This window comes from Syngnathus typhle, unplaced genomic scaffold (genome assembly GCF_033458585.1).
Source record: "Syngnathus typhle isolate RoL2023-S1 ecotype Sweden unplaced genomic scaffold, RoL_Styp_1.0 HiC_scaffold_115, whole genome shotgun sequence".
Lineage (NCBI taxonomy): Eukaryota > Metazoa > Chordata > Actinopteri > Syngnathiformes > Syngnathidae > Syngnathus > Syngnathus typhle.
In genome coordinates this window covers 32,512-104,600 of record NW_026872021.1, presented here as the reverse complement: position 1 = coordinate 104,600, position 72,089 = coordinate 32,512, and the positions used below count along the sequence as shown (strand labels likewise).

At 33.7% G+C, this 72,089-nt stretch overlaps 3 protein-coding genes across 14 annotated transcripts; 1 reads left to right on the top strand and 2 right to left on the bottom strand.

Annotated features, from left to right (window-relative positions):
- Positions 1–41,379: 41,379 nt before the first annotated feature.
- On the bottom strand, positions 41,380–48,244 carry LOC133148560 (cGMP-dependent protein kinase 1-like). 11 transcript variants are annotated; one of them, XR_009712668.1, is made up of 22 exons: positions 47,992–48,229; positions 47,747–47,888; positions 47,438–47,504; positions 47,240–47,339; positions 47,061–47,174; positions 46,830–46,935; positions 46,699–46,762; positions 46,546–46,623; positions 46,303–46,397; positions 46,150–46,218; positions 45,846–45,920; positions 45,678–45,774; positions 45,470–45,609; positions 44,576–44,665; positions 44,304–44,445; positions 44,052–44,215; positions 43,844–43,966; positions 43,464–43,526; positions 43,326–43,392; positions 42,851–42,991; positions 42,208–42,385; positions 41,892–42,141 (listed from the first exon to the last, which is right to left on the bottom strand). XR_009712668.1 is itself a non-coding variant. In XM_061271594.1 (21 exons), the coding sequence occupies exons 1-20, from the start codon at positions 48,227–48,229 to the stop codon at positions 42,893–42,895; spliced, it is 2,133 nt and encodes a 710-aa protein (XP_061127578.1). In that variant the 3' UTR covers positions 41,380–41,957; positions 42,851–42,892. The 11 variants fall into 11 exon arrangements, 10 of the variants coding, with proteins under 10 accessions (XP_061127578.1, XP_061127581.1, XP_061127575.1 ...); XM_061271594.1 differs by lacking the exon at positions 42,208–42,385 and having other exon boundaries at positions 41,380–41,957; XM_061271597.1 differs by lacking the exon at positions 42,208–42,385 and having other exon boundaries at positions 41,380–41,957; positions 42,879–42,991.
- Positions 48,245–48,765: 521 nt separating this feature from the next.
- LOC133148561 (WD repeat domain phosphoinositide-interacting protein 4-like) lies at positions 48,766–52,079 on the bottom strand. 2 transcript variants are annotated; one of them, XM_061271602.1, is made up of 10 exons: positions 51,919–52,079; positions 51,749–51,853; positions 51,584–51,689; positions 51,407–51,501; positions 51,251–51,330; positions 50,966–51,174; positions 50,775–50,876; positions 50,550–50,695; positions 50,274–50,473; positions 48,766–48,881 (listed from the first exon to the last, which is right to left on the bottom strand). In XM_061271602.1, exons 1-9 carry the CDS (start codon positions 52,046–52,048, stop codon positions 50,364–50,366), a joined length of 1,083 nt encoding a protein of 360 aa, XP_061127586.1. In that variant the 5' UTR covers positions 52,049–52,079; the 3' UTR covers positions 48,766–48,881; positions 50,274–50,363. The 2 variants fall into 2 exon arrangements, with proteins under 2 accessions (XP_061127586.1, XP_061127585.1); XM_061271601.1 differs by having other exon boundaries at positions 48,767–48,884.
- LOC133148562 (EKC/KEOPS complex subunit LAGE3-like) lies at positions 49,180–50,194 on the top strand. The gene is made up of 3 exons (XM_061271603.1): positions 49,180–49,311; positions 49,498–49,626; positions 49,702–50,194. The coding sequence occupies exons 1-3, from the start codon at positions 49,268–49,270 to the stop codon at positions 49,904–49,906; spliced, it is 378 nt and encodes a 125-aa protein (XP_061127587.1). The 5' UTR covers positions 49,180–49,267; the 3' UTR covers positions 49,907–50,194.
- Positions 52,080–72,089: the final 20,010 nt, after the last annotated feature.

Sequence of the window (72,089 nt, the reverse complement as noted above, 5' to 3'; positions counted from 1 at the left end):
CCCTTAGGTTGATTTATAGACCTAACGTAGACGTTTAAAATAGGTTCATTTATAGATCTAGGTTGATTTATAGACCAGAAATAGACGTCTAAAATAGGTTGATTTTTAGATCTATAATAGGTTGATATATAGACCTAAAATAGACGCCTAAATTAGGTTGATTTATAGACCCTTAGGTTGATTTATAGACCTAAAGTAGACGTTTAAAATAGGTTTATTTATAGATCTAAAATAGGTTGATTTATAGACCAGAAATAGACGTCTAAAATAGGTTGATTTTTTAGATCTAAAATAGGTTGATATATAGACCTAAAATAGACGCCTAGATTAGGTTGATTTATCGACCCTTAGGTTGATTTATAGACCTAACGTAGACGTTTAAAATAGGTTTATTTATAGATCTAAAATAGGTTGATTTATAGACCTAAAATAAGTTGATTTATAGACCTAAAATAGTCAAAACTAAACTGTCGAGGTAGGGTCATTCAACAAAGTTTCCCAACCCTTATTAATTTGCAAAATCTTGATCTTGGCTCAATTTACTAGACGTTTAAAATAGGTTTATTTATAGATTTAAAATAGACCAGAAATAGACGTCTAAAATAGGTTGATTTTTAGATTTAAAATAGGTTGATATATAGACCTAAAATAGACACCTAAATTAGGTTGATTTATAGACCCTTAGGTTGATTTATAGACCTAAAGTAGACGTTTAAAATAGGTTTATTTATAGATCTAAAATAGGTTGATTTATAGACCAGAAATAGACGTCTAAAATAGGTTGATTTTTTTAGATCTAAAATAGGTAGATATATAGACCTAAAATAGACGCCTAGATTAGGTTGATTTATAGACCCTTAGGTTGATTTATAGACCTAACGTAGACGTTTAAAATAGGTTTATTTATAGATCTTAAATAGGTTGATTTATAGACCAGAAATAGACGTCTAAAATAGGTTGATTTTTAGATCTAAAATAGGTTGATATATAGACCTAAAATAGACGCCTAAATTAGGTTGATTTATAGACCCTTAGGTTGATTTATAGACCTAAAGTAGACGTTTAAAATGGGTTTATTTATAGATCTAAAATAGACCAGAAATAGACGTCTAAAATAGGTTGATTTTTAGATCTAAAATAGGTTGATATATAGACCTAAAATAGACACCTAAATTAGGTTGATGTATAGACTCTTAGGTTGATTTATAGACCTAAAGTAGACGTTTAAAATAGGTTTATTTATAGATCTAAAATAGGTTGATTTATAGACCAGAAATAGACGTCTAAAATAGGTTGATTTTTTAGATCTAAAATAGGTTGATATATAGACCTAAAATAGACGCCTAGATTAGGTTGATTTATTGACCCTTAGGTTGATTTATAGACCTAACGTAGACGTTTAAAATAGGTTTATTTATAGATCTAAAATAGACCAGAAATAGACGTCTAAAATAGGTTGATTTTCAGATCTAAAATAGGTTGATATATAGACCTAAAATAGACGCCTAAATTAGGTTGATTTATAGACCCTTAGGTTGATTTATAGACCTAAAGTAGACGTTTAAAATAGGTTTAATTATAGATCTCAAATAGACCAGAAATAGACGTCTAACACAGTAAGATGGCGGCGCGTGCACACGCAGCGGCCTCTCTCTGTCCCGAACGGTGTTTTGTTTTGTCGTTTAATGTGGTTTTGTCCGACACTTTTGTGTGTTCGTCTCGTCGCACCGGGTTGTGCTACAAGTACAGCGGGCTGGTTCAGCTCGACATCGGCGGAAGCGAGTTTTGTGGCGATCTGGACTTTGAAGCAGGGACATTAAAGGCGCTCGGTCTGCTCCGTCCTGAAGCGAGAGCGGGGGCGTCCGGGCCAGGCTGGCGGCCAACCCAGCTCGACCGGCCGTGCCTTCCTTTCTTCGGGCGAACGTTCGATCGCTGGACATCAACATGCCTGCTGAGATCTGTGAAACGGACAGTGCGTAACTGCTGTGCATCTGGAGCGGCTAGTGTGCTATCGGGAGGACCGGGCCATTGTACGAGGGGGAACATCGCGAGGAGGTGGAATGCGTGTCTACATCCGTGACGAATGGTGCCGGGACTCTGTGGTGGGATGCAAGCACTGCTCGCTTCTGGCGAAGTTTGTGATCTTCAGGCTTTTGGCGTCCTGAACTCTCTCCCCCGTTGTTTACTTGTATGTTACTCGTGTACTGTGTCTCGTCACCGTGGGATGGAGGAAACGTAATTTCGATTTCTTTGTGTGTCTTGGCATGAAGGAATTGACAATAAAGCTGACTCTCTCTAAAATAGGTTGATTTTTTGATTTAAAATAGGTTGATATATAGACCTAAAATAGACGATTTATAGACCAGAAATAGACGTCTAAAATAGGTTGATTTTTAGATCTAAAATAGGTTGATATATAGACCTAAAATAGACGCCTAAATTAGGTTGATTTATAGACCCTTAGGTTGATTTATAGACCTAAAGTAGACGTTTAAAATAGGTTTATTTTTAGATCTAAAATAGGTTGATATATAGACCTAAAATAGACGATTTATAGACCAGAAATAGACGTCTAAAATAGGTTGATTTTTAGATCTAAAATAGGTTGATATATAGACCTTAAATAGACGCCTAAATTAGGTTGATTTATAGACCCTTAGGTTGATTTATAGGCCTAAAGTAGACGTTTAAAATAGATCTAAAATAGGTTGATTTATAGACCAGAAATAGACGTCTAAAAAAGGTTGATTTTTAAACCAAAAATAGACGTCTAAAATAGGTTGATTTTTAAACCAAAAATAGACGTCTAAAATAGGTTAATTTTTAAACCAGAAATAGACGTCTAGAATAGATTGATTTTTAGATCTAAAATAGGTTGATATATAAACCTAAAATAGACACCTAAATTAGGTTGATTTATAGACCCTTAGGTTGATTTATAGACCTAAAGTAGACGTTCAAAATAGGTTTATTTATAGATCTAAAATAGGTTGATTTATAGACCAGAAATAGACGTCTAAAATAGGTTGATTTTTTAGATCTAAAATAGGTTGATATATAGACCTAAAATAGACGCCTAGATTAGGTTGATTTATAGACCCTTAGGTTGATTTATAGACCTAACGTAGACGTTTAAAATAGGTTCATTTATAGATCTAGGTTGATTTATAGACCAGAAATAGACGTCTAAAATAGGTTGATTTTTAGATCTATAATAGGTTGATATATAGACCTAAAATAGACGCCTAAATTAGGTTGATTTATAGACCCTTCGGTTGATTTATAGACCTAAAGTAGACGTTTAAAATAGGTTTATTTATAGATCTAAAATAGGTTGATTTATAGACCAGAAATAGACGTCTAAAATAGGTTGATTTTTTAGATCTAAAATAGGTTGATATATAGACCTAAAATAGACGCCTAGATTAGGTTGATTTATAGACCCTTAGGTTGATTTATAGACCTAACGTAGACGTTTAAAAAAGGTTTATTTATAGATCTAAAATAGGTTGATTTATAGACCAGAAATAGACGTCTAAAATAGGTTGATTTTTCGATCTAAAATAGGTTGATATATAGACTTAAAATAGACGCCTAAATTAGGTTGATTTATAGACCCTTAGGTTGATATATAGACCTAAAGTAGACGTTTAAAATAGGTTGATTTTTAGATCTAAAATAGGTTGATATATAGACCTAAAATAGACGCCTAAATTAGGTTGATTTATAGACCCTTAGGTTGATTTATAGACCTAAAGTAGACGTTTAAAATAGGTTTATTTATAGATCTAAAATAGGTTGATTTATAGACCTAAAATAAGTTGATTTATAGACCTAAAATAGTCAAAACTAAACTGTCGAGGTAGGGTCATTCAACAAAGTTTCCCAACCCTTATTAATTTGCAAAATCTTGATCTTGGCTCAATTTACTAGACGTTTAAAATAGGTTTATTTATAGATTTAAAGTAGACCAGAAATAGACGTCTAAAATAGGTTGATTTTTAGATTTAAAATAGGTTGATATATAGACCTAAAATAGACACCTAAATTAGGTTGATTTATAGACCCTTAGGTTGATTTATAGACCTAAAGTAGACGTTTAAAATAGGTTTAATTATAGATCTCAAATAGACCAGAAATAGACGTCTAAAATAGGTTGATTTTTTAGATCTAAAATAGGTTGATATCTAGACCTAAAATAGACGATTTATAGACCAGAAATAGACGTCTAAAATAGGTTGATTTTTAGATCTAAAATAGGTTGATATATAGACCTAAAATAGACGCCTAAATTAGGTTGATTTATAGACCCTTAGGTTGATTTATAGACCTAAAGTAGACGTTTAAAATAGATCTGAAATAGGTTGATTTATAGACCAGAAATAGACGTCTAAAATAGGTTGATTTTTAGATCTAAAATAGGTTGGTATATAGACCTAAAATAGACGCCTAAATTAGGTTGATTTATAGACCCTTAGGTTGATTTATAGACCTAAAGTAGACGTTTAAAATAGGTTTAATTATAGATCTCAAATAGACCAGAAATAGACGTCTAAAATAGGTTGATTTTTTGATTTAAAATAGGTTGATATATAGACCTAAAATAGACGATTTATAGACCAGAAATAGACGTCTAAAATAGGTTGATTTTTAGATCTAAAATAGGTTGATATATAGACCTAAAATAGACGCCTAAATTAGGTTGATTTATTGACCCTTAGGTTGATTTATAGACCTAAAGTAGACGTTTAAAATAGGTTTATTTTTAGATCTAAAATAGGTTGATATATAGACCTAAAATAGACGATTTATAGACCAGAAATAGACGTCTAAAATAGGTTGATTTTTAGATCTAAAATAGGTTGATATATAGACCTTAAATAGACGCCTAAATTAGGTTGATTTATAGACCCTTAGGTTGATTTATAGGCCTAAAGTAGACGTTTAAAATAGATCTAAAATAGGTTGATTTTTAAACCAAAAATAGACGTCTAAAATAGGTTGATTTTTAAACCAAAAATAGACGTCTAAAATAGGTTAATTTTTAAACCAGAAATAGACGTCTAGAATAGATTGATTTTTAGATCTAAAATAGGTTGATATATAGACCTAAAATAGACACCTAAATTAGGTTGATTTATAGACCCTTAGGTTGATTTATAGACCTAAAGTAGACGTTCAAAATAGGTTTATTTATAGATCTAAAATAGGTTGATTTATAGACCAGAAATAGACGTCTAAAATAGGTTGATTTTTTAGATCTAAAATAGGTTGATTTATAGACCCTTAGGTTGATTTATAGACCTAACGTAGACGTTTAAAATAGGTTCATTTATAGATCTAGGTTGATTTATAAACCAGAAATAGACGTCTAAAATAGGTTGATTTTTAGATCTATAATAGGTTGATATATAGACCTAAAATAGACGCCTAAATTAGGTTGATTTATAGACCCTTAGGTTGATTTATAGACCTAAAGTAGACGTTTAAAATAGGTTTATTTATAGATCTAAAATAGGTTGATTTATAGACCAGAAATAGACGTCTAAAATAGGTTGATTTTTTAGATCTAAAATAGGTTGATATATAGACCTAAAATAGACGCCTAGATTAGGTTGATTTATAGACCCTTAGGTTGATTTATAGACCTAACGTAGACGTTTAAAAAAGGTTTATTTATAGATCTAAAATAGGTTGATTTATAGACCAGAAATAGACGTCTCAAATAGGTTGATTTTTCGATCTAAAATAGGTTGATATATAGACTTAAAATAGACGCCTAAATTAGGTTGATTTATAGACCCTTAGGTTGATATATAGACCTAAAGTAGACGTTTAAAATAGGTTGATTTTTAGATCTAAAATAGGTTGATATATAGACCTAAAATAGACGCCTAAATTAGGTTGATTTATAGACCTTTAGGTTGATTTATAGACCTAAAGTAGACGTTTAAAATAGGTTTATTTATAGATCTAAAATAGGTTGATTTATAGACCTAAAATAAGTTGATTTATAGACCTAAAATAGTCAAAACTAAACTGTCGAGGTAGGGTCATTCAACAAAGTTTCCCAACCCTTATTAATTTGCAAAATCTTGATCTTGGCTCAATTTACTAGACGTTTAAAATAGGTTTATTTATAGATTTAAAATAGACCAGAAATAGACGTCTAAAATAGGTTGATTTTTAGATTTAAAATAGGTTGATATATAGACCTAAAATAGACACCTAAATTAGGTTGATTTATAGACCCTTAGGTTGATTTATAGACCTAAAGTAGACGTTTAAAATAGGTTTATTTATAGATCTAAAATAGGTTGATTTATAGACCAGAAATAGACGTCTAAAATAGGTTGATTTTTTTAGATCTAAAATAGGTAGATATATAGACCTAAAATAGACGCCTAGATTAGGTTGATTTATAGACCCTTAGGTTGATTTATAGACCTAACGTAGACGTTTAAAATAGGTTTATTTATAGATCTTAAATAGGTTGATTTATAGACCAGAAATAGACGTCTAAAATAGGTTGATTTTTAGATCTAAAATAGGTTGATATATAGACCTAAAATAGACGCCTAAATTAGGTTGATTTATAGACCCTTAGGTTGATTTATAGACCTAAAGTAGACGTTTAAAATAGGTTTATTTTTAGATCTAAAATAGACCAGAAATAGACGTCTAAAATAGGTTGATTTTTAGATCTAAAATAGGTTGATATATAGACCTAAAATAGACACCTAAATTAGGTTGATTTATAGACTCTTAGGTTGATTTATAGACCTAAAGTAGACGTTTAAAATAGGTTTATTTATAGATCTAAAATAGGTTGATTTATAGACCAGAAATAGACGTCTAAAATAGGTTGATTTTTTAGATCTAAAATAGGTTGATATATAGACCTAAAATAGACGCCTAGATTAGGTTGATTTATAGACCCTTAGGTTGATTTATAGACCTAACGTAGATGTTTAAAATAGGTTCATTTATAGATCTAAAATAGACCAGAAATAGACGTCTAAAATAGGTTGATTTTCAGATCTAAAATAGGTTGATATATAGACCTAAAATAGACGCCTAAATTAGGTTGATTTATAGACCCTTAGGTTGATTTATAGACCTAAAGTAGACGTTTAAAATAGATCTAAAATAGGTTGATTTATAGACCAGAAATAGACGTCCAAAATAGGTTGATTTTTAGATCTAAAATAGGGTGATATATGACCTAAAATAGACGCCTAAATTAGGTTGATTTATAGACCCTTAGGTTGATTTATAGACCTAAAGTAGACGTTTAAAATAGGTTTAATTATAGATCTCAAATAGACCAGAAATAGACGTCTAAAATAGGTTGATTTTTTAGATCTAAAATAGGTTGATATATAGACCTAAAATAGACGATTTATAGACCAGAAATAGACGTCTAAAATAGGTTGATTTTTAGATCTAAAATAGGTTGATATATAGACCTAAAATAGACGCCTAAATTAGGTTGATTTATAGACCCTTAGGTTGATTTATAGACCTAAAGTAGACGTTTAAAATAGATCTAAAATAGGTTGATTTATAGACCAGAAATAGACGTCCAAAATAGGTTGATTTTTAGATCTAAAATAGGTTGATATATAGACCTAAAATAGACGCCTAAATTAGGTTGATTTATAGACCCTTAGGTTGATTTATAGACCTCAAGTAGACGTTTAAAATAGGTTTAATTATAGATCTCAAATAGACCAGAAATAGACGTCTAAAATAGGTTGATTTTTTAGATCTAAAATAGGTTGATATATAGACCTAAAATAGACGATTTATAGACCAGAAATAGACGTCTAAAATAGGTTGATTTTTAGATCTAAAAAAGGGTGATATATAGACCTAAAATAGACGCCTAAATTAGGTTGATTTATAGACCCTTAGGTTGATTTATAGACCTAAAGTAGACGTTTAAAATAGGTTTATTTATAGATCTAAAATAGACCAGAAATAGACGTCTAAAATAGGTTGATTTTTAGATCTAAAATAGGTTGATATATAGACCTAAAATAGACGCCTAAATTAGGTTGATTTATAGACCCTTAGGTTGATTTATAGACCTACAGTAGACGTTTAAAATAGATCTAAAATAGGTTGATTTATAGACCAGAAATAGACGTCTAAAAAAGGTTGATTTTTAAACAAAAAATAGACGTCTAAAATAGGTTGATTTTTAAACCAAAAATAGACGTCTAAAATAGGTTGATTTTTAAACCGAAAATAGACGTCTAAAAAAGGTTGATTTTTAAACCAAAAATAGACGTCTAAAATAGGTTGATTTTTAGACCAAAAATAGACCTCTAAAAAAGGTTGATTTTTAAACCAAAAATAGACGTCTAAAATAGGTTAATTTTTAAACCAGAAATAGACGTCTAGAATAGATTGATTTGTAGATCTAAAATAGGTTGATATATAGACCTAAAATAGACACCTAAATTAGGTTGATTTATAGACCCTTAGGTTGACTTATAGATCTAAAGTAGACGTTCAAAATAGGTTTATTTATAGATCTAAAATAGGTTGATTTATAGACCAGAAATAGACGTTTAAATTAGGTTGATTTTTTAGATCTAAAATAAGTTGATATATAGACCTAAAATAGACGCCTAGATTAGGTTGATTTATAGACCTAACGTAGACGTTTAAAATAGGTTTATTTATAGATCTAAAATAGGTTGATTTATAGACCAGAAATAGACGTCTAAAAAAGGTTGATTTTTAAACCAAAAATAGACGTCTAAAATAGGTTGATTTTTAAACCAAAAATAGACGTCTAAAATAGATTAATTTTTAAACCAGAAATAGACGTCTAGAATAGATTGATTTTTAGATCTAAAATAGGTTGATATATAGACCTAAAATAGACACCTAAATTAGGTTGATTTATAGACCCTTAGGTTGATTTATAGACCTAAAGTAGACGTTCAAAATAGGTTTATTTATAGATCTAAAATAGGTTGATTTATAGACCAGAAATAGACGTCTAAAATAGGTTGATTTTTTAGATCTAAAATAGGTTGATATATAGACCTAAAATAGACGCCTAGATTAGGTTGATTTATAGACCCTTAGGTTGATTTATAGACCTAACGTAGACGTTTAAAATAGGTTCATTTATAGATCTAGGTTGATTTATAGACCAGAAATAGACGTCTAAAATAGGTTGATTTTTAGATCTATAATAGGTTGATATATAGACCTAAAATAGACGCCTAAATTAGGTTGATTTATAGACCCTTAGGTTGATTTATAGACCTAAAGTAGACGTTTAAAATAGGTTTAATTATAGATCTCAAATAGACCAGAAATAGACGTCTAAAATAGGTTGATTTTTAGATCTAAAATAGGTTGATGTATAGACCTAAAATAGACGATTTATAGACCAGAAATAGACGTCTAAAATAGGTTGATTTTTAGATCTAAAATAGGTTGATATATAGACCTAAAATAGACTCCTAAATTAGGTTGATTTATAGACCCTTAGGTTGATTTATAGACCTAAAGTAGACGTTTAAAATAAGTTTATTTTTAGATCTAAAATAGGTTGATACATAGACCTAAAATAGACGATTTATAGACCAGAAATAGACGTCTAAAATAGGTTGATTTTTAGATCTAAAATAGGTTGATATATAGACCTTAAATAGACGCCTAAATTAGGTTGATTTATAGACCCTTAGGTTGATTTATAGGCCTAAAGTAGACGTTTAAAATAGATCTAAAATAGGTTGATTTATAGACCAGAAATAGACGTCTAAAAAAGGTTGATTTTTAAACCAAAAATAGACGTCTAAAATAGGTTTATTTTTAAACCAAAAATAGACGTCTAAAATAGGTTAATTTTTAAACCAGAAATAGACGTCTAGAATAGATTGATTTTTAGATCTAAAATAGGTTGATATATAGACCTAAAATAGACACCTAAATTAGGTTGATTTATAGACCCTTAGGTTGATTTATAGACCTAAAGTAGACGTTCAAAATAGGTTTATTTATAGATCTAAAATAGGTTGATTTATAGACCAGAAATAGACGTCTAAAATAGGTTGATTTTTTAGATCTAAAATAGGTTGATTTATAGACCCTTAGGTTGATTTATAGACCTAACGTAGACGTTTAAAATAGGTTCATTTATAGATCTAGGTTGATTTATAGACCAGAAATAGACGTCTAAAATAGGTTGATTTTTAGATCTATAATAGGTTGATATATAGACCTAAAATAGACGCCTAAATTAGGTTGATTTATAGACCCTTAGGTTGATTTATAGACCTAAAGTAGACTTTTAAAATAGGTTTATTTATAGATCTAAAATAGGTTGATTTATAGACCAGAAATAGACGTCTCAAATAGGTTGATTTTTTAGATCTAAAATAGGTTGATATATAGACCTAAAATAGACGCCTAGATTAGGTTGATTTATAGACCCTTAGGTTGATTTATAGACCTAACGTAGACGTTTAAAAAAGGTTTATTTATAGATCTAAAATAGGTTGATTTATAGACCAGAAATAGACGTCTAAAATAGGTTGATTTTTCGATCTAAAATAGGTTGATATATACACTTAAAATAGACGCCTAAGTTAGGTTGATTTATAGACCCTTAGGTTGATATATAGACCTAAAGTAGACGTTTAAAATAGGTTGATTTTTAGATCTAAAATAGGTTGATATATAGACCTAAAATAGACGCCTAAATTAGGTTGATTTATAGACCCTTAGGTTGATTTATAGACCTAAAGTAGACGTTTAAAATAGGTTTATTTATAGATCTAAAATAGGTTGATTTATAGACCTAAAATAAGTTGATTTATAGACCTAAAATAGTCAAAACTAAACTGTCGAGGTAGGGTCATTCAACAAAGTTTCCCAACCCTTATTAATTTGCAAAATCTTGATCTTGGCTCAATTTACTAGACGTTTAAAATAGGTTTATTTATAGATTTAAAATAGACCAGAAATAGACGTCTAAAATAGGTTGATTTTTTTAGATCTAAAATAGGTAGATATATAGACCTAAAATAGACGCCTAGATTAGGTTGATTTATAGACCCTTAGGTTGATTTATAGACCTAACGTAGACGTTTAAAATAGGTTTATTTATAGATTTAAAATAGACCAGAAATAGACGTCTAAAATAGGTTGATTTTTAGATTTAAAATAGGTTGATATATAGACCTAAAATAGACACCTAAATTAGGTTGATTTATAGACCCTTAGGTTGATTTATAGACCTAAAGTAGACGTTTAAAATAGGTTTATTTATAGATCTAAAATAGGTTGATTTATAGACCAGAAATAGACGTCTAAAATAGGTTGATTTTTTTAGATCTAAAATAGGTAGATATATAGACCTAAAATAGACGCCTAGATTAGGTTGATTTATAGACCCTTAGGTTGATTTATAGACCTAACGTAGACGTTTAAAATAGGTTTATTTATAGATCTTAAATAGGTTGATTTATAGACCAGAAATAGACGTCTAAAATAGGTTGATTTTTAGATCTAAAATAGGTTGATATATAGACCTAAAATAGACGCCTAAATTAGGTTGATTTATAGACCCTTAGGTTGATTTATAGACCTAAAGTAGACGTTTAAAATAGGTTTATTTTTAGATCTAAAATAGGTTGATATATAGACCTAAATTAGACGATTTATAGACCAGAAATAGACGTCTAAAATAGGTTGATTTTTAGATCTAAAATAGGTTGATATATAGACCTTAAATAGACGCCTAAATTAGGTTGATTTATAGACCCTTAGGTTGATTTATAGGCCTAAAGTAGACGTTTAAAATAGATCTAAAATAGGTTGATTTATAGACCAGAAATAGACGTCTAAAAAAGGTTGATTTTTAAACCAAAAATAGACGTCTAAAATAGGTTGATTTTTAAACCAAAAATAGACGTCTAAAATAGGTTAATTTTTAAACCAGAAATAGACGTCTAGAATAGATTGATTTTTAGATCTAAAATAGGTTGATATATAGACCTAAAATAGACACCTAAATTAGGTTGATTTATAGACCCTTAGGTTGATTTATAGACCTAAAGTAGACGTTCAAAATAGGTTTATTTATAGATCTAAAATAGGTTGATTTATAGACCAGAAATAGACGTCTAAAATAGGTTGATTTTTTAGATCTAAAATAGGTTGATATATAGACCTAAAATAGACGCCTGGATTAGGTTGATTTATAGACCCTTAGGTTGATTTATAGACCTAACGTAGACGTTTAAAATAGGTTCATTTATAGATCTAGGTTGATTTATAGACCAGAAATAGACGTCTAAAATAGGTTGATTTTTAGATCTATAATAGGTTAATATATAGACCTAAAATAGACGCCTAAATTAGGTTGATTTATAGACCCTTAGGTTGATTTATAGACCTAAAGTAGACGTTTAAAATAGGTTTATTTATAGATCTAAAATAGGTTGATTTATAGACCAGAAATAGACGTCTCAAATAGGTTGATTTTTTAGATCTAAAATAGGTTGATATATAGACCTAAAATAGACGCCTAGATTAGGTTGATTTATAGACCCTTAGGTTGATTTATAGACCTAACGTAGACGTTTAAAAAAGGTTTATTTATAGATCTAAAATAGGTTGATTTATAGACCAGAAATAGACGTCTAAAATAGGTTGATTTTTCGATCTAAAATAGGTTGATATATACACTTAAAATAGACGCCTAAGTTAGGTTGATTTATAGACCCTTAGGTTGATATATAGACCTAAAGTAGACGTTTAAAATAGGTTGATTTTTAGATCTAAAATAGGTTGATATATAGACCTAAAATAGACGCCTAAATTAGGTTGATTTATAGACCCTTAGGTTGATTTATAGACCTAAAGTAGACGTTTAAAATAGGTTTATTTATAGATCTAAAATAGGTTGATTTATAGACCTAAAATAAGTTGATTTATAGACCTAAAATAGTCAAAACTAAACTGTCGAGGTAGGGTCATTCAACAAAGTTTCCCAACCCTTATTAATTTGCAAAATCTTGATCTTGGCTCAATTTACTAGACGTTTAAAATAGGTTTATTTATAGATTTAAAATAGACCAGAAATAGACGTCTAAAATAGGTTGATTTTTTTAGATCTAAAATAGGTAGATATATAGACCTAAAATAGACGCCTAGATTAGGTTGATTTATAGACCCTTAGGTTGATTTATAGACCTAACGTAGACGTTTAAAATAGGTTTATTTATAGATTTAAAATAGACCAGAAATAGACGTCTAAAATAGGTTGATTTTTAGATTTAAAATAGGTTGATATATAGACCTAAAATAGACACCTAAATTAGGTTGATTTATAGACCCTTAGGTTGATTTATAGACCTAAAGTAGACGTTTAAAATAGGTTTATTTATAGATCTAAAATAGGTTGATTTATAGACCAGAAATAGACGTCTAAAATAGGTTGATTTTTTTAGATCTAAAATAGGTAGATATATAGACCTAAAATAGACGCCTAGATTAGGTTGATTTATAGACCCTTAGGTTGATTTATAGACCTAACGTAGACGTTTAAAATAGGTTTATTTATAGATCTTAAATAGGTTGATTTATAGACCAGAAATAGACGTCTAAAATAGGTTGATTTTTAGATCTAAAATAGGTTGATATATAGACCTAAAATAGACGCCTAAATTAGGTTGATTTATAGACCCTTAGGTTGATTTATAGACCTAAAGTAGACGTTTAAAATAGGTTTATTTTTAGATCTAAAATAGGTTGATATATAGACCTAAATTAGACGATTTATAGACCAGAAATAGACGTCTAAAATAGGTTGATTTTTAGATCTAAAATAGGTTGATATATAGACCTTAAATAGACGCCTAAATTAGGTTGATTTATAGACCCTTAGGTTGATTTATAGGCCTAAAGTAGACGTTTAAAATAGATCTAAAATAGGTTGATTTATAGACCAGAAATAGACGTCTAAAAAAGGTTGATTTTTAAACCAAAAATAGACGTCTAAAATAGGTTGATTTTTAAACCAAAAATAGACGTCTAAAATAGGTTAATTTTTAAACCAGAAATAGACGTCTAGAATAGATTGATTTTTAGATCTAAAATAGGTTGATATATAGACCTAAAATAGACACCTAAATTAGGTTGATTTATAGACCCTTAGGTTGATTTATAGACCTAAAGTAGACGTTCAAAATAGGTTTATTTATAGATCTAAAATAGGTTGATTTATAGACCAGAAATAGACGTCTAAAATAGGTTGATTTTTTAGATCTAAAATAGGTTGATATATAGACCTAAAATAGACGCCTGGATTAGGTTGATTTATAGACCCTTAGGTATAATTTATAGACCTAACGTAGACGTTTAAAATAGGTTCATTTATAGATCTAGGTTGATTTATAGACCAGAAATAGACGTCTAAAATAGGTTGATTTTTAGATCTATAATAGGTTGATATATAGACCTAAAATAGACGCCTAAATTAGGCTGATTTATAGACCCTTAGGTTGATTTATAGACCTAAAGTAGACGTTTAAAATAGGTTTATTTATAGATCTAAAATAGGTTGATTTATAGACCAGAAATAGACGTCTAAAATAGGTTGATTTTTTAGATCTAAAATAGGTTGATATATAGACCTAAAATAGACGCCTAGATTAGGTTGATTTATAGACCCTTAGGTTGATTTATAGACCTAACGTAGACGTTTAAAAAAGGTTTATTTATAGATCTAAAATAGGTTGATTTATAGACCAGAAATAGACGTCTAAAATAGGTTGATTTTTCGATCTAAAATAGGTTGATATATAGACTTAAAATAGACGCCTAAATTAGGTTGATTTATAGACCCTTAGGTTGATATATAGACCTAAAGTAGACGTTTAAAATAGGTTGATTTTTAGATCTAAAATAGGTTGATATATAGACCTAAAATAGACGCCTAAATTAGGTTGATTTATAGACCCTTAGGTTGATTTATAGACCTAAAGTAGACGTTTAAAATAGGTTTATTTATAGATCTAAAATAGGTTGATTTATAGACCTAAAATAAGTTGATTTATAGACCTAAAATAGTCAAAACTAAACTGTCGAGGTAGGGTCATTCAACAAAGTTTCCCAACCCTTATTAATTTGCAAAATCTTGATCTTGGCTCAATTTACTAGACGTTTAAAATAGGTTTATTTATAGATTTAAAATAGACCAGAAATAGACGTCTAAAATAGGTTGATTTTTAGATTTCAAATAGGTTGATATATAGACCTAAAATAGACGCCTAGATTAGGTTGATTTATAGACCCTTAGGTTGATTTATAGACCTAACGTAGACGTTTAAAATAGGTTTATTTATAGATTTAAAATAGACCAGAAATAGACGTCTAAAATAGGTTGATTTTTAGATTTAAAATAGGTTGATATATAGACCTAAAATAGACACCTAAATTAGGTTGATTTATAGACCCTTAGGTTGATTTATAGACCTAAAGTAGACGTTTAAAATAGGTTTATTTATAGATCTAAAATAGGTTGATTTATAGACCAGAAATAGACGTCTAAAATAGGTTGATTTTTTTAGATCTAAAATAGGTAGATATATAGACCTAAAATAGACGCCTAGATTAGGTTGATTTATAGACCCTTAGGTTGATTTATAGACCTAACGTAGACGTTTAAAATAGGTTTATTTATAGATCTTAAATAGGTTGATTTATAGACCAGAAATAGACGTCTAAAATAGGTTGATTTTTAGATCTAAAATAGGTTGATATATAGACCTAAAATAGACGCCTAAATTAGGTTGATTTATAGACCCTTAGGTTGATTTATAGACCTAAAGTAGACGTTTAAAATAGGTTTATTTTTAGATCTAAAATAGGTTGATATATAGACCTAAATTAGACGATTTATAGACCAGAAATAGACGTCTAAAATAGGTTGATTTTTAGATCTAAAATAGGTTGATATATAGACCTTAAATAGACGCCTAAATTAGGTTGATTTATAGACCCTTAGGTTGATTTATAGGCCTAAAGTAGACGTTTAAAATAGATCTAAAATAGGTTGATTCATAGACCAGAAATAGACGTCTAAAAAAGGTTGATTTTTAAACCAAAAATAGACGTCTAAAATAGGTTGATTTTTAAACCAAAAATAGACGTCTAAAATAGGTTAATTTTTAAACCAGAAATAGACGTCTAGAATAGATTGATTTTTAGATCTAAAATAGGTTGATATATAGACCTAAAATAGACACCTAAATTAGGTTGATTTATAGACCCTTAGGTTGATTTATAGACCTAAAGTAGACGTTCAAAATAGGTTTATTTATAGATCTAAAATAGGTTGATTTATAGACCAGAAATAGACGTCTAAAATAGGTTGATTTTTTAGATCTAAAATAGGTTGATATATAGACCTAAAATAGACGCCTGGATTAGGTTGATTTATAGACCCTTAGGTATAATTTATAGACCTAACGTAGACGTTTAAAATAGGTTCATTTATAGATCTAGGTTGATTTATAGACCAGAAATAGACGTCTAAAATAGGTTGATTTTTAGATCTATAATAGGTTGATATATAGACCTAAAATAGACGCCTAAATTAGGTTGATTTATAGACCCTTAGGTTGATTTATAGACCTAAAGTAGACGTTTAAAATAGGTTTATTTATAGATCTAAAATAGGTTGATTTATAGACCAGAAATAGACGTCTAAAATAGGTTGATTTTTTAGATCTAAAATAGGTTGATATATAGACCTAAAATAGACGCCTAGATTAGGTTGATTTATAGACCCTTAGGTTGATTTATAGACCTAACGTAGACGTTTAAAAAAGGTTTATTTATAGATCTAAAATAGGTTGATTTATAGACCAGAAATAGACGTCTAAAATAGGTTGATTTTTAGATCTAAAATAGGTTGATGTATAGACCTAAAATAGACGATTTATAGACCAGAAATAGACGTCTAAAATAGGTTGATTTTTAGATCTAAAATAGGTTGATATATAGACCTAAAATAGACTCCTAAATTAGGTTGATTTATAGACCCTTAGGTTGATTTATAGACCTAAAGTAGACGTTTAAAATAAGTTTATTTTTAGATCTAAAATAGGTTGATACATAGACCTAAAATAGACGATTTATAGACCAGAAATAGACGTCTAAAATAGGTTGATTTTTAGATCTAAAATAGGTTGATATATAGACCTTAAATAGACGCCTAAATTAGGTTGATTTATAGACCCTTAGGTTGATTTATAGACCTAAAGTAGACGTTTAAAATAGGTTTATTTTTAGATCTAAAATAGGTTGATATATATACCTAAAATAGACGATTTATAGACCAGAAATAGACGTCTAAAATAGGTTGATTTTTAGATCTAAAATAGGTTGATATATAGACCTTAAATAGACGCCTAAATTAGGTTGATTTATAGACCCTTAGGTTGATTTATAGGCCTAAAGTAGACGTTTAAAATAGATCTAAAATAGGTTGATTTATAGACCAGAAATAGACGTCTAAAAAAGGTATATTTTTAAACCAAAAATAGACGTCTAAAATAGGTTGATTTTTAAACCAAAAATAGACGTCTAAAATAGGTTAATTTTTAAACCAGAAATAGACGTCTAGAATAGATTGATTTTTAGATCTAAAATAGGTTGATATATAGACCTAAAATAGACACCTAAATTAGGTTGATTTATAGACCCTTAGGTTGATTTATAGACCTAAAGTAGACGTTCAAAATAGGTTTATTTATAGATATAAAATAGGTTGATTTATAGACCAGAAATAGACGTCTAAAATAGGTTGATTTTTTAGATCTAAAATAGGTTGATATATAGACCTAAAATAGACGCCTAAATTAGGTTGATTTATAGACCCTTAGGTTGATTTATAGACCTAAAGTAGACGTTCAAAATAGGTTTATTTATAGATCTAAAATAGGTTGATTTTTAAACAAAAAATAGACGTCTAAAATAGGTTGATTTTTAAACCAAAAATAGACGTCTAAAATAGGTTGATTTTTAAACCGAAAATAGACGTCTAAAAAAGGTTGATTTTTAAACCAAAAATAGACGTCTAAAATAGGTTGATTTTTAGACCAAAAATAGACCTCTAAAAAAGGTTGATTTTTAAACCAAAAATAGACGTCTAAAATAGGTTAATTTTTAAACCAGAAATAGACGTCTAGAATAGATTGATTTGTAGATCTAAAATAGGTTGATATATAGACCTAAAATAGACACCTAAATTAGGTTGATTTATAGACCCTTAGGTTGACTTATAGATCTAAAGTAGACGTTCAAAATAGGTTTATTTATAGATCTAAAATAGGTTGATTTATAGACCAGAAATAGACGTCTAAATTAGGTTGATTTTTTAGATCTAAAATAAGTTGATATATAGACCTAAAATAGACGCCTAGATTAGGTTGATTTATAGACCTAACGTAGACGTTTAAAATAGGTTTATTTATAGATCTAAAATAGGTTGATTTATAGACCAGAAATAGACGTCTAAAAAAGGTTGATTTTTAAACCAAAAATAGACGTCTAAAATAGGTTGATTTTTAAACCAAAAATAGACGTCTAAAATAGATTAATTTTTAAACCAGAAATAGACGTCTAGAATAGATTGATTTTTAGATCTAAAATAGGTTGATATATAGACCTAAAATAGACACCTAAATTAGGTTGATTTATAGACCCTTAGGTTGATTTATAGACCTAAAGTAGACGTTCAAAATAGGTTTATTTATAGATCTAAAATAGGTTGATTTATAGACCAGAAATAGACGTCTAAAATAGGTTGATTTTTTAGATCTAAAATAGGTTGATATATAGACCTAAAATAGACGCCTAGATTAGGTTGATTTATAGACCCTTAGGTTGATTTATAGACCTAACGTAGACGTTTAAAATAGGTTCATTTATAGATCTAGGTTGATTTATAGACCAGAAATAGACGTCTAAAATAGGTTGATTTTTAGATCTATAATAGGTTGATATATAGACCTAAAATAGACGCCTAAATTAGGTTGATTTATAGACCCTTAGGTTGATTTATAGACCTAAAGTAGACGTTTAAAATAGGTTTAATTATAGATCTCAAATAGACCAGAAATAGACGTCTAAAATAGGTTGATTTTTAGATCTAAAATAGGTTGATGTATAGACCTAAAATAGACGATTTATAGACCAGAAATAGACGTCTAAAATAGGTTGATTTTTAGATCTAAAATAGGTTGATATATAGACCTAAAATAGACTCCTAAATTAGGTTGATTTATAGACCCTTAGGTTGATTTATAGACCTAAAGTAGACGTTTAAAATAAGTTTATTTTTAGATCTAAAATAGGTTGATACATAGACCTAAAATAGACGATTTATAGACCAGAAATAGACGTCTAAAATAGGTTGATTTTTAGATCTAAAATAGGTTGATATATAGACCTTAAATAGACGCCTAAATTAGGTTGATTTATAGACCCTTAGGTTGATTTATAGGCCTAAAGTAGACGTTTAAAATAGATCTAAAATAGGTTGATTTATAGACCAGAAATAGACGTCTAAAAAAGGTTGATTTTTAAACCAAAAATAGATGTCTAAAATAGGTTGATTTTTAAACCAAAAATAGACGTCTAAAATAGGTTAATTTTTAAACCAGAAATAGACGTCTAGAATAGATTGATTTTTAGATCTAAAATAGGTTGATATATAGACCTAAAATAGACACCTAAATTAGGTTGATTTATAGACCCTTAGGTTGATTTATAGACCTAAAGTAGACGTTCAAAATAGGTTTATTTATAGATCTAAAATAGGTTGATTTATAGACCAGAAATAGACGTCTAAAATAGGTTGATTTTTTAGATCTAAAATAGGTTGATTTATAGACCCTTAGGTTGATTTATAGACCTAACGTAGACGTTTAAAATAGGTTCATTTATAGATCTAGGTTGATTTATAGACCAGAAATAGACGTCTAAAATAGGTTGATTTTTAGATCTATAATAGGTTGATATATAGACCTAAAATAGACGCCTAAATTAGGTTGATTTATAGACCCTTAGGTTGATTTATAGACCTAAAGTAGACTTTTAAAATAGGTTTATTTATAGATCTAAAATAGGTTGATTTATAGACCAGAAATAGACGTCTCAAATAGGTTGATTTTTTAGATCTAAAATAGGTTGATATATAGACCTAAAATAGACTCCTAGATTAGGTTGATTTATAGACCCTTAGGTTGATTTATAGACCTAACGTAGACGTTTAAAAAAGGTTTATTTATAGATCTAAAATAGGTTGATTTATAGACCAGAAATAGACGTCTAAAATAGGTTGATTTTTCGATCTAAAATAGGTTGATATATACACTTAAAATAGACGCCTAAGTTAGGTTGATTTATAGACCCTTAGGTTGATATATAGACCTAAAGTAGACGTTTAAAATAGGTTGATTTTTAGATCTAAAATAGGTTGATATATAGACCTAAAATAGACGCCTAAATTAGGTTGATTTATAGACCCTTAGGTTGATTTATAGACCTAAAGTAGACGTTTAAAATAGGTTTATTTATAGATCTAAAATAGGTTGATTTATAGACCTAAAATAAGTTGATTTATAGACCTAAAATAGTCAAAACTAAACTGTCGAGGTAGGGTCATTCAACAAAGTTTCCCAACCCTTATTAATTTGCAAAATCTTGATCTTGGCTCAATTTACTAGACGTTTAAAATAGGTTTATTTATAGATTTAAAATAGACCAGAAATAGACGTCTAAAATAGGTTGATTTTTTTAGATCTAAAATAGGTAGATATATAGACCTAAAATAGACGCCTAGATTAGGTTGATTTATAGACCCTTAGGTTGATTTATAGACCTAACGTAGACGTTTAAAATAGGTTTATTTATAGATTTAAAATAGACCAGAAATAGACGTCTAAAATAGGTTGATTTTTAGATTTAAAATAGGTTGATATATAGACCTAAAATAGACACCTAAATTAGGTTGATTTATAGACCCTTAGGTTGATTTATAGACCTAAAGTAGACGTTTAAAATAGGTTTATTTATAGATCTAAAATAGGTTGATTTATAGACCAGAAATAGACGTCTAAAATAGGTTGATTTTTTTAGATCTAAAATAGGTAGATATATAGACCTAAAATAGACGCCTAGATTAGGTTGATTTATAGACCCTTAGGTTGATTTATAGACCTAACGTAGACGTTTAAAATAGGTTTATTTATAGATCTTAAATAGGTTGATTTATAGACCAGAAATAGACGTCTAAAATAGGTTGATTTTTAGATCTAAAATAGGTTGATATATAGACCTAAAATAGACGCCTAAATTAGGTTGATTTATAGACCCTTAGGTTGATTTATAGACCTAAAGTAGACGTTTAAAATAGGTTTATTTTTAGATCTAAAATAGGTTGATATATAGACCTAAATTAGACGATTTATAGACCAGAAATAGACGTCTAAAATAGGTTGATTTTTAGATCTAAAATAGGTTGATATATAGACCTTAAATAGACGCCTAAATTAGGTTGATTTATAGACCCTTAGGTTGATTTATAGGCCTAAAGTAGACGTTTAAAATAGATCTAAAATAGGTTGATTTATAGACCAGAAATAGACGTCTAAAAAAGGTTGATTTTTAAACCAAAAATAGACGTCTAAAATAGGTTGATTTTTAAACCAAAAATAGACGTCTAAAATAGGTTAATTTTTAAACCAGAAATAGACGTCTAGAATAGATTGATTTTTAGATCTAAAATAGGTTGATATATAGACCTAAAATAGACACCTAAATTAGGTTGATTTATAGACCCTTAGGTTGATTTATAGACCTAAAGTAGACGTTCAAAATAGGTTTATTTATAGATCTAAAATAGGTTGATTTATAGACCAGAAATAGACGTCTAAAATAGGTTGATTTTTTAGATCTAAAATAGGTTGATATATAGACCTAAAATAGACGCCTGGATTAGGTTGATTTATAGACCCTTAGGTTGATTTATAGACCTAACGTAGACGTTTAAACTAGGTTCATTTATAGATCTAGGTTGATTTATAGACCAGAAATAGACGTCTAAAATAGGTTGATTTTTAGATCTATAATAGGTTAATATATAGACCTAAAATAGACGCCTAAATTAGGTTGATTTATAGACCCTTAGGTTGATTTATAGACCTAAAGTAGACGTTTAAAATAGGTTTATTTATAGATCTAAAATAGGTTGATTTATAGACCAGAAATAGACGTCTAAAAAAGGTTGATTTTTTAGATCTAAAATAGGTTGATATATAGACCTAAAATAGACGCCTAGATTAGGTTGATTTATAGACCCTTAGGTTGATTTATAGACCTAACGTAGACGTTTAAAAAAGGTTTATTTATAGATCTAAAATAGGTTGATTTATAGACCAGAAATAGACGTCTAAAATAGGTTGATTTTTCGATCTAAAATAGGTTGATATATAGACTTAAAATAGACGCCTAAATTAGGTTGATTTATAGACCCTTAGGTTGATATATAGACCTAAAGTAGACGTTTAAAATAGGTTGATTTTTAGATCTAAAATAGGTTGATATATAGACCTAAAATAGACGCCTAAATTAGGTTGATTTATAGACCCTTAGGTTGATTTATAGACCTAAAGTAGACGTTTAAAATAGGTTTATTTATAGATCTAAAATAGGTTGATTTATAGACCTAAAATAAGTTGATTTATAGACCTAAAATAGTCAAAACTAAACTGTCGAGGTAGGGTCATTCAACAAAGTTTCCCAACCCTTATTAATTTGCAAAATCTTGATCTTGGCTCAATTTACTAGACGTTTAAAATAGGTTTATTTATAGATTTAAAATAGACCAGAAATAGACGTCTAAAATAGGTTGATTTTTAGATTTCAAATAGGTTGATATATAGACCTAAAATAGACGCCTAGATTAGGTTGATTTATAGACCCTTAGGTTGATTTATAGACCTAACGTAGACGTTTAAAATAGGTTTATTTATAGATTTAAAATAGACCAGAAATAGACGTCTAAAATAGGTTGATTTTTAGATTTAAAATAGGTTGATATATAGACCTAAAATAGACACCTAAATTAGGTTGATTTATAGACCCTTAGGTTGATTTATAGACCTAAAGTAGACGTTTAAAATAGGTTTATTTATAGATCTAAAATAGGTTGATTTATAGACCAGAAATAGACGTCTAAAATAGGTTGATTTTTTTAGATCTAAAATAGGTAGATATATAGACCTAAAATAGACGCCTAGATTAGGTTGATTTATAGACCCTTAGGTTGATTTATAGACCTAACGTAGACGTTTAAAATAGGTTTATTTATAGATCTTAAATAGGTTGATTTATAGACCAGAAATAGACGTCTAAAATAGGTTGATTTTTAGATCTAAAATAGGTTGATATATAGACCTAAAATAGACGCCTAAATTAGGTTGATTTATAGACCCTTAGGTTGATTTATAGACCTAAAGTAGACGTTTAAAATAGGTTTATTTTTAGATCTAAAATAGGTTGATATATAGACCTAAATTAGACGATTTATAGACCAGAAATAGACGTCTAAAATAGGTTGATTTTTAGATCTAAAATAGGTTGATATATAGACCTTAAATAGACGCCTAAATTAGGTTGATTTATAGACCCTTAGGTTGATTTATAGGCCTAAAGTAGACGTTTAAAATAGATCTAAAATAGGTTGATTCATAGACCAGAAATAGACGTCTAAAAAAGGTTGATTTTTAAACCAAAAATAGACGTCTAAAATAGGTTGATTTTTAAACCAAAAATAGACGTCTAAAATAGGTTAATTTTTAAACCAGAAATAGACGTCTAGAATAGATTGATTTTTAGATCTAAAATAGGTTGATATATAGACCTAAAATAGACACCTAAATTAGGTTGATTTATAGACCCTTAGGTTGATTTATAGACCTAAAGTAGACGTTCAAAATAGGTTTATTTATAGATCTAAAATAGGTTGATTTATAGACCAGAAATAGACGTCTAAAATAGGTTGATTTTTTAGATCTAAAATAGGTTGATATATAGACCTAAAATAGACGCCTGGATTAGGTTGATTTATAGACCCTTAGGTATAATTTATAGACCTAACGTAGACGTTTAAAATAGGTTCATTTATAGATCTAGGTTGATTTATAGACCAGAAATAGACGTCTAAAATAGGTTGATTTTTAGATCTATAATAGGTTGATATATAGACCTAAAATAGACGCCTAAATTAGGTTGATTTATAGACCCTTAGGTTGATTTATAGACCTAAAGTAGACGTTTAAAATAGGTTTATTTATAGATCTAAAATAGGTTGATTTATAGACCAGAAATAGACGTCTAAAATAGGTTGATTTTTTAGATCTAAAATAGGTTGATATATAGACCTAAAATAGACGCCTAGATTAGGTTGATTTATAGACCCTTAGGTTGATTTATAGACCTAACGTAGACGTTTAAAAAAGGTTTATTTATAGATCTAAAATAGGTTGATTTATAGACCAGAAATAGACGTCTAAAATAGGTTGATTTTTAGATCTAAAATAGGTTGATATATAGACTTAAAATAGACGCCTAAATTAGGTTGATTTATAGACCCTTAGGTTGATATATAGACCTAAAGTAGACGTTTAAAATAGGTTGATTTTTAGATCTAAAATAGGTTGATATATAGACCTAAAATAGACGCCTAAATTAGGTTGATTTATAGACCCTTAGGTTGATTTATAGACCTAAAGTAGACGTTTAAAATAGGTTTATTTATAGATCTAAAATAGGTTGATTTATAGACCAGAAATAGACGTCTAAAATAGGTTGATTTTTTTAGATCTAAAATAGGTAGATATATAGACCTAAAATAGACGCCTAGATTAGGTTGATTTATAGACCCTTAGGTTGATTTATAGACCTAACGTAGACGTTTAAAATAGGTTTATTTATAGATCTTAAATAGGTTGATTTATAGACCAGAAATAGACGTCTAAAATAGGTTGATTTTTAGATCTAAAATAGGTTGATATATAGACCTAAAATAGACGCCTAAATTAGGTTGATTTATAGACCCTTAGGTTGATTTATAGACCTAAAGTAGACGTTTAAAATGGGTTTATTTATAGATCTAAAATAGACCAGAAATAGACGTCTTAAATAGGTTGATTTTTAGATCTAAAATAGGTTGATATAGAGACCTAAAATAGACACCTAAATTAGGTTGATTTATAGACTCTTAGGTTGATTTATAGACCTAAAGTAGACGTTTAAAATAGGTTTATTTATAGATCTAAAATAGGTTGATTTATAGACCAGAAATAGACGTCTAAAATAGGTTGATTTTTTAGATCTAAAATAGGTTGATATATAGACCTAAAATAGACGCCTAGATTAGGTTGATTTATAGACCCTTAGGTTGATTTATAGACCTAACGTAGACGTTTAAAATAGGTTTATTTATAGATCTAAAATAGACCAGAAATAGACGTCTAAAATAGGTTGATTTTCAGATCTAAAATAGGTTGATATATAGACCTAAAATAGACGCCTAAATTAGGTTGATTTATAGACCCTTAGGTTGATTTATAGACCTAAAGTAGTTGTTTAAAATAGATCTAAAATAGGTTGATTTATAGACCAGAAATAGACGTCCAAAATAGGTTGATTTTTAGATCTAAAATAGGTTGATATATAGACCTAAAATAGACGCCTAAATTAGGTTGATTTATAGACCCTTAGGTTGATTTATAGACCTAAAGTAGACGTTTAAAATAGGTTTAATTATAGATCTCAAATAGACCAGAAATAGACGTCTAAAATAGGTTGATTTTTTAGATCTAAAATAGGTTGATATATAGACCTAAAATAGACGATTTATAGACCAGAAATAGACGTCTAAAATAGGTTGATTGTTAGATCTAAAATAGGTTGATATATAGACCTAAAATAGACGCCTAAATTAGGTTGATTTATAGACCCTTAGGTTGATTTATAGACCTAAAGTAGACGTTTAAAATAGATCTGAAATAGGTTGATTTATAGACCAGAAATAGACGTCTAAAATAGGTTGATTTTTAGATCTAAAATAGGTTGGTATATAGACCTAAAATAGACGCCTAAATTAGGTTGATTTATAGACCCTTAGGTTGATTTATAGACCTAAAGTAGACGTTTAAAATAGGTTTAATTATAGATCTCAAATAGACCAGAAATAGACGTCTAAAATGGGTTGATTTTTTGATTTAAAATAGGTTGATATATAGACCTAAAATAGACGATTTGTAGACCAGAAATAGACGTCTAAAATAGGTTGATTTTTAGATCTAAAATAGGTTGATATATAGACCTAAAATAGACGCCTAAATTAGGTTGATTTATAGACCCTTAGGTTGATTTATAGACCTAAAGTAGACGTTTAAAATAGGTTTATTTTTAGATCTAAAATAGGTTGATATATATACCTAAAATAGACGATTTATAGACCAGAAATAGACGTCTAAAATAGGTTGATTTTTAGATCTAAAATAGGTTGATATATAGACCTTAAATAGACGCCTAAATTAGGTTGATTTATAGACCCTTAGGTTGATTTATAGGCCTAAAGTAGACGTTTAAAATAGATCTAAAATAGGTTGATTTATAGACCAGAAATAGACGTCTAAAAACGGTATATTTTTAAACCAAAAATAGACGTCTAAAATAGGTTGATTTTTAAACCAAAAATAGACGTCTAAAATAGGTTAATTTTTAAACCAGAAATAGACGTCTAGAATAGATTGATTTTTAGATCTAAAATAGGTTGATATATAGACCTAAAATAGACACCTAAATTAGGTTGATTTATAGACCCTTAGGTTGATTTATAGACCTAAAGTAGACGTTCAAAATAGGTTTATTTATAGATATAAAATAGGTTGATTTATAGACCAGAAATAGACGTCTAAAATAGGTTGATTTTTTAGATCTAAAATAGGTTGATATATAGACCTAAAATAGACGCCTAAATTAGGTTGATTTATAGACCCTTAGGTTGATTTATAGACCTAAAGTAGACGTTCAAAATAGGTTTATTTATAGATATAAAATAGGTTGATTTATAGACCAGAAATAGACGTCTAAAATAGGTTGATTTTTTAGATCTAAAATAGGTCTATATATAGACCTAAAATAGACGCCTAGATTAGGTTGATTTATAGACCCTTAGGTTGATTTATAGACCTAACGTAGACGTTTAAAATAGGTTCATTTATAGATCTAGGTTGATTTATAGACCAGAAATAGACGTCTAAAATAGGTTGATTTTTAGATCTATAATAGGTTGATATATAGACCTAAAATAGACGCCTAAATTAGGTTGATTTATAGACCCTTAGGTTGATTTATAGACCTAAAGTAGACGTTTAAAATAGGTTTATTTATAGATCTAAAATAGGTTGATTTATAGACCAGAAATAGACGTCTAAAATAGGTTGATTTTTTAGATCTAAAATAGGTTGATATATAGACCTAAAATAGACGCCTAGATTAGGTTGATTTATCGACCCTTAGGTTGATTTATAGACCTAACGTAGACCTTTAAAAAAGGTTTATTTATAGATCTAAAATAGGTTATTTTATAGACCAGAAATAGACGTCTAAAATAGGTTGATTTTTTGATCTAAAATAGGTTGATATATAGACTTAAAATAGACGCCTAAATTAGGTTGATTTATAGACCCTTAGGTTGATATATAGACCTAAAGTAGACGTTTAAAATAGGTTGATTTTTAGATCTAAAATAGGTTGATATATAGACCTAAAATAGACGCCTAAATTAGGTTGATTTATAGACCCTTAGGTTGATTTATAGACCTAAAGTAGACGTTTAAAATAGGTTTATTTATAGATCTAAAATAGGTTGATTTATAGACCTAAAATAAGTTGATTTATAGACCTAAAATAGTCAAAACTAAACTGTCGAGGTAGGGTCATTCAACAAAGTTTCCCAACCCTTATTAATTTGCAAAATCTTGATCTTGGCTCAATTTACTAGGATTTTTAAAATAGGTTTATTTATAGATTTAAAATAGACCAGAAATAGACGTCTAAAATAGGTTGATTTTTAGATTTAAAATAGGTTGATATATAGACCTAAAATAGACACCTAAATTAGGTTGATTTATAGACCCTTAGGTTGATTTATAGACCTAAAGTAGACGTTTAAAATAGGTTTATTTATAGATCTAAAATAGGTTGATTTATAGACCAGAAATAGACGTCTAAAATAGGTTGATTTTTTTAGATCTAAAATAGGTAGATATATAGACCTAAAATAGACGCCTAGATTAGGTTGATTTATAGACCCTTAGGTTGATTTATAGACCTAACGTAGACGTTTAAAATAGGTTTATTAATAGATCTTATATAGGTTGATTTATAGACCAGAAATAGACGTCTAAAATAGGTTGATTTTTAGATCTAAAATAGGTTGATATATAGACCTAAAATAGACGCCTAAATTAGGTTGATTTATAGACCCTTAGGTTGATTTATAGACCTAAAGTAGACGTTTAAAATGGGTTTATTTATAGATCTAAAATAGACCAGAAATAGACGTCTAAAATAGGTTGATTTTTAGATCTAAAATAGGTTGATATATAGACCTAAAATAGACACCTAAATTAGGTTGATTTATAGACTCTTAGGTTGATTTATAGACCTAAAGAAGACGTTTAAAATAGGTTTATTTATAGATCTAAAATAGGTTGATTTATAGACCAGAAATAGACGTCTAAAATAGGTTGATTTTTTAGATCTAAAATAGGTTGATATATAGACCTAAAATAGACGCCTAGATTAGGTTGATTTATAGACCCTTAGGTTGATTTATAGACCTAACGTAGACGTTTAAAATAAGTTTATTTATAGATCTAAAATAGACCAGAAATAGACGTCTAAAATAGGTTGATTTTCAGATCTAAAATAGGTTGATATATAGACCTAAAATAGACGCCTAAATTAGGTTGATTTATAGACCCTTAGGTTGATTTATAGACCTAAAGTAGACGTTTAAAATAGATCTAAAATAGGTTGATATATAGACCTAAAATAGACGCCTAAATTAGGTTGATATATAGACCTAAAATAGACGCCTAAATTAGGTTGATTTATAGACCCTTAGGTTGATTTATAGACCTAAAGTAGACGTTTAAAATAGGTTTAATTATAGATCTCAAATAGACCAGAAATAGACGTCTAAAATAGGTTGATTTTTTAGATCTAAAATAGGTTGATATATAGACCTAAAATAGACGATTTATAGACCAGAAATAGACGTCTAAAATAGGTTGATTTTTAGATCTAAAATAGGTTGATATATAGACCTAAAATAGACGCCTAAATTAGGTTGATTTATAGACCCTTAGGTTGATTTATAGACCTAAAGTAGACGTTTAAAATAGATCTGAAATAGGTTGATTTATAGACCAGAAATAGACGTCTAAAATAGGTTGATTTTTAGATCTAAAATAGGTTGGTATATAGACCTAAAATAGACGCCTAAATTAGGTTGATTTATAGACCCTTAGGTGTATTTATAGACCTAAAGTAGACGTTTAAAATAGGTTTAATTATAGATCTCAAATAGACCAGAAATAGACGTCTAAAATAGGTTGATTTTTAGATCTAAAATAGGTTGATATATAGACCTAAAATAGACGCCTAAATTAGGTTGATTTATAGACCCTTAGGTTGATTTATAGACCTAAAGTAGACGTTTAAAATAGGTTTATTTTTAGATCTAAAATAGGTTGATATATAGACCTAAAATAGACGATTTATAGACCAGAAATAGACGTCTAAAATAGGTTGATTTTTAGATCTAAAATAGGTTGATATATAGACCTTAAATAGACGCCTAAATTAGGTTGATTTATAGACCCTTAGGTTGATTTATAGGCCTTAAGTAGACGTTTAAAATAGATCTAAAATAGGTTGATTTATAGACCAGAAATAGACGTCTAAAAAAGGTTGATTTTTAAACCAAAAATAGACGTCTAAAATAGGTTGATTTTTAAACCAAAAATAGACGTCTAAAATAGGTTAATTTTTAAACCAGAAATAGACGTCTAGAATAGATTGATTTTTAGATCTAAAATAGGTTGATATATAGACCTAAAATAGACACCTAAATTAGGTTGATTTATAGACCCTTAGGTTGATTTATAGACCTAAAGTAGACGTTTAAAATAGGTTTATTTATAGATTTAAAATAGGTTGATTTATAGACCTAAAATAAGTTGATTTATAGAGCTAAAATAGTCAAAACTAAACTGTCAAGGTAGGGTCATTCAACAAAGTTTCCCAACCCTTATTAATTTGCAAAATCTTGATCTTGGCTCAATTTACTAGACGTTTAAAATAGGTTTATTTATAGATTTAAAATAGACCAGAAATAGACGTCTAAAATAGGTTGATTTTTAGATTTAAAATAGGTTGATATATAGACCTAAAATAGACACCTAAATTAGGTTGATTTATAGACCCTTAGGTTGATTTATAGACCTAAAGTAGACGTTAAATAGGTTTATTTATAGATCTAAAATAGGTTGATTTATAAAACAGAAATAGACGTCTAAAATAGGTTGATTTTTTTAGATCTAAAATAGGTAGATATATAGACCTAAAATAGACGCCTAGATTAGGTTGATTTATAGACCCTTAGGTTGATTTATAGACCTAACGTAGACGTTTAAAATAGGTTTATTTATAGATCTTAAATAGGTTGATTTATAGACCAGAAATAGACGTCTAAAATAGGTTGATTTTTAGATCTAAAATAGGTTGATATATAGACCTAAAATAGACGCCTAAATTAGGTTGATTTATAGACCCTTAGGTTGATTTATAGACCTAAAGTAGACGTTTAAAATGGGTTTATTTATAGATCTAAAATAGACCAGAAATAGACGTCTAAAATAGGTTGATTTTTAGATCTAAAATAGGTTGATATATAGACCTAAAATAGACACCTAAATTAGGTTGATTTATAGACTCTTAGGTTGATTTATAGACCTAACGTAGACGTTTAAATTAGGTTTATTTATAGATCTAAAATAGACCAGAAATAGACGTCTAAAATAGGTTGATTTTCAGATCTAAAATAGGTTGATATATAGACCTAAAATAGACGCCTAAATTAGGTTGATTTATAGACCCTTAGGTTGATTTATAGACCTAAAGTAGACGTTTAAAATAGATCTAAAATAGGTTGATTTATAGACCAGAAATAGACGTCCAAAATAGGTTGATTTTTAGATCTAAAATAGGTTGATATATAGACCTAAAATAGACGCCTAAATTAGGTTGATTTATAGACCCTTAGGTTGATTTATAGACCTAAAGTAGACGTTTAAAATAGGTTTAATTATAGATCTCAAATAGACCAGAAATAGACGTCTAAAATAGGTTGATTTTTTAGATCTAAAATAGGTTGATATATAGACCTAAAATAGACGATTTATAGACCAGAAATAGACGTCTAAAATAGGTTGATTTTTTAGATCTAAAATAGGTTGATATATAGACCTAAAATAGACGCCTAGATTAGGTTGATTTATAGACCCTTAGGTTGATTTATAGACCTAACATAGACGTTTAAAATAGGTTTATTTATAGATCTAAAATAGACCAGAAATAGACGTCTAAAATAGGTTGATTTTCAGATCTAAAATAGGTTGATATATAGACCTAAAATAGACGCCTAAATTAGGTTGATTTATAGACCCTTAGGTTGATTTATAGACCTAAAGTAGACGTTTAAAATAGATCTAAAATAGGTTGATTTATAGACCAGAAATAGACGTCCAAAATAGGTTGATTTTTAGATCTAAAATAGGTTGATATATAGACCTAAAATAGACGCCTAAATTAGGTTGATTTATAGACCCTTAGGTTGATTTATAGACCTCAAGTAGACGTTTAAAATAGGTTTAATTATAGATCTCAAATAGACCAGAAATAGACGTCTAAAATAGGTTGATTTTTTAGATCTAAAATAGGTTGATATATAGACCTAAAATAGACGATTTATAGACCAGAAATAGACGTCTAAAATAGGTTGATTTTTAGATCTAAAATAGGTTGATATATAGACCTAAAATAGACGCCTAAATTAGGTTGATTTATAGACCCTTAGGTTGATTTATAGACCTAAAGTAGACGTTTAAAATAGGTTTATTTATAGATCTAAAATAGACCAGAAATAGACGTCTAAAATAGGTTGATTTTTAGATCTAAAATAGGTTGATATATAGACCTAAAATAGACGCCTAAATTAGGTTGATTTATAGACCCTTAGGTTGATTTATAGACCTACAGTAGACGTTTAAAATAGATCTAAAATAGGTTGATTTATAGACCAGAAATAGACGTCTAAAAAAGGTTGATTTTTAAACAAAAAATAGACGTCTAAAATAGGTTGATTTTTAAACCAAAAATAGACGTCTAAAATAGGTTGATTTTTAAACCGAAAATAGACGTCTAAAAAAGGTTGATTTTTAAACCAAAAATAGACGTCTAAAATAGGTTGATTTTTAGACCAAAAATAGACCTCTAAAAAAGGTTGATTTTTAAACCAAAAATAGAAGTCTAAAATAGGTTATTTTTTAAACCAGAAATAGACGTCTAGAATAGATTGATTTGTAGATCTAAAATAGGTTGATATATAGACCTAAAATAGACACCTAAATTAGGTTGATTTATAGACCCTTAGGTTGATTTATAGACCTAAAGTAGACGTTCAAAATAGGTTTATTTATAGATCTAAAATAGGTTGATTTATAGACCAGAAATAGACGTCTAAATTAGTTTGATTTTTTAGATCTAAAATAGGTTGATATATAGACCTAAAATAGACGCCTAGATTAGGTTGATTTATAGACCCTTAGGTTGATTTATAGACCTATTGTAGACGTTTAAAATAGGTTCATTTATAGATCTAGGTTGATTTATAGACCAGAAATAGACGTCTAAAATAGGTTGATTTTTAGATCTATAATAGGTTGATATATAGACCTAAAATAGACGCCTAAATTAGGTTGATTTATAGACCCTTAGGTTGATTTATAGACCTAAAGTAGACGTTTAAAATAGGTTTATTTATAGATCTAAAATAGACCAGAAATAGACGTCTAAAATAGGTTGATTTTCAGATCTAAAATAGGTTGATATATAGACCTAAAATAGACGCCTAAATTAGGTTGATTTATAGACCCTTAGGTTGATTTATAGACCTAAAGTAGACGTTTAAAATAGATCTAAAATAGGTTGATTTATAGACCAGAAATAGACGTCCAAAATAGGTTGATTTTTAGATCTAAAATAGGTTGATATATAGACCTAAAATAGACGCCTAAATTAGGTTGATTTATAGACCCTTAGGTTGATTTATAGACCTAAAGTAGACGTTTAAAATAGGTTTAATTATAGATCTCAAATAGACCAGAAATAGACGTCTAAAATAGGTTGATTTTTTTAGATCTAAAATAGGTTGATATATAGACCTAAAATAGACGATTTATAGACCAGAAATAGACGTCTAAAATAGGTTGATTTTTAGATCTAAAATATTAGTTGTTAATTGCCGCCTCGCTCGACAGTTCAACGGTTGTAAACAATTCAGGACGGTCCCGTATTGTTGTCCCGCTTTTCTAATTTTTTTTTTTTTTATTGTCGGAGGAGGGAAAGTTCTAAAAGAAGCAGGACGGCGGAGTTGGACTAGACACCCTGAATGCCTGGACCGCACCTGGAAATTCTGTCCATGTGTCGAGCGACAGATGTCAGCAGCACATTTGACTAATCCCAATGTCTTTGCTTTTGGTTCAGTTACAATGTGCCCTAGTCTCAGTTACTTTTCGCTGGACCATGGCAAATGGAGTGTGGTCAATGGCTTTTCCTATGAATATGGCACCAAAATAATCTTCACCTGCAACCCGGGGTACTTCCGGATGGGTCCCGCTCACATCCAGTGCCTGGCCAACGGGGTTTGGAGTTGGAGAAACGAAAGGCCCAGATGCAGAAGTGAGTTTGTTTTCTTTATATAAAGGGGGGGGGGGGTCGAATTTAATACTAGGAGGTGACAAGTCAAAAATGTTCTTGAGATGTATCCAAGCGCACTGTATGCTGAGCTTTGTAGAATAGAATGGCTGTTTGGAAATGAATACGTAGTTACCCTGTTTCAAGTGGCTTATTTTTCATCGATTTGTTTCACTATGCATAGCCTGAGAGAAACATTCAAGAGTTTTCATTGGCCATGTTTGAGCATGCCAAACAAGGAATTTGACTTGGGTAAATAAATCACAGCCTCTGTTCAACATTTAGGTGACTAACAACACTAACACTCAGGACGTGATGTGAAAAATGGCAAATATTCTCAAACATGCCCTGATCTCAAACTCCCAAAAGGGCAGGGAAAAACTCAAAACTCCAGCTAGGGGAAATGAGAAAGCTTGAGAAGAGACCACAGATGGGAAGGTCCCTCTTCCAGGATGACCAGGCTGCAATGGATGCAGAGAGGACACATAGTAAAAACAGTGTAGAGAAATTTAAAAAAGGTGTGGGGAGCAGGATGTTATTGCACAGTAATGACTCTGAGACTCTAAGAGGGGTGTGAGTTCACCAGAGCAACAGCCTGGGGGAAGAAGCTGTCTCTGTGTCTGCTGGTTTTGGCGTACCGAGCTCTATAACGCCGTCCGGAGGGGAGTAGTTCAAACAGACTGCAACCCGGGTGAGAAGGGTCTGTAGAGATGTTCCTTGCCCGATTCCTGGTCCTGGACAGGTACAAGTCTTGGATAGATGGGAGGTTGATTCCAATGATCTTTTCTGCAGTTCTGATTGTCCGTTGTAGTCTGTGCTTGTCTTGTTTGGAGGCCGATCCAAACCAGACAGTGATGGAGGTGCAGAGGACAGACTGGATGATGGCAGTGTAGAAGGTCTTCAGAAGCTCTCGCGGCAGGTTGAACTTCTTGAGCTGTCTCAGGAAGTACAGCCTCTGCTGGGCCTTCTTCCGGACAGAGTCTATGTGGCCGGTCCATTTCAGGTCCCGAGAGATTGTGGTTCCCAGGAACTTGAAGGTGTCTGTGGAAAGAATAGTATTACTGCGGATAGTGAGGGGTAAAAGTGGTGAAGGGTCTCGCCTGAAATCCACTGTCATCTCCACGGTCTTGAGCGGGTTCAGCTCCAGATGGTTTTGACTGCACCAGTGGACCAGCCGCTCCACCTCCTGTCTGTACGCAGTCTCATCACCGTCCTGGATCAGTCCGATGAGAGTGGTGTCGTCTGCATACTTCAGGAGCTTCACACGAGAGTCACCTGAGGAGAAATCATTGGTGTAGAGGGAGAAGAGCAGTGGGGAGAGGACGCACCCCTGAGGGGCTCCAGTGTTGGTGGTCCGGGTGTCAGATGTGATGCCCCCCAGCCTCACACGCTGTCTCCTGTTGGTCAGGAAGCTGGTGATCCACTGACAGGTGGAGGTTGGCACCGCAAGCTGGATGAGCTTCTGTTGGAGGATGTCAGGGGCGATGGTGTTGAACGCCGAGCTGAAGTCCACGAACAGGATCCTGGCGTACGTTCCTGGGGTGTCCAGGTGGTGCAGGATGTAGTCCAGTCTCATGTTGACCGCATCATCCACTGACCTGTTTGCCCGGTAGGCAAACTGGAGGGGGTCAAGCAGGGGGCCCGTGACCTCCTTCAGGTGGTTCAGCACTAGCCTCTCGAACGATTTCATGACCACAGATGTCAGTGCGACGGGTCTGTAGTCATTCAGACCTGTGATGGCGGGCTTCTTGGCTACTGGAACGATGGTGGAGCTCTTGAAGCACGAGGGCACCTCACACAGCTCCAGAGAACGGTTGAAGATCCGTGCAAAGGTGGGTGCCAGCTGCTCAGCGCAGACTTTCAAGCAGGAAGGTGACACGCCGTCTGGGCCCGGTGCCTTCCTGGTCTTTTGTCTCCGGAACATCTGGCGCACTTCCTCCTCGCGGACCTGGAGTGCGGGCGCGGCCTCTGCAAGAGAGTGAGTGGGTGACAGCGATGATAGAGGTGTGGACAGAGCAGTTGTGGGGAGAGGTGAGTATGTAGATTGTGTTGCAGGAGGTCCCGTTGTGTGGGAGGACCGATCAAACCTGCAGTAGAACTTGTTTAGCTGGTTAGCAAGTCTTGGGCTCTCTACAGGACGGGTGGTTCGTTTCTTGTAGCCCGTGATGCTCTGCAGACCTTTCCACACCGTTGAGGGATCAGGATTGGCAGAGAGGTGTCTCTTCAGGTTCTCCCCGTAACACCTCCTGGCTTTCCTGACCTCTTGGTTCAGCGCGTTTCTGGTCTGCCTGAACAGCTCGCGGTCGCCACTCCTGTAGGCCTCCTCCTTGACTTTGCGCAGCCTCCTGAGGTTCGGTGTAAACCAAGGTTTGTCGTTGTTGTACGTGCAGAAGGTCTTAGTCTGCACACACAGATCCTCACAAAAACTGATGTATGATGTGACAGTGTCAGTGAGTTCATGCAAGTCTGAAGTTGCAGCTTCGAAAGCTCCCCAATCGGTGCAGTCAAAGCAGGCTTGGAGGTCCTGCCTTGACTCCACTGTCCACTTCCTCACAGTCCTCACCACAGGCTTAGAAGTTTTTTGTTATTTGTTCATTTAAATGATGACTGTATAAATACTAGGAATAAACAGAAAATCTCCTGCACAAAATGGCCAGTTTACTTGTTCGAAAAGGTGTGGGAACAAGTGATCTATCCAATTTAAGACAAATGTAGTTACCTCTAACAATGTGTTACTTTAGCTATTGTTGTCTGTGACTTTCCCATGAATAAAAAGGAAGGAAGGACTCACCGGAGACGTCTTCGCCAACGTGCAAACGTTGTACTTTGTATCCTTCAAACATACTGGCAACGAACAGCGTGGAACCTAAAGGAATGGAAGAAAACTTTATCATTTGGCCTCAACCAACATTCACAGATACAACACAATGTGACGTGCGAGGTTAGGGTTAAAGATTGAGGGAGGGGCCCTCGTTTTAAACTACTTTTTTGAAAAGGAGTGGGGAATAGCAAGACTTATTAATTTATTTAATGGGAAGAAGTAAGACTTATTTAGTTTATTTAATTTATTTTTGTTCCCTGGCAAAATTGCATTTGCTGCAATTGCAGATTTCAACAAAGTATGGTGCCAAATCGTGACTTGAGACCTTATAGGATGTATTAAATGCTTAGTTTAATTGATAGAAGTTGGTAATAAGAGCGAGTGGAGTCACGGTGGTTGAATGGATGAATGAATGTTGAAAGTAATTTAAATTATGACTTTGTATAAATACTAGGTATTAACAAAACATCTACTGTGCAAAATGGGCAATTTACTTGTTTGAGAAGGAGTGGCAAGAAGAGAAGTAAGACTTATTTAATCTGTTTGTTCCCAGGCAAAATTGGATGTGCTGCAATTCCAGATGTTACCACATGATGGTGCCAGATTTTGACTTCAGCTCTGATAGGCCATATTAAACACTTAGTTGAATTGATAGAAGTTGGTAATAAGACCGAGTGGAGTAACATGAATGTTCTGAATTAGACAGTTTGAATATGCTTTTGAATATTTTTAGGTAAACAGTTTAGCTTCGCTTTGAGCATCATTTGAGCAGTCTGATAATCAACCAAATCTTTGAATTGAAGAATTTGGGATTTAAGAAATAGCTTGTTATCATGTTCAAGGTAATCAGATTTGTTTACAATTCGAATGGCCTTCTTTTAAAAACTATTCTGGACTACTACTTTGGATCTTTCTTGAATGGATGAATGAATGTTGAAAGTAATTTAAATTATGACTTTGTATAAATACTAGGTATTAACAAAACATCTACTGTGCAAAATGGGCAATTTACTTGTTTGAGAAGGAGTGGCAAGAAGAGAAGTAAGACTTATTTAATCTGTTTGTTCCCAGGCAAAATTGGATGTGCTGCAATTCCAGATGTTACCACATGATGGTGCCAGATTTTGACTTCAGCTCTGATAGGCCATATTAAACACTTAGTTGAATTGATAGAAGTTGGTAATAAGACCGAGTGGAGTAACATGAATGTTCTGAATTAGACAGTTTGAATATGCTTTTGAATATTTTTAGGTAAACAGTTTAGCTTCGCTTTGAGCATCATTTGAGCAGTCTGATAATCAACCAAATCTTTGAATTGAAGAATTTGGGATTTAAGAAATAGCTTGTTATCATGTTCAAGGTAATCAGATTTGTTTACAATTCGAATGGCCTTCTTTTAAAAACTATTCTGGACTACTACTTTGGATCTTTCTTGAATGGATGAATGAATGTTGAAAGTAATTTAAATTATGACTTTGTATAAATACTAGGTATTAACAGAACATCTACTGCGCAAAATGGGCAATTTACTTGGTTGAGAAGGAGTGACAAGAAGAAGTAAGATTTATTTAATCAGTTTGTTTCCAGGCAAAATTGGATGTGCTGCAATTCCAGATTCCACCACATGATGGTGCCAGATTTTGACTTCAGCCCTGATAGGCCATATTAAACACTTAGTTGAATGGATAGAAGTTGGTAATAAGACCGAGTGAAGTAACATGAATGTTCTGAATTAGACATAGTTTGTATATGCTTTTGAATATTTTTAGGTAAACAGTTTAGCTTCGCTTTGAGCATCATTTGAGCAGTCTGATAATCAACCAAATCTTTGAATTGAAGAATTTAGGATTTAAGAAATAGCTTGTTATCATGTTCAAGGTAATCAGATTTGTTTACAATTCGAATGGCCTTCTTTTAAAAACTATTCTGGATTACTACTTTGGATCTTTCTTGAATGGATGAATGAATGTTGAAAGTAATTTAAATTATGACTTTGTATAAATACTAGGTATTAACAGAACATCTACTGCGCAAAATGGGCAATTTACTTGGTTGAGAAGGAGTGACAAGAAGAGAAGTAAGATTTATTTAATCCGTTTGTTCCCAGGCAAAATTGGATGTGCTGCAATTCCACATTTCACCACATGATGGTGCCAAATTTTGACTTCAGCCCTGATAGGCCATATTAAACACTTAGTTGAATTGATAGAAGTTTTTTGAATATTTTTGGGGTAAACAGTTTAGCTTCGCTTTGAGCATCATTTGAGCAGTCTGATAATTGACCAAATCTTTGAATTGAAGAATTTGGGATTTACGAAATAGCTTGTTATTATGTTCAGGGTAACCAGATTTGTATATAATTATAATGGCCTTCTTTTGAAAACTATTCTGAATTACAATTTTGGATCTTTTCTTATATTACTTTGCAACAATATACTCGGTGACAGATTACACAGTATAATCACATATGTTAATTTGAGAGTGCCCACACTCAATTTACTTATGGTTATGTGTTACATTTATTACTGTTAGACATGAAATAGTGTTGAACATAAATGGAGGAAGAAAGGGGTACTCACGGTTGTGATCAATGAAGCAAGCCTCCAATTGATTTGTATAGTCATTCTTCTTACATTCTTCTTCTTCTAACAGTGGAAAACATACAGCAAACAACGTTGAACCTAATGGAATGAAATTAAACGTTAACATTTAACCTCAACCAACATACGCAGATGCAACGCAACTACGTTTCAGCTAGGGTTAGCTACTCAGCTACACATTGCTATTACACTGGACGCTAGCTACATCGACAACTTTAGTCAAACTTCACAAAAGTAAATCTCTTTAAACACTACGGCCATCTGCTCCTGGTTCCCGGTTCGGCCGGCGAGTCAAAAAGTTTGCCCACCCCTGCTCTAGACGGTCCAGTTGCAAGCAGAAATTAAAGATATTTCTGTTGATAATCGCCGAGTTTGTATTCGCGCCCACGAATTATAATCTCGGCGGGAGTAGCGCCAATTGCAGTCATATCGGCGTCACATGACTGCAACGTAATATTATCTAAAACGGTAAATTAGAGTTAAATAAAGTTCACTTTTTTATTCAACGCGATCATTTACAACCGTTGACCAGGGAGAATCGTCGAAATTCGGCCTCTGTGGTAGGCCCCAGACGCAGAGTTCGACGTAGCCGGCGCACTCACTCGCTTTTCAGGGCAACAAAAGTACTTCTTTTTAAAAGCAATGAGTTGTATTTACCGTGTACGCTCTAGACGGTCCAGTTGCAAGCAGGAAATAAAAATATTTCTCTTGTTAGTCGTCGCTGCGTCGCGTTTCTCGGCATTGCCGCCGTCCTACGTCCAGTTGCAAGCCGCGTCCTCGGATTTGAATTTTGGCGGAAGCTCCACCCACCGACGTCACGTCCGGGTCACATGACTGCGGCGTAATATTATCTAAAACGGTAAATTAGAGTTATATAAAGTTCTCTTTTTTAATCAACGCGATCATTTACAACCGTTGACCAGGGAGAATCGTCGAAATTCGGCGTCTGTGGCTGAAAGCAGACGCCGAGTTCGACGTCCCGCCCAACCGCCACACTCACTCGCTTTTCAGGGCTACAAAAGTACTTCTTTTTAAAAACAATGGGTTGTATTTACCGTGTGCGCTCTGGACGGTACAGTTGCAAGCAGAAAATAAAAATATTTCTCTTGTTAGTCGTCGCTGTGTCTCGTTGCTCGCCATTGCCGTCTTCCTGTCGCGAGCCGCGCGCTCGGATTTGAATTTTGGCGGAAGCTCCGCCCATCGACATCATGTCCGCGTCATGTGACCACAACATGGCTGACATCCTATAGCAACCGCTGTTTTGTTTAGTAGACTTACAGTTGTTATGCGTTGAAATAATGGCGCAAACTCAAAATAGATTTAAATACATTAAAAAAAGTCTTCCTATTTAATGACCAGCTCAGTGGCAAGATCCGCCCTTCAACGTCACGTGACCACGGTGTGGCAGACGTCATGACATGAAAAATTATGAATCATAACACACACGACATGTCATATTGTACCAATACATCAGAATGATGAGTTAAAAGTTAAATTCCCAATGATCGTCACACACACATCTGGGTGTGGTGAAATTTGTCCTCTGCATTTAACCCATCCCCGTGTGATCTTAATCCATCCCCGGGGGAGAGGGGAGCAGTGAGCAGCAGCGGTGCCGTGCTCGGGAATCATTTGGTGATCTAACCCCCCAATTCCAACCCTTAATGCTGAGTGCCAAGCAGGGAGGCAATAGGTCCCATTTTTATAGTCTTTGGTATGACTCGGCCGGGGTTTGAACCCACAACCTTCCGTCCGTCTCAGGGCGGACACTCTACCACTAGGCCACTGAGCTGGTCAAATAAGATGATCCTTTATTATTCCCTCAATGGGGAAACTCCTGTGTAAGCAGCAGTACACTTAACATATACACACACACACGCATGTGGAGAAGGGGGTAAAAGATTTTAAAAAGTAAAAGATATATATAATTAAAAAAATATGGACAGTATATACACAATATAAATAAATATTAGATAGAAAAATAGTGCAAAGGAAGAAAAAAAACTGTGCAAAAAATAAAGCAGGTAAAAAGAGTATGAGGTAGACAGATATTGCACGTTAATATTCTTTGTGTGACATGTGAAGAGATTGACAATAAAGCTGACTTTTGACTTTTTTGACTTTTTGATTATTGCACGTAATTATTGTCCGTTAGCTACAGTGATAAGCCTGGTTGTCCAGTCTGATGGCAGCAGGGAGGAAGGACCTGCGTGCGATGCCTCTCGGTGGGTCATCGTGGGTGACGAAGCCGGTCACTGATGGAGCTCTCCAGGGCTCTGACAGTCTCATGAAGGGGGTGGGAGATGTTGTCCATGATGGAGGACAGCTTAGCCACCCTCCTCCTCTCCCCTACCACCTCCACACGGTCCAGACTGCAGCCCAGGACAGAGCCGGCTTTTTTCACCACCTTGTCCAGCCTCTTTGTTTGCTACTTGGCACTATGATCATTTAGTAACTGCGTAGCTAAATTCCCTTGTCTCCTAAACATACGCATGGGTCACTGTTTATCTTGGAAATTGGCCGCACATTGCTGCAGGCCGCATTTTGTGTGTGTCGCTGGAATTACCAAAGCCGTGTGTTATTATTTAATAAATGCACCCTGTGTTCTATTTCCTGTCTTACAGTCTTAAGTCACCGAAGCGGAATCCAAATGTGAGAGACCTCCTCTGCTTGCGGTTGGAAGTCACGTTATGAAGACGTCACAGCTTGGCTTTGGCCAATTGATCCCTCAGCTCCAGCCAGGCGAGGGTGGAATAGCTGCAACTGATACTGAGTCCGACGTCAGCGCCACATATACTCCCTGAGTCGACAGCGGCGGGGGCCGAAGATTTCGATGCATTTAATGATTTGGAGTGACACGGATGTTTTGATCAACGTGTTATTTATGTTATATTTATTTGAATAACTGTTCATTTTACGTCAGTTCCTCGTTTGTGTTTATGTAACGTTACAATACCGTATGCGTATCGTTTAGGCTGTTGTTGCCTATTCGTGTCTGTTCTTGATGTTGGATTTTATCGAATTAAGTTCCGCCAAACATGCGACTTACGTTTTTTTTCTTTTTTATTATGCATTTTATGGCTGTTGTTGCGACTTGTACTCCTGAGCGACGGAAAACACTGTAGTTAGCAATCAGTAGACCAGCTTAAAAAAAATGTATGTTGATGTAACAGAACATATGTCTATACACGCGGTTGAAATGAAAGAGTGGGTTGTTAACACAAATGAACATTGAAATATTAAACATTTCTTTGAAGTTATGGACCTTGTGCGTTCTCCATTGAGCCTCTGACCTGGCCAAGCTGTTTCAGAACTCCAGGTCCCAGCCTGACTCGTCATCAGGGGGAGGGCCCTCGGTGTCCAGGGGGAAGTCATCAAAGTTGCTGTTGTCCAACGGGCCGTCCACCTGATGGCAAAAGCGTACAGCGCCGCAGAGCAAAACACCTTCAGCGGCGGGCGGTTTGTCACGCTCGGCATGCCGCGTCTTTGACGACGTCACAGTTGCTCAGCTGTGATTGGGTTAACTGAACAACCGTGACATTATTTTTCTGCAAGCAGCAGCAAAATGCACAAAGCCCTCCGATGGATCAAAGATTTGGCTGTCGCGTCATATTCTTCGAGCTGACTGCCTCTCGGAGCTCACGTGCAATCTTGGCTGGGGCTACCGTGGCGAGCCCTGCAGACGGCAAAGCGCTTCCAGCCCACGCAACCGAGGTGCCTCTAAAGGGGCGCCAACTCACCCTTGGCATAAAGGGACAGTCCAAGGTTCCCTGGCGGAGGCCATCCCAGTTGAAGCCCTCGAACCACCTGATTGCAGGAAGAAGAGGAGGGACAATGAGGGCGCGGACGACCGCCGGCCTGCACGTTATGTTACTCACTTGTGCTTCTGAATGTCCTTTACGCCGTTCTTCTGGTTCCCGAGACGTTCCGAGGGGTTGTCCCTGACACACACACACGCGCTTGCTTACGACGGCCATATTCAGCACTCGAATTCTATCATCTCCTCTACGTCTGCTCCCTTCTCGCCCAAACAGCTCTGACGTGAGCCGACTGTGAACGAGCCGCAGTCGACACCAACTGGCGCCCCGATGAGCAATTGGACGTCAATCCAAACGGAGCGCGGCGGGCGAGAAGAGCGCCCTAAGTGTGCCTTCTGTGAGCGCACAATTTGGGGCCGCTGCGCAAACTGGCCCTCTTGCGACCCCACCTCTCTTAACTAAGAAGGGCAAATACTTGGTAGCCTTTGCTGGGCCACAACCTGCAGAGTCTCTTGATGAGGTTTGCGGCACTCTTGGTGATCTTTTTGGGGAATTCCACCATGTCGATCCCCCTCAAGATGATGTTGTACGTCTTCATGGGGTCCGAGCCGGAAAACGGCGGACTGCGGGACCGACCGGGAAGGGATCAACGCGCTGCCGAAGCCCGCACGATCACGCCAATGCGCACAAGACCGCCCACCCACCTACCTTCCGCTGAGAAGCTCAAAGACCAGGATCCCCAGGGACCAGCAGTCGGCCGAGCTGTCGTGACCTTTGTTGAGGATGATCTCGGGGGCCACGTACTCGGGGGTCCCGCAGAAGGTCCAGGTCTTCTTCCCCAAGCCCACCTTCTTAGCGAAGCCAAAATCCACCTAGCGGCCGGACGCACGCACGCACGCCCGCGCCGCGCCCTCCGTTAGCGTCACGCCGCCGCTGTTGACGAGCGCCTTGAAGACTCACCAACTTGGCGTAGCCTCTGTGGTCAAGGATGATATTCTCCGGCTTGAGGTCTCGGTAGATGATCCCTTTACAGTGGAGCTCCGCCAGAGCCTCGATAACGCACGTCGTGTAGAATCTTGTGGTCCCGTCGTCAAAGGAGCCCCTGGTGGCACAGAAAGGGACAGCACGCTTGCGACGTCGGCGTTTGGGCCCATCTTTGTGACTTTCAAAGAACGCGGCCGGCGGTGCCTTCGCACACAGCGACAACGTGCTCATCCCGACCCGACACCCACCTGTCTCTTAAGAGCGTCCACAGCTCTCCGCCAAGACAAACCTCTAGCAGCATATACAAGTATTTGGGGTCCCGGAAGGTGCGGTACAACCTGCGGACAGGGACGCATTACTGTGCTTCAGAACAGCTGGCGGTGGCCACTTATGAGTAGGGGTGTGACGATGCATCGATATAATGCTCTACGATTTGTTGGCATCGATGCTAAACGTAAACATCGATCTATATCGCCCGTTTTTGACCTCAGACATTAGACGCGACTTTATTTTGAAATCCAGTTCATTGTTGCTTGCTTCCTCTTTCCGGGAGCAGCGCGCGGCGTGTTGTGTTGTGAGCAGAGCAGGCACGTGAAAGGGGAGCCGACAACTACGCGGCTCCTGGGCTGGTGCTATGGCTAGTGTCCAAGAAGACAAGGACATTCGTTCCCCTTTGGGCTTCAAGTCATTCATTTGGAAGCACTTTGTAATTTCCTAAATAAAGAGTTTGCAGTACCTTGTTGATTTTGCGTATGAATTGTTATAAATCAGGATATTGTTCTATATTTATCGTAGAGCACTATATCGTGATGTATCGTGAATGAATCACAGCAGGCTTTAAGATATGAATTGTTATAAATCAGGATATTGTTCTATATCGATCGTAGAGCACTATACCGTGATGTATCGTGAATGAATCACAGCAGGCTTTAAGATATCGGCAAATATCGTATCGTGGTTCTTTGTATCGATATATCGTATCGTGACAAAACCCGCGATTTACACCCCTACTTATGAGGGGAAAAGAAACAATGGGCTTGAGGCCGCTGGCACGCGGGCACCTCAAACCTGCGCTTGGCACCCCACGAGCTGGACTTGTACTTTGCCTGCTTTGGACATGAACGGAGGGACTAAACAGTGACCTGATGATGAAGGGGCTGTTGACTTCCATCATGATGCGGCGTTCCGACAGGATGTGCTCCTGCTGCCTGGTGTCCAGAATGTGGCGCTTCTTCAACACTTTGAGGGCGAAGGAGCGCCCAGCGTCTCTCTTGAGCTGCACCTGAAGGCGACGCGGCCACACGTCACCACGCGTCGGCACCACGGCCGCCGGCGCGGGGACCCACCCACCAGCTCCACGCGGCTGAAGCCACCCATGCCCAAGGTGCAGACCACGGCAAGGTCGTCGAGCGTCACGCCGGAGAAGAAGTCGTCCTCAGCCGGGCACCTGCGCACATGCGTTAGTGCATCGTTGCCTCGACGTCAATAGAGAGTTCGTCGGCGATGTACACCACTTACTTGGCTTTGACGTGCTCGTCGTCTCCCTGCTGGCGGTCCACTTCCTCTAAGCCGCCGATCAGCTGCTTGAAGGACCTGCGGAACAAAGGAGAGTGCCGTGAGGCAGCATGAACCCGACTGAGGAGCGGCCTCACTCCTTCAGATGATGTGGAAAACACACAAGGACGCCAAAGACTCTGTTTTTTAGGACTCTAAATATTCTTTTGATTTTGCTTTGTGTCGAGCAAGTTTCTGCAAGTTTCTGCCGCATTTGCTTCCGTGAAGGCATGACAGTGGCTGCTGGGATAAACAATGACTACTCAGCCATGCACGATGTTTGCCTTGTCTGATGTGAAAGGATGGAACGTGGGAGGAGGCCGTACGCACATCTTCCCTACGAGACAGGAAAGGCAGCACGTTAAATGGATGGCGGGAAGGCACGGGCGACGGCGACGTGAACGGCGTAGCGCGCTTTCACCCTTTCAGCGCTTGCTCGCCAAACCAGTCGCCTTTGGACAGCGTCTTCACCGGCACCTGCTGACCACTGGGGGCGGTCTGCTGCCACACCGTCACCTGCACATGCTCACAAGTGAGATTTTGCACGAAGGAAGCCAAAAGTCATACCTTGTGAGGCCGTGCAAAGTAAAAGTGAGCAGACTTTGCCCAATCCACTTTGGCAGCGCACCTTACGGGCAGGCACGGAACGAGTAGAAAAGCTCACCTGCCCTTCACTGATAATGAAGAAGGTGTCTCCCGTGGCGCCCTGCCGGATGATGTAGTCGCCATTGCTATAGTGAGTCTGATGTGCGCAGACACACACACACGGGGGGTCAGATGACCAGAGAGTGACACGTGCAGGCGGGTCTGGACTCACCTCCTCCAGAACATCAGCCAGCTTGCTGAGAACGTCCTCTGGAAGGGCCTGGAAGGACGGAACGCTAGCGACAGGGAGACGCCACGTCATTTGGACGTCAGGCTGCTGCCATGTCACGACGTCAAGGTTACCTGCGCAGGAAGTCCGTGTACTGGGAATGCTTGATGAGGCCGGTCCTCATCATAATGGTCTGAAAGCCCTGGCGATCAATGGCCCACAACTTGATGTCGGTCAGAGCTGCACACACGCACATGTGCATGCGCGCACACGCACGCACGCACACGCACACACACACGCTGGAAGATGACGCCTGGACTCCGGTCCTAGCTTCAGGGGGCGCTGTCGTGTGCACTGTGGTGTACCCGTCACTGTAGCCGTGCGCGTGCAGTTGTACAAGATGGCGAGCTCGCCAAAGACTTTGCCGGGGCCGATGGTGCACAGCTTTTTGCCTTCTTTGCTCACCTCCACCATGCCCTCTGTGGACGGACGCAAAAGGGAAAACGGGAGCCGTGACTCGGAAGCAAAAGCTGCAGTGACCCACCCTCCAGAACAAAGACGCTAGATCCGTCGTCGCCCTCCTGGATGACGCAGCAGCCTTTGTCCAGGCTGGTGGGCCGCATGCAGTCCAAGATGGTGAGGATCTGGAAACAGGGCGGACGTCAAAGCGTGAGCAAAACAGACGCCAAGTGGGGGGTGAGGGTGGAGGTGTGGTGGGGGGGGGTGGTTGGGGTCTTCTCACCTGTCCATGTTCCAGATGCTTCATGAAGTCATTGTCCATCAGCGCTCTCTGGATCAGCTCGCTGGACCTGCACGCAAACACACCCTGGCTCCAATGGGGCAGGCACCTTTCTCAGGGCCGGCCTTCTCGGTCTCCCACGACCCCGACCGAGAGGCAGCCTCGGCTTGAGGTAGGAAGCGTCGCCTCTGCGCAACACACACTCCTCACGGCTCTTTTTTTTTTTTCACAGCGGAAAGGAATGGTCCGAACCGCAGATGTAACGATTGAAAAGAGTCTGCAAAACACAGAACAAAAATAACATAAGCTCACTCTTTGCTCTTGCAGTAGCTGGTGAGCGTGACGTCGGTGAGTCGGGCAGGATCCAGAGCGCTGGGTTCTGCCGATATGGCCTGTCTCTTGGTGCGCTGAGGCTCATCGAGTGACGGTGCTGGCATTGCTGGAGCGCCACCTGCTGGATGCAACAAAAAAAGGTGAAGAAAATGTTAAAAAAAAACATAACCTCCGCCCGGGCGGACCTCAACAGTTCAGTGACTCAGGAGAACGTTTTGTCACACCTGCGTCGGGTGTCTGTGCAGCGGCAGTATCGTCGGTGCCCGGCATCAAACTACGATGACGGTCCAGCTCGGCCCGCAAATGGCCAATCAGGAGATCTTTGGCATCCAGTTCTGACTCCAGCTCCTCAATCAGCGCGTCTCGCTCCGTCAGCTCCTCAATCTTCCGCTGCAACGCCACCTGCAGGTCACGCAGCATGCCGCCGCCTCTCTTTGTTGCCGCCATCAGCCGAGTGCTCATGCCCTACAAGAAAGAGACTCTTTGTTGCCGCCATCAGCCTAGTGCCCGTGCCCTACAAGGAAGAGACTCGTGTGCAGTCAGACGCGCGCAGACGTGGTTGCACAGGTCAATCCACGGTTTCCATACAAAGGAGCTGATGAGGAGAGCTTAAGTGTGGCTCGGAATAAAACAACTTAGTGTAGGCGCAAAAATAATAATAATGCATTCAATTCATATAGTGTTTTTCAAGGATCCAAAGACGCTTCAATGCTCTGTCTGTTGGTTTTCATTCAGCCTGACCAATTCCGGCTTAAAAACAGCCCAGTTTGGTTCTAAATTGGACCAACCCAAGTACAGTGAAACCTTGGCTTACGAACATCTATGTATACTTGGCAACTTTTTGGGGTCTTGAGATGGTTTTCCCCCTCTGAGTCATTGTCTCCTTTTGTCCTCCCTCTATCGTTCACAGAGTCCTTTGACCATGTGTTGGTTGTTGGGTTTCACTTTCAAAGAGGACTAAGTAAAAAAAAAAGTTTTTTTAAAGAGGACGAAACAAACCTCCTTGTTGTGACTTCAGCACGCTTCTGGAATGAGGATTTGGAAGAATGTTCTGTCGGCGCGTCCTCGGATGAGCTACTCACACGTGCATGCGCACAGGTGACTTTGACAGCTCCTCCTCAGAAAAAAGAGAAAAAAAAGAGCAAAGAATCTGCCACAAATCTTTGCGTTGAAGAAACCGAAGAACTGTGAGCGAAACATTTAGCTTGTGTCAGAAGTCATCAAAGATACAAAGCGTGTATGATTTGGCAAAGGATAAACATATCAACCCACCCCGAACTATAGGCCTGGGACTGAGGTCCGCCACAAGCTCACACAACTTCATAGTACATACATTTGTGGTCGGTCACTCAACCGCGCAGAAGAAATAAATATCCTCCGAACCCGATGGTCGACTTTTGTGCGCTGTCTGCTCTGCCGCTAGGGGGCGGCCGCGCGGGAGGGCGAGCAACGAGTGTGCTCCGATTACTCGGACGAAGAAGGCTTCCGCAGACGAATAACATGGCGGCGCCCGAGAGCGGCGAGCAAGCGAGCCAATTGGAATTGTATCCTTGGATTGCAGTGATGTTGAAGCGTCGAGAGTTCTCTTTGCAGTTTCAGCCAAACTAGCAATAAGGTTATCGCGTCTCCGACGTCTCTGGGCCTGATTCTCCGCGAGCGAGCTTGGCTTCTTTCCTGAGCGCTGACGTCGAGTCACTCGCACACGTTTCCTTGACCCTCCCCTTTTCTAGCTCGCTGCAAGTTCCCTTCCAGTCGGCGCGCCAGGCCGCTGTGGCTCTGCGCTCGCTGAGTCCCGACCGCGAGCCCCGGCGAGGAGGCGTCCGCAAGCGGCTGACGCTCGCCGGGAGTGTGCTCAGCGCGTGAGGAGCCTTCGCCCGGCCCCGCTGCCGTCGCCCGCACGCCCACCCGCCAGTGACCTCTTGTGACCTTTTCAGGAAGTGGCGTGCAGAGCAAGCTCGCGTCCTTCGCGTATCCGTCAACTCCTTCCTGGAGCACCTCGGCCTGGTCTTGGAGACCATGCGTGCCTTTCCCGCCGACGTCGGACAGGATCCTCACAACGTTCTTGGTCGTCCACCTTCGATGGACACGCGAGGGCCCGCCTTCATGGAAAACTTCAGCGAGCCGATGCTGCGTTCTTGATTTAAAGTTTTTAGCGTTAAGCATGTTTATCCTTTTTTTTCCTAAGTTGATTTCATCGCGCGCTTGATTACTGGCGTCAGCTATTGCCCAAAATGTCGCCACGAGCTGCTGTAGACGCAAGGCAGCCAAGCCAGCGCTCCGTTGGTTTTGCTCTGACCATTGTGCTCGTCTGCGTTGGGGCAGGGTATTTTTGGTTCTTATTTAAATGTTTTTCCCCTGATCTCACGTGTGCTTCATGTGTAAATGTACGTATCATTTTGCTTTGAATAAAAACAGAAGTCGCCTGCCTTTTTCTTTTTTTTTCTGGTTTGCTTCCTTTGTTCAGTTTGTGTCAAAGTACAAATGAAATCGCAGGGGTGTGACGGACCTGCCGAACCGCAAAAGGTGACACCTGGCTTCACTTGAAGTGTCCTGCCGTTTCTTCCTTGGGTCCTTCCCCGTTTCCTTCCGTCCTGGATCAAAAGTCGTCGTCGTTGCAAATGTCCAAGTAGACGTCAAAGGCTTCTCGGTTGCAGTTTCCGTCGGGCGTGAAGACGTACTTGTGGAAGGTGCCGTCCACGCAGATGGCTGCCATAGAGAGCAAAGGAAATGTTAGAGGCAAAATGTGGCTGGTGCGCAGCAAACGACGACCCCTCCCTCGGACCGATGACGGAGTTGACGTTCTTGGATGTGTTCTTCCCGAAGGCGCAGATGCAGGCGCACTCGGCGGGCACGGTGAAGCTGGCCAGCGACCACTGGCTGTCCACGTACTGGCCGATGACGGGGCCCACCTTGCCCACGCGCGCCAACCTGGCAGGCGCACACGCACGTTGAAGAGGGAGTGGGTGAGGGAGCGGGGCGGCGGCCTTACGCGGAGCGGCGGTCTTACGCGGAGCGGCGGTTAAGTTTGGTGTCTTTCAGGGCGAAGATGTGGACCGTCCCTTTGTCACTGGATGCGCACAAGAAGGACGAGTCGTGACTGAAGTTGAGGCTGTGCAGGTGCGGGGAGGGGACATGGTCAGCGGTGAGCAAACCTACAATTAAAAAAAATAATAATAATAAGGGGGGGGGCACGCTTACCAGTAGAGCGTGGCGGGGTCGGTGCCTCGCCGCAGCTCCACCAGTTTGTCGCGGCTGCTGGTGTCAAAGAGGCGTATGAGCGTCCCCTTGCGAGAGGCCGAGGCGGCCACGCTTCCCGGCTGGTTGAGCGCCAGGCAGGCGATCTCGCTCTGGTGCGCGTTGATGGTGAACGGCGCCGACGACGTCCCGGGCTTGCTGTTGGACAGGTCCTGGAGGGCGGGAGCGGACTAATGACGGCGACGCAGGCTCTCCCACGTACGCTTGGAAGTGTGAGGGGCAATTTACCGCCAGCTGCAGACTTCCACATTTGTGTCCCGGGAAAACCAGCAGCTGCTTGTCCAGACTCGGACACAAGTCGCACAGACCTGGTGGAAAAGCAGACGCTAATAAAAGGAAGCCGCGCGACTGACTGGCCGAGCGCTCGCTGGCTCACTCGCTCACCTTTGGGGTTGTCGCGCGTATCAAACTCAAAGAGCTTGAGCGGCTTGTCGGGAAAGCTGTACAAATAGATCCTGTTCTTCAACACCATGACAATCCTGGGAGGAGGCAGCCCGCCAATTTGTTTGCTTTCAACGTTTGCGCTCCTCTCGGCCAGTTTAGCGAGCCGCCGCCACTCACTTGTCGTGTCGCATCCGGACCGCCAGCACCGGCTTGGTGAAGGTGAACTCCAGGACCAGCTTGTCTTTGGCGTCTCGGGAATCGCACGCGTCATCCCAGATCAGCACTGAAAAGTCACACCGGTTGGCTTCATGGTCGTGCTCGCCCAATTCAAAAGGCACCCACCGGATATCTCAGAGAACTTGGGGCTGACTCCGCCCCCGACCACGGCCAGCAGGTTGGAGCGATGCAGCATGGAGCACGACGCCACGCTGCCCACCTGCTCGTGATCTGCAAAGCAGACGGCGGGCCACGTTAGCAGGCGCCCGGCCAGCGCCGAGCAGCAAGACGCTCACCCAAGTGGCCCTTCTCCATCAAAGGCTCCACATTGTAAATGCGCACACCAGACTCCATGGAGCAGCAGAAACAACCTAAAAGCAAAGCAACGACTGTCACATCTCCAATCCGGTCATGCATTTTCAACATGGCGTGTGGCGTTCAGGACTCTCGGCCTAAATTGTCAGTCTGTGGGAATGGCCCGTTGTCTACTTGGTTTCCAGTCCTTGCCCAAAGCAGCCGGGCTAGGCTACAGCGATACCTGTTCTGCGGATGGACGAGTAGGGGGCACACTGCAAACGATTTTGGAGCGATCTGGCAAAAAATGCCCGTCGCATGTTGATCAAATTTTCTTTGAAACATTGCTCGTGCCTGCAAAGACTGGCTGGAAGCGCGTTACGATTTATAGACCAGAAATAGACGTCTAAAATAGGTTGATTTTTAGATCTAAAATAGGTTGATATATAAGACCTAAAATAGACGCCTAAATTAGGTTGATTTATAGACCCTTAGGTTGATTTATAGACCTAAAGTAGACGCTTAAAATAGGTTTATTTTTAGATCTAAAATAGGTTGATATATAGACCTAAAATAGACGATTTATAGACCAGAAATAGACGTCTAAAATAGGTTGATTTTTAGATCTAAAATAGGTTGATATATAGACCTAAAATAGACGATTTATAGACCAGAAAAAGACGTCTAAAATAGGTTGATTTTTAGATCTAAAATAGGTTGATATATAGACCTAAAATAGACGCCTAAATTAGGTTGATTTATAGACCCTTAGGTTGATTTATAGACCTAAAGTAGACGTTTAAAATAGGTTTATTTTTTGAGATCTAAAATAGGTTGATATACAGACCTAAAAGAGACGATTTATAGACCAGAAATAGACGTCTAAAATAGGTTGATTTTTAGATCTAAAATAGGTTGATATATAGACCTAAAATAGACGCCTAAATTAGGTTGATTTATAGACCCTTAGGTTGATTTATAGACCTAAAGTAGATAATTAAAATAGGTTGATTTATAGACCAGAAATAGACGTCTAAAATAGGTTGATTTTTAGATCTAAAATAGGTTGATATATAGACCTAAAATAGACGCCTAAATTAGGTTGATTTATAGACCCTTAGGTTGATTTATAGACCTAAAGTAGACGTTTAAAATAGATCTAAAATAGGTTGATTTATAGACCAGAAATAGACGTCTAAAATAGGTTGATTTTTAGATCTAAAATAGGTTGATATATAGACCTAAAATAGACGCCTAAATTAGGTTGATTTATAGACCTAAAGTAGATGTTCAAAATAGGTTTATTTATATATCTAAAATAGGTTGATTTATAGACCAGAAATAGACGTCTAAAATAGGTTGATTTTTTAGATCTAAAATAGGTTGATATATAGACCTAAAATATACGCCTAGATTAGGTTGATTTATAGACCTAACGTAGACGTTTAAAATAGGTTTAATTATAGATCTCAAATAGACCAGAAATAGACGTCTAAAAAAGGTTGATTTTTAGATCTAAAATAGGTTGATATATAGACCTAAAATAGACGATTTATAGACCAGAAATAGACGTCTAAAATAGGTTGATTTTTAGATCTAAAATAGGTTGATATATAGACCTAAAATAGACGCCTAAATTAGGTTGATTTATAGACCCTTAGGTTGATTTATAGACCTAAAGTAGACGTTTAAAATAGATCTAAAATAGGTTGATTTATAGACCAGAAATAGACGTCTAAAATAGGTTGATTTTTAGATCTAAAATAGGTTGATATATAGACCTAAAATAGACGCCTAAATTAGGTTGATTTATAGACCCTTAGGTTGATTTATAGACCTAAAGTAAACGTTTAAAATAGATCTAAAATAGGTTGATTTATAGACCAGAAATAGACGTCTAAAATAGGTTGATTTTTAGATCTAAAATAGGTTGATATATAGACCTAAAATAGACGCCTAAGTTAGGTGTATTTATAGACCCTTAGGTTGATTTATAGACCTAAAGTAGACGTTTAAAATAGGTTTAATTATAGATCTGAAATAGACCAGAAATAGACGTCTAAAATAGGTTGATTTTTAGATCTAAAATAGGTTGATATATAGACCTAAAATAGACGATTTATAGATCAGAAATATACGTCTAAAATAGGTTGATTTTTAGATCTGAAATAGGTTGACATATAGACCTAAAATACATGCCTAAATTAGGTTGATTTATAGACCCTTAGGTTGATTTATAGACCTAAAGTAGACGTTTAAAATAGGTTGATTTTTAGATCTAAAATAGGTTGATATATAGACCTAAAATAGACGATTTATAGACCAGAAATAGACGTCTAAAATAGGTTGATTTTTAGATCTAAAATAGGTTGATATATAGACCTAAAATAGACGCCTAAATTAGGTTGATTTATAGACCCTTAGGTTGATTTATAGACCTAAAGTAGACGTTTAAAATAGATCTAAAATAGGTTGATTTATAGACCAGAAATAGACGTCTAAAATAGGTTGATTTTTAGATCTAAAATAGGTTGATATATAGACCTAAAATAGACGCCTAAATTAGGTTGATTTATAGACCCTTAGGTTGATTTATAGACCTAAAGTAGACGTTTAAAATAGATCTAAAATAGGTTGATTTATAGACCAGAAATAGACGTCTAAAATAGGTTGATTTTTTAGATCTAAAATAGGTTGATATATAGACCTAAAATAGACACCTAGATTAGGTTGATTTATAGACCCTTAGGTTGATTTATAGACCTAACGTAGACGTTTAAAATAGGTTTATTTATAGATCTAAAATAGGTTGATTTATAGACCAGAAATAGACGTCTAAAATAGGTTGATTTTTAGATCTAAAATAGGTTGATATATAGACCTAAAATAGACGCCTAAATTAGGTTGATTTATAGACCCTTAGGTTGATTTATAGACCCTTAGGTTGATTTATAGACCTAAAGTAGACGTTTAAAATAGATCTAAAATAGGTTGATTTATAGACCAGAAATAGACGTCTAAAATAGGTTGATTTTTAGATCTAAAATAGGTTGATATATAGACCTAAAATAGACGCCTAAATTAGGTTGATTTATAGACCCTTAGGTTGATTTATAGACCTAAAGTAGACGTTTAAAATAGGTTTATTTATAGATCTAAAATAGACCAGAAATAGACGTCTAAAATAGGTTGGTTTTTAGATCTAAAATAGGTTGATATATAGACCTAAAATAGACGCCTAAATTAGGTTGATTTATAGACCCTTAGGTTTATTTATAGACCTAAAGTAGATGTTTAAAATAGATCTAAAATAGGTTTATTTATAGACCAGAAATAGACGTCTAAAAAAGGTTGATTTTTAAACAAAAAATAGACGTCTAAAAAAGGTTGATTTTTAAACCAAAAATAGACGTCTAAAATAGGTTGATTTTTAGACCAAAAATAGACGTCTAAAAAAGGTTGATTTTTAAACCAAAAATAGACGTCTAAAAAAGGTTGATTTTTAAACCAAAAATAGACGTCTAAAATAGGTTAATTTTTAAACCAGAAATAGACGTCTAGAATAGATTGATTTTTAGATCTAAAATAGGTTGATATATAGACCTAAAATAGACACCTAAATTAGGTTGATTTATAGACCCTTAGGTTGATTTATAGACCTAAAGTAGACGTTCAAAATAGGTTTATTTATAGATCTAAAATAGGTTGATTTATAGACCAGAAATAGAAGTCTAAAATAGGTTGATTTTTTAGATCTAAAATAGGTTGATATATAGACCTAAAATAGACGCCTAGATTAGGTTGATTTATAGACCCTTAGGTTGATTTATAGACCTAACGTAGACGTTTAAAATAGGTTTATTTTTTTAGATCTAAAATAGGTTGATATACAGACCTAAAATAGACGATTTATAGACCAGAAATAGACGTCTAAAATAGGTTGATTTTTAGATCTAAAATAGGTTGATATATAGACCTAAAATAGACGCCTAAATTAGGTTGATTTATAGACCTTTAGGTTGATTTATAGACCTAAAGTAGACGTTTAAAATAGGTTTATTTTTAGATCTAAAATAGGTTGATATATAGACCTAAAATAGACGATTTATAGACCAGAAATAGACGTCTAAAATAGGTTGATTTTTAGATCTAAATTAGGTTGATTTATAGACACTTAGGTTGATTTATAGACCTAACGTAGACATTTAAAATAGGTTTATTTATAGATTTAAAATAGACCAGAAATAGACGTCTAAAATAGGTTGATTTTTAGATCTAAAATAGGTTGATATATAGACATAAAATAGACGCCTAAATTAGGTTGATTTATAGACCCTTAGGTTGATTTATAGACCTAAAGTAGACGTTTAAAATAGATCTAAAATAGGTTGATTTATAGACCAGAAATAGACGTCCAAAATAGGTTGATTTTTAGATCTAAAATAGGTTGATATATAGACCTAAAATAGACGCCTAAATTAGGTTTATTTATAGACCCTTAGGTTTATTTATAGACCTAAAGTAGACGTTTAAAATAGGTTTAATTATTGATCTCAAATAGACCAGAAATAGACGTCTAAATTAGGTTGATTTTTAGATCTAAAATAGGTTGATATATAGACCTAAAATAGACGATTCATAGACCAGAAATTGACGTCTAAAATAGGTTGATTTTTAGATCTAAAATAGGTTGATATAAAGACCTAAAATAGACGCCTAAATTAGGTTGATTTATAGACCCTTAGGTTGATTTATAGACCAAAAGTAGACGTTTAAAATAGGTTTATTTTTAGATCTAAAATAGGTTGATATATAGACCTAAAACAGACGATTTATAGACCAGAAATAGACGTCTAAAATAGGTTGATTTTTAGATCTAAAATAGGTTGGTATATAGACCTAAAATAGACGCCTAAATTAGGTTGATTTATAGACCTAAAGTAGACGTTTAAAATAGATCTAAAATAGGTTGATTTATAGACCAGAAATAGACGTCTAAAATAGGTTGATTTTTAGATCTAAAATAGGTTGATATATAGACCTAAAATAGACGCCTAAATTAGGTTGATTTATAGACCCTTAGGTTGATTTATAGACCTTAAGTAGAAGTTTAAAATAGGTTTAATTATAGATCTCAAATAGACCAGAAATAGACGTCTAAAATAGGTTTATTTTTAGATCTAAAATAGGTTGATATATAGACCTAAAATAGACGATTTATAGACCAGAAATAGACGTCTAAAATAGGTTGATTTTTTAGATCTAAAATAGGTTGATATATAGACCTAAAATAGACGCCTAGATTAGGTTGATTTATAGACCCTTAGGTTGATTTATAGACCTAACGTAGATGTTTAAAATAGGTTTATTTATAGATCTAAAATAGGTTGATTTATAGACCAGAAATAGACGTCTAAAATAGGTTGATTTTTAGATCTAAAATAGGTTGATATATAGACCTAAAATAGACGCCTAAATTAGGTTGATTTATAGACCCTTAGGTTGATTTATAGACCTAAAGTAGACGTTTAAAATAGATCTAAAATAGGTTGATTTATAGACCAGAAATAGACGTCTAAAATAGGTTGATTTTTAGATCTAAAATAGGTTGATATATAGACCTAAAATAGACGCCTAAGTTAGGTTTATTTATAGACCCTTAGGTTGATTTATAGACCTAAAGTAGATGTTTAAAATAGGTTTAATTATAGATCTGAAATAGACCAAAAATAGACGTCTAAAATAGGTTGATTTTTAGATCTAAAATAGGTTGATATATAGACCTAAAATAGACGATTTATAGACCAGAAATAGACGTCTAAAATAGGTTGATTTTTAGATCTGAAATAGGTTGATATATAGACCTAAAATACATGCCTAAATTAGGTTGATTTATAGACCCTTAGGTTGATTTATAGACCTAAAGTAGACGTTTAAAATAGGTTGATTTTTAGATCTAAAATAGGTTGATATATAGACCTAAAATAGACGATTTATAGACCAGAAATAGACGTCTAAAATAGGTTGATTTTTAGATCTAAAATAGGTTGATATATAGACCTAAAATAGACGCCTAAATTAGGTTGATTTATAGACCCTTAGGTTGATTTATAGACCTAAAGTAGACGTTTAAAATAGATCTAAAATAGGTTGATTTATAGACCAGAAATAGACGTCTAAAATAGGTTGATTTTTAGATCTAAAATAGGTTGATATATAGACCTAAAATAGACGCCTAAATTAGGTTGATTTATAGACCTAAAGTAGACGTTCAAAATAGGTTTATTTATAGATCTAAAATAGGTTGATTTATAGACCAGAAATAGACGTCTAAAATAGGTTGATTTTTTAGATCTAAAATAGGTTGATATATAGACCTAAAATATACGCCTAGATTAGGTTGATTTATAGACCTAACGTAGACGTTTAAAATAGGTTTAATTATAGATCTCAAATAGACCAGAAATAGACGTCTAAAATAGGTTGATTTTTAGATCTAAAATAGGTTGATATATAGACCTAAAATAGACGATTTATAGACCAGAAATAGACGTCTAAAATAGGTTGATTTTTAGATCTAAAATAGGTTGATATATAGACCTAAAATAGACGCCTAAATTAGGTTGATTTATAGACCCTTAGGTTGATTTATAGACCTAAAGTAGACGTTTAAAATAGATCTAAAATAGGTTGATTTATAGACCAGAAATAGACGTCTAAAATAGGTTGATTTTTAGATCTAAAATAGGTTGATATATAGACCTAAAATAGACGCCTAAATTAGGTTGAATTATAGACCCTTAGGTTGATTTATAGACCTAAAGTAGACGTTTAAAATAGGTTTATTTTTAGATCTAAAATAGGTTGATATATAGACCTAAAATAGGTTGATTTATAGACCAGAAATAGACGTCTAAAATAGGTTGATTTTTAGATCTAAAATAGGTTGATATATAGACCTAAAATAGACGCCTAAATTAGGTTGATTTATAGACCCTTAGGTTGATTTATAGACCTTAAGTAGACGTTTAAAATAGGTTTAATTATAGATCTCAAATAGACCAGAAATAGACGTCTAAAATAGGTTTATTTTTAGATCTAAAATAGGTTGATATATAGACCTAAAATAGACGATTTATAGACCAGAAATAGAAGTCTAAAATAGGTTGATTTTTTAGATCTAAAATAGGTTGATATATAGACCTAAAATAGACGCCTAGATTAGGTTGATTTATAGACCCTTAGGTTGATTTATAGACCTAACGTAGACGTTTAAAATAGGTTTATTTATAGATCTAAAATAGGTTGATTTATAGACCAGAAATAGACGTCTAAAATAGGTTGATTTTTAGATCTAAAATAGGTTGATATATAGACCTAAAATAGACGCATAAATTAGGTTGATTTATAGACCCTTAGGTTGATTTATAGACCTAAAGTAGACGTTTAAAATAGATCTAAAATAGGTTGATTTATAGACCAGAAATAGACGTCTAAAAGAGGTTGATTTTTAGATCTAAAATAGGTTGATATATAGACCTAAAATAGACGCCTAAGTTAGGTGTATTTATAGACCCTTAGGTTGATTTATAGACCTAAAGTAGACGTTTAAAATAGGTTTAATTATAGATCTGAAATAGACCAGAAATAGACGTCTAAAATAGGTTGATTTTTAGATCTAAAATAGGTTGATATATAGACCTAAAATAGACGATTTATAGATCAGAAATATACGTCTAAAATAGGTTGATTTTTAGATCTGAAATAGGTTGATATATAGACCTAAAATACATGCCTAAATTAGGTTGATTTATAGACCCTTAGGTTGATTTATAGACCTAAAGTAGACGTTTAAAATAGGTTGATTTTTAGATCTAAAATAGGTTGATATATAGACCTAAAATAGACGATTTATAGACCAGAAATAGACGTCTAAAATAGGTTGATTTTTAGATCTAAAATAGGTTGATATATAGACCTAAAATAGACGCCTAAATTAGGTTGATTTATAGACCCTTAGGTTGATTTATAGACCTAAAGTAGACGTTTAAAATAGATCTAAAATAGGTTGATTTATAGACCAGAAATAGACGTCTAAAATAGGTTGATTTTTAGATCTAAAATAGGTTGATATATAGACCTAAAATAGACGCCTAAGTTAGGTTTATTTATAGACCCTTAGGTTGATTTATAGACCTAAAGTAGACGTTTAAAATAGGTTTAATTATAGATCTGAAATAGACCAGAAATAGACGTCTAAAATAGGTTGATTTTTAGATCTAAAATAGGTTGATATATAGACCTAAAATAGACGATTTATAGACCAGAAATAGACGTCTAAAATAGGTTGATTTTTAGATCTGAAATAGGTTGATATATAGACCTAAAATACATGCCTAAATTAGGTTGATTTATAGACCCTTAGGTTGATTTATAGACCTAAAGTAGACGTTTAAAATAGGTTGATTTTTAGATCTAAAATAGGTTGATATATAGACCTAAAATAGACGATTTATAGACCAGAAATAGACGTCTAAAATAGGTTGATTTTTAGATCTAAAATAGGTTGATATATAGACCTAAAATAGACGCCTAAATTAGGTTGATTTATAGACCCTTAGGTTGATTTATAGACCTAAAGTAGACGTTTAAAATAGATCTAAAATAGGTTGATTTATAGACCAGAAATAGACGTCTAAAATAGGTTGATTTTTAGATCTAAAATAGGTTGATATATAGACCTAAAATAGACGCCTAAATTAGGTTGATTTATAGACCTAAAGTAGACGTTCAAAATAGGTTTATTTATAGATCTAAAATAGGTTGATTTATAGACCAGAAATAGACGTCTAAAATAGGTTGATTTTTTAGATCTAAAATAGGTTGATATATAGACCTAAAATATACGCCTAGATTAGGTTGATTTATAGACCTAACGTAGACGTTTAAAATAGGTTTAATTATAGATCTCAAATAGACCAGAAATAGACGTCTAAAATAGGTTGATTTTTAGATCTAAAATAGGTTGATATATAGACCTAAAATAGACGATTTATAGACCAGAAATAGACGTCTAAAATAGGTTGATTTTTAGATCTAAAATAGGTTGATATATAGACCTAAAATAGACGCCTAAATTAGGTTGATTTATAGACCCTTAGGTTGATTTATAGACCTAAAGTAGACGTTTAAAATAGATCTAAAATAGGTTGATTTATAGACCAGAAATAGACGTCTAAAATAGGTTGATTTTTAGATCTAAAATAGGTTGATATATAGACCTAAAATAGACGCCTAAATTAGGTTGAATTATAGACCCTTAGGTTGATTTATAGACCTAAAGTAGACGTTTAAAATAGGTTTATTTTTAGATCTAAAATAGGTTGATATATAGACCTAAAATAGACGATTTATAAACCAGAAATAGACGTCTAAAATAGGTTGATTTTTAGATCTAAAATAGGTTGATATATAGACCTAAAATAGACGCCTAAATTAGGTTGATTTATAGACCTAAAGTAGACGTTTAAAATAGATCTAAAATAGGTTGATTTATAGACCAGAAATAGACGTCTAAAATAGGTTGATTTTTAGATCTAAAATAGGTTGATATATAGACCTAAAATAGACGCCTAAATTAGGTTGATTTATAGACCCTTAGGTTGATTTATAGACCTTAAGTAGACGTTTAAAATAGGTTTAATTATAGATCTCAAATAGACCAGAAATAGACGTCTAAAATAGGTTTATTTTTAGATCTAAAATAGGTTGATATATAGACCTAAAATAGACGATTTATAGACCAGAAATAGACGTCTAAAATAGGTTGATTTTTAGATCTAAAATAGGTTGATATATAGACCTAAAATAGACGCCTAAATTAGGTTGATTTATAGACCCTTAGGTTGATTTATAGACCTAAAGTAGACGTTTAAAATAGATCTAAAATAGGTTGATTTATAGACCAGAAATAGACGTCTAAAAGAGGTTGATTTTTAGATCTAAAATAGGTTGATATATAGACCTAAAATAGACGCCTAAGTTAGGTGTATTTATAGACCCTTAGGTTGATTTATAGACCTAAAGTAGACGTTTAAAATAGGTTTAATTATAGATCTGAAATAGACCAGAAATAGACGTCTAAAATAGGTTGATTTTTAGATCTAAAATAGGTTGATATATAGACCTAAAATAGACGATTTATAGATCAGAAATATACGTCTAAAATAGGTTGATTTTTAGATCTGAAATAGGTTGATATATAGACCTAAAATACATGCCTAAATTAGGTTGATTTATAGACCCTTAGGTTGATTTATAGACCTAAAGTAGACGTTTAAAATAGGTTGATTTTTAGATCTAAAATAGGTTGATATATAGACCTAAAATAGACGATTTATAGACCAGAAATAGACGTCTAAAATAGGTTGATTTTTAGATCTAAAATAGGTTGATATATAGACCTAAAATAGACGCCTAAATTAGGTTGATTTATAGACCCTTAGGTTGATTTATAGACCTAAAGTAGACGTTTAAAATAGATCTAAAATAGGTTGATTTATAGACCAGAAATAGACGTCTAAAATAGGTTGATTTTTAGATCTAAAATAGGTTGATATATAGACCTAAAATAGACGCCTAAGTTAGGTTTATTTATAGACCCTTAGGTTGATTTATAGACCTAAAGTAGACGTTTAAAATAGGTTTAATTATAGATCTGAAATAGACCAGAAATAGACGTCTAAAATAGGTTGATTTTTAGATCTAAAATAGGTTGATATATAGACCTAAAATAGACGATTTATAGACCAGAAATAGACGTCTAAAATAGGTTGATTTTTAGATCTGAAATAGGTTGATATATAGACCTAAAATACATGCCTAAATTAGGTTGATTTATAGACCCTTAGGTTGATTTATAGACCTAAAGTAGACGTTTAAAATAGGTTGATTTTTAGATCTAAAATAGGTTGATATATAGACCTAAAATAGACGATTTATAGACCAGAAATAGACGTCTAAAATAGGTTGATTTTTAGATCTAAAATAGGTTGATATATAGACCTAAAATAGACGCCTAAATTAAGTTGATTTATAGACCCTTAGGTTGATTTATAGACCTAAAGTAGACGTTTAAAATAGATCTAAAATAGGTTGATTTATAGACCAGAAATAGACGTCTAAAATAGGTTGATTTTTAGATCTAAAATAGGTTGATATATAGACCTAAAATAGACGCCTAAATTAGGTTGATTTATAGACCTAAAGTAGACGTTCAAAATAGGTTTATTTATAGATCTAAAATAGGTTGATTTATAGACCAGAAATAGACGTCTAAAATAGGTTGATTTTTTAGATCTAAAATAGGTTGATATATAGACCTAAAATATACGCCTAGATTAGGTTGATTTATAGACCTAACGTAGACGTTTAAAATAGGTTTAATTATAGATCTCAAATAGACCAGAAATAGACGTCTAAAATAGGTTGATTTTTAGATCTAAAATAGGTTGATATATAGACCTAAAATAGACGATTTATAGACCAGAAATAGACGTCTAAAATAGGTTGATTTTTAGATCTAAAATAGGTTGATATATAGACCTAAAATAGACGCCTAAATTAGGTTGATTTATAGACCCTTAGGTTGATTTATAGACCTAAAGTAGACGTTTAAAATAGATCTAAAATAGGTTGATTTATAGACCAGAAATAGACGTCTAAAATAGGTTGATTTTTAGATCTAAAATAGGTTGATATATAGACCTAAAATAGACGCCTAAATTAGGTTGAATTATAGACCCTTAGGTTGATTTATAGACCTAAAGTAGACGTTTAAAATAGGTTTATTTTTAGATCTAAAATAGGTTGATATATAGACCTAAAATAGACGATTTATAAACCAGAAATAGACGTCTAAAATAGGTTGATTTTTAGATCTAAAATAGGTTGATATATAGACCTAAAATAGACGCCTAAATTAGGTTGATTTATAGACCTAAAGTAGACGTTTAAAATAGATCTAAAATAGGTTGATTTATAGACCAGAAATAGACGTCTAAAATAGGTTGATTTTTAGATCTAAAATAGGTTGATATATAGACCTAAAATAGACGCCTAAATTAGGTTGATTTATAGACCCTTAGGTTGATTTATAGACCTTAAGTAGACGTTTAAAATAGGTTTAATTATAGATCTCAAATAGACCAGAAATAGACGTCTAAAATAGGTTTATTTTTAGATCTAAAATAGGTTGATATATAGACCTAAAATAGACGATTTATAGACCAGAAATAGAAGTCTAAAATAGGTTGATTTTTTAGATCTAAAATAGGTTGATATATAGACCTAAAATAGACGCCTAAATTAGGTTGATTTATAGACCCTTAGGTTGATTTATAGACCTAAAGTAGACGTTTAAAATAGATCTAAAATAGGTTGATTTATAGACCAGAAATAGACGTCTAAAATAGGTTGATTTTTAGATCTAAAATAGGTTGATATATAGACCTAAAATAGACGCCTAAATTAGGTTGAATTATAGACCCTTAGGTTGATTTATAGACCTAAAGTAGACGTTTAAAATAGGTTTATTTTTAGATCTAAAATAGGTTGATATATAGACCTAAAATAGACGATTTATAAACCAGAAATAGACGTCTAAAATAGGTTGATTTTTAGATCTAAAATAGGTTGATATATAGACCTAAAATAGACGCCTAAATTAGGTTGATTTATAGACCTAAAGTAGACGTTTAAAATAGATCTAAAATAGGTTGATTTATAGACCAGAAATAGACGTCTAAAATAGGTTGATTTTTAGATCTAAAATAGGTTGATATATAGACCTAAAATAGACGCCTAAATTAGGTTGATTTATAGACCCTTAGGTTGATTTATAGACCTTAAGTAGACGTTTAAAATAGGTTTAATTATAGATCTCAAATAGACCAGAAATAGACGTCTAAAATAGGTTTATTTTTAGATCTAAAATAGGTTGATATATAGACCTAAAATAGACGATTTATAGACCAGAAATAGACGTCTAAAATAGGTTGATTTTTAGATCTAAAATAGGTTGATATATAGACCTAAAATAGACGCCTAAATTAGGTTGATTTATAGACCCTTAGGTTGATTTATAGACCTAAAGTAGACGTTTAAAATAGATCTAAAATAGGTTGATTTATAGACCAGAAATAGACGTCTAAAAGAGGTTGATTTTTAGATCTAAAATAGGTTGATATATAGACCTAAAATAGACGCCTAAGTTAGGTGTATTTATAGACCCTTAGGTTGATTTATAGACCTAAAGTAGACGTTTAAAATAGGTTTAATTATAGATCTGAAATAGACCAGAAATAGACGTCTAAAATAGGTTGATTTTTAGATCTAAAATAGGTTGATATATAGACCTAAAATAGACGATTTATAGATCAGAAATATACGTCTAAAATAGGTTGATTTTTAGATCTGAAATAGGTTGATATATAGACCTAAAATACATGCCTAAATTAGGTTGATTTATAGACCCTTAGGTTGATTTATAGACCTAAAGTAGACGTTTAAAATAGGTTGATTTTTAGATCTAAAATAGGTTGATATATAGACCTAAAATAGACGATTTATAGACCAGAAATAGACGTCTAAAATAGGTTGATTTTTAGATCTAAAATAGGTTGATATATAGACCTAAAATAGACGCCTAAATTAGGTTGATTTATAGACCCTTAGGTTGATTTATAGACCTAAAGTAGACGTTTAAAATAGATCTAAAATAGGTTGATTTATAGACCAGAAATAGACGTCTAAAAGAGGTTGATTTTTAGATCTAAAATAGGTTGATATATAGACCTAAAATAGACGCCTAAGTTAGGTGTATTTATAGACCCTTAGGTTGATTTATAGACCTAAAGTAGACGTTTAAAATAGGTTTAATTATAGATCTGAAATAGACCAGAAATAGACGTCTAAAATAGGTTGATTTTTAGATCTAAAATAGGTTGATATATAGACCTAAAATAGACGATTTATAGATCAGAAATATACGTCTAAAATAGGTTGATTTTTAGATCTGAAATAGGTTGATATATAGACCTAAAATACATGCCTAAATTAGGTTGATTTATAGACCCTTAGGTTGATTTATAGACCTAAAGTAGACGTTTAAAATAGGTTGATTTTTAGATCTAAAATAGGTTGATATATAGACCTAAAATAGACGATTTATAGACCAGAAATAGACGTCTAAAATAGGTTGATTTTTAGATCTAAAATAGGTTGATATATAGACCTAAAATAGACGCCTAAATTAGGTTGATTTATAGACCCTTAGGTTGATTTATAGACCTAAAGTAGACGTTTAAAATAGATCTAAAATAGGTTGATTTATAGACCAGAAATAGACGTCTAAAATAGGTTGATTTTTAGATCTAAAATAGGTTGATATATAGACCTAAAATAGACGCCTAAATTAGGTTGATTTATAGACCTAAAGTAGACGTTCAAAATAGGTTTATTTATAGATCTAAAATAGGTTGATTTATAGACCAGAAATAGACGTCTAAAATAGGTTGATTTTTTAGATCTAAAATAGGTTGATATATAGACCTAAAATATACGCCTAGATTAGGTTGATTTATAGACCTAACGTAGACGTTTAAAATAGGTTTAATTATAGATCTCAAATAGACCAGAAATAGACGTCTAAAATAGGTTGATTTTTAGATCTAAAATAGGTTGATATATAGACCTAAAATAGACGATTTATAGACCAGAAATAGACGTCTAAAATAGGTTGATTTTTAGATCTAAAATAGGTTGATATATAGACCTAAAATAGACGCCTAAATTAGGTTGATTTATAGACCCTTAGGTTGATTTATAGACCTAAAGTAGACGTTTAAAATAGATCTAAAATAGGTTGATTTATAGACCAGAAATAGACGTCTAAAATAGGTTGATTTTTAGATCTAAAATAGGTTGATATATAGACCTAAAATAGACGCCTAAATTAGGTTGAATTATAGACCCTTAGGTTGATTTATAGACCTAAAGTAGACGTTTAAAATAGGTTTATTTTTAGATCTAAAATAGGTTGATATATAGACCTAAAATAGACGATTTATAAACCAGAAATAGACGTCTAAAATAGGTTGATTTTTAGATCTAAAATAGGTTGATATATAGACCTAAAATAGACGCCTAAATTAGGTTGATTTATAGACCTAAAGTAGACGTTTAAAATAGATCTAAAATAGGTTGATTTATAGACCAGAAATAGACGTCTAAAATAGGTTGATTTTTAGATCTAAAATAGGTTGATATATAGACCTAAAATAGACGCCTAAATTAGGTTGATTTATAGACCCTTAGGTTGATTTATAGACCTTAAGTAGACGTTTAAAATAGGTTTAATTATAGATCTCAAATAGACCAGAAATAGACGTCTAAAATAGGTTTATTTTTAGATCTAAAATAGGTTGATATATAGACCTAAAATAGACGATTTATAGACCAGAAATAGAAGTCTAAAATAGGTTGATTTTTTAGATCTAAAATAGGTTGATATATAGACCTAAAATAGACGCCTAGATTAGGTTGATTTATAGACCCTTAGGTTGATTTATAGACCTAACGTAGACGTTTAAAATAGGTTTATTTATAGATCTAAAATAGGTTGATTTATAGACCAGAAATAGACGTCTAAAATAGGTTGATTTTTAGATCTAAAATAGGTTGATATATAGACCTAAAATAGACGCCTAAATTAGGTTGATTTATAGACCCTTAGGTTGATTTATAGACCTAAAGTAGACGTTTAAAATAGATCTAAAATAGGTTGATTTATAGACCAGAAATAGACGTCTAAAAGAGGTTGATTTTTAGATCTAAAATAGGTTGATATATAGACCTAAAATAGACGCCTAAGTTAGGTGTATTTATAGACCCTTAGGTTGATTTATAGACCTAAAGTAGACGTTTAAAATAGGTTTAATTATAGATCTGAAATAGACCAGAAATAGACGTCTAAAATAGGTTGATTTTTAGATCTAAAATAGGTTGATATATAGACCTAAAATAGACGATTTATAGATCAGAAATATACGTCTAAAATAGGTTGATTTTTAGATCTGAAATAGGTTGATATATAGACCTAAAATACATGCCTAAATTAGGTTGATTTATAGACCCTTAGGTTGATTTATAGACCTAAAGTAGACGTTTAAAATAGGTTGATTTTTAGATCTAAAATAGGTTGATATATAGACCTAAAATAGACGATTTATAGACCAGAAATAGACGTCTAAAATAGGTTGATTTTTAGATCTAAAATAGGTTGATATATAGACCTAAAATAGACGCCTAAATTAGGTTGATTTATAGACCCTTAGGTTGATTTATAGACCTAAAGTAGACGTTTAAAATAGATCTAAAATAGGTTGATTTATAGACCAGAAATAGACGTCTAAAATAGGTTGATTTTTAGATCTAAAATAGGTTGATATATAGACCTAAAATAGACGCCTAAATTAGGTTGATTTATAGACCTAAAGTAGACGTTCAAAATAGGTTTATTTATAGATCTAAAATAGGTTGATTTATAGACCAGAAATAGACGTCTAAAATAGGTTGATTTTTTAGATCTAAAATAGGTTGATATATAGACCTAAAATATACGCCTAGATTAGGTTGATTTATAGACCTAACGTAGACGTTTAAAATAGGTTTAATTATAGATCTCAAATAGACCAGAAATAGACGTCTAAAATAGGTTGATTTTTAGATCTAAAATAGGTTGATATATAGACCTAAAAAAGACGATTTATAGACCAGAAATAGACGTCTAAAATAGGTTGATTTTTAGATCTAAAATAGGTTGATATATAGACCTAAAATAGACGCCTAAATTAGGTTGATTTATAGACCCTTAGGTTGATTTATAGACCTAAAGTAGACGTTTAAAATAGATCTAAAATAGGTTGATTTATAGACCAGAAATAGACGTCTAAAATAGGTTGATTTTTAGATCTAAAATAGGTTGATATATAGACCTAAAATAGACGCCTAAATTAGGTTGATTTATAGAACCTTAGGTTGATTTATAGACCTAAAGTAGACGTTTAAAATAGGTTTAATTATAGATCTCAAATAGACCAGAAATAGACGTCTAAAATAGGTTGATTTTTAGATCTAAAATAGGTTGATATATAGACCTAAAATAGACGATTTATAGACCAGAAATAGACGTCTAAAATAGGTTGATTTTTAGATCTAAAATAGGTTGATATATAGACCTAAAATAGACGCCTAAATTAGGTTGATTTATAGACCCTTAGGTTGATTTATAGACCTAAAGTAGACGTTTAAAATAGATCTAAAATAGGTTGATTTATAGACCAGAAATAGACGTCTAAAATAGGTTGATTTTTAGATCTAAAATAGGTTGATATATAGACCTAAAATAGACGCCTAAATTAGGTTGAATTATAGACCCTTAGGTTGATTTATAGACCTAAAGTAGACGTTTAAAATAGGTTTATTTTTAGATCTAAAATAGGTTGATATATAGACCTAAAATAGACGATTTATAAACCAGAAATAGACGTCTAAAATAGGTTGATTTTTAGATCTAAAATAGGTTGATATATAGACCTAAAATAGACGCCTAAATTAGGTTGATTTATAGACCTAAAGTAGACGTTTAAAATAGATCTAAAATAGGTTGATTTATAGACCAGAAATAGACGTCTAAAATAGGTTGATTTTTAGATCTAAAATAGGTTGATATATAGACCTAAAATAGACGCCTAAATTAGGTTGATTTATAGACCCTTAGGTTGATTTATAGACCTTAAGTAGACGTTTAAAATAGGTTTAATTATAGATCTCAAATAGACCAGAAATAGACGTCTAAAATAGGTTTATTTTTAGATCTAAAATAGGTTGATATATAGACCTAAAATAGACGATTTATAGACCAGAAATAGAAGTCTAAAATAGGTTGATTTTTTAGATCTAAAATAGGTTGATATATAGACCTAAAATAGACGCCTAGATTAGGTTGATTTATAGACCCTTAGGTTGATTTATAGACCTAACGTAGACGTTTAAAATAGGTTTATTTATAGATCTAAAATAGGTTGATTTATAGACCAGAAATAGACGTCTAAAATAGGTTGATTTTTAGATCTAAAATAGGTTGATATATAGACCTAAAATAGACGCCTAAATTAGGTTGATTTATAGACCCTTAGGTTGATTTATAGACCTAAAGTAGACGTTTAAAATAGATCTAAAATAGGTTGATTTATAGACCAGAAATAGACGTCTAAAAGAGGTTGATTTTTAGATCTAAAATAGGTTGATATATAGACCTAAAATAGACGCCTAAGTTAGGTGTATTTATAGACCCTTAGGTTGATTTATAGACCTAAAGTAGACGTTTAAAATAGGTTTAATTATAGATCTGAAATAGACCAGAAATAGACGTCTAAAATAGGTTGATTTTTAGATCTAAAATAGGTTGATATATAGACCTAAAATAGACGATTTATAGATCAGAAATATACGTCTAAAATAGGTTGATTTTTAGATCTGAAATAGGTTGATATATAGACCTAAAATACATGCCTAAATTAGGTTGATTTATAGACCCTTAGGTTGATTTATAGACCTAAAGTAGACGTTTAAAATAGGTTGATTTTTAGATCTAAAATAGGTTGATATATAGACCTAAAATAGACGATTTATAGACCAGAAATAGACGTCTAAAATAGGTTGATTTTTAGATCTAAAATAGGTTGATATATAGACCTAAAATAGACGCCTAAATTAGGTTGATTTATAGACCCTTAGGTTGATTTATAGACCTAAAGTAGACGTTTAAAATAGATCTAAAATAGGTTGATTTATAGACCAGAAATAGACGTCTAAAATAGGTTGATTTTTAGATCTAAAATAGGTTGATATATAGACCTAAAATAGACGCCTAAATTAGGTTGATTTATAGACCCTTAGGTTGATTTATAGACCTAAAGTAGACGTTTAAAATAGATCTAAAATAGGTTGATTTATAGACCAGAAATAGACGTCTAAAATAGGTTGATTTTTTAGATCTAAAATAGGTTGATATATAGACCTAAAATAGACACCTAGATTAGGTTGATTTATAGACCCTTAGGTTGATTTATAGACCTAACGTAGACGTTTAAAATAGGTTTATTTATAGATCTAAAATAGGTTGATTTATAGACCAGAAATAGACGTCTAAAATAGGTTGATTTTTAGATCTAAAATAGGTTGATATATAGACCTAAAATAGACGCCTAAAATTGGTTGATTTATAGACCCTTAGGTTGATTTATAGACCTAAAGTAGACGTTTAAAATAGGTTTATTTATAGATCTAAAATAGACCAGAAATAGACGTCTAAAATAGGTTGATTTTTAGATCTAAAATAGGTTGATATATAGACCTAAAATAGACGCCTAAATTAGGTTGATTTATAGACCCTTAGGTTGATTTATAGACCTAAAGTAGACGTTTAAAATAGATCTAAAATAGGTTGATTTATAGACCAGAAATAGACGTCTAAAATAGGTTGATATATAGACCTAAAATAGACGCCTAAATTAGGTTGATTTATAGACACTTAGGTTGATTTATAGACCTAAAGTAGACGTTTAAAATAGGTTTAATTATAGATCTCAAATAGACCAGAAATAGACGTCTAAAATAGGTTGATTTTTAGATCTAAAATAGGTTGATATAGACCTAAAATAGACGATTTATGGACCAGAAATAGACGTCTAAAATAGGTTGATATATAGACCTAAAATAGACGCCTAAATTAGGTTGATTTATAGACCCTTAGGTTGATTTATAGACCTAAAGTAGACGTTTAAAATAGGTTTATTTTTAGATCTAAAATAGGTTGATATATAGACCTAAAATAGACGATTTATAGACCAGAAATAGACGTCTAAAATAGGTTGATATATAGACCTAAAATAGACGCCTAAATTAGGTTGATTTATAGACCCTTAGGTTGATTTATAGATCTAAAGTAGACGTTTAAAATAGGTTTATTTATAGATCTAAAATAGACCAGAAATAGACGTCTAAAATAGGTTGATTTTTAGATCTAAAATAGGTTGATATATAGACCTAA

Bases quoted from the DNA above. Each gene is read 5' to 3' on its own strand.
- LOC133148560 (XM_061271592.1), bottom strand. From the start codon at position 48,229: ATGAGCACTCGGCTGATGGCGGCAACAAAGAGAGGCGGCGGCATGCTG. The intron at 46,936-47,060 runs GTACACCACAGT...GCGTGTGTGCAG, and splicing joins GCGCACGGCTACAGTGACGG to CTCTGACCGACATCAAGTTG. The intron at 46,624-46,698 runs GTGAGTCCAGAC...TGCGCACATCAG, and splicing joins TGGCTGATGTTCTGGAGGAG to ACTCACTATAGCAATGGCGA.
- LOC133148562 (XM_061271603.1), top strand. From the start codon at position 49,268: ATGGCGGCGCCCGAGAGCGGCGAGCAAGCGAGCCAATTGGAATT. The intron at 49,312-49,497 runs GTATCCTTGGAT...CCCCTTTTCTAG, and splicing joins CAAGCGAGCCAATTGGAATT to CTCGCTGCAAGTTCCCTTCC. The intron at 49,627-49,701 runs GTGAGGAGCCTT...TGACCTTTTCAG, and splicing joins GCCGGGAGTGTGCTCAGCGC to GAAGTGGCGTGCAGAGCAAG.
- LOC133148561 (XM_061271602.1), bottom strand. From the start codon at position 52,048: ATGTTGAAAATGCATGACCGGATTGGAGATGTGACAGTCGTTGCTTTG. The intron at 51,175-51,250 runs GTAAATTGCCCC...CCCGCCCTCCAG, and splicing joins GTGGAAGTCTGCAGCTGGCG to GACCTGTCCAACAGCAAGCC. The intron at 50,696-50,774 runs GTAAGACCGCCG...TGCGCCTGCCAG, and splicing joins AAACTTAACCGCCGCTCCGC to GTTGGCGCGCGTGGGCAAGG.